Raw genomic sequence first — 64,770 nt, forward strand, 5'->3', positions numbered from 1 at the left:
CTTTGTATTTAAATTACAACAGTTTGAATTAGTCATCCTCATGCTGAAGTGTTGAATTCTATTCAAACCATTTAAAAAAAAATTTAACAGTGCAATGTGTGAAATTAAAAGGTGAAAGTGGTTCTTTAAACTGGCTGTGTAATAATCACATTAAATTTCAAGTCACTGTCTCTCCAATACGTTGCTTATGTTTATTGATCTAGCCCGTCAAAGGAATGCTATCGTTATATAGTTTTTCTTAATGCCTTTGTCATGGATACGCTCACCCTAGAACAACAGTTGGTGTAGTAAAAAACACTACCGCTTTGTCCAAAGGGGGTGCAAGAACGAACACCAACTGAGCACCTTTAACATTGCATTTATATTCTTTCATTGCATGAGTAGCCAATGTTTGATGCTCCTGTTAGGTTCGGTAACGTACTCAATTTGTAATATTTTTTTCAGTTACTGTAATTCATTCAAAGTATTATTCACATTTCCACTTCTGCGGTTCGACTCGAAATTGAAATACAATGTATACCGGCACATATATCTTTCCATAGACGGAGAACAAGTGTGTGTTGCTGTGTGTGTGTGTGTGTGTGTGTGTGTGTGTGTGTGTGTGTGTGTGTGTGTGCATGTGTGTGTGCATGTGTGTGTGTGTGTCTGTGTGAGTGGTCCTTAGCTGTCCACCACCTGGTGTGGCAGAGTGACCGAGGAGCCGTTGTTGATAAATGAGCCTTGTTTGTCTCTTCCCTTGAGAAAGTAAGTGAGCAGCTCCCCTTTCCCCTTCACAAAGATGGGCCCCCTCCTAACAAAGCGGAAGCCGTACTCCTTCAGGATGTTGTAGCAGTCCTCCACCACCTGGAGGCAACAAAACACACACACACACACACACACACACACACACACACACACACACACACATTCAGTGTTACAATTATTTAAAAATATATATGCAATTTTATATTTTCGTTTGCAGAAATAATAAACTAAAGCAGTGCTGAGGAGAGCTCTGGGGCTAGTTTACTACCTCTGGTACAGAAGCATTTCTGACTCTGAGCATTAACACAGGAAAAGAAAATTGTCTTTGATACAGAAATAAATGTGGCAACTGTCCTAAGTTACTGTACCTGCACTCTGTTCATGCAAAACAAAGGAAGGTCAGAAATCTACATGTCAACTTGTTACAAGAAGACTGCAGCAACAAGCTGAGAGAAACACATCTCCCAGAGAGATGTTTCTGGCCACTGGGGGGCAGCAGAAGTTGACACTCACATACCATCACCTTTTAAAGGTCACATATTATGCTAAATGCACTTTTTAAATGTGTTCTAACATATCCATGGGTCCACGGTGTGCATAGAGACTGCCAAAATATAAAAAAAAATAACAATCTCTCCTTTTCTCACTCTCCCCCTTTCTGAAACCCCCACCCCTCCCCCCCAATATACTCCAGTCAGAATTCTCCTCGTTTCTGACCTCAAAAACTGGAAAGCCAGAAGCTTCCACTGTGCAGCCCACACCCCTATTTCTTATTGGTCCACGGCCCTGACAGACAGAGGGCGAGGCGTATCTGGCTTCGCTTCCGGACAGGGGGCGGGGGGAGCTCAAAGATTGTATATTTACGAGGGGAGCTGCAGCTCTTTTAAAAAAATAGGCCATTGTGAGATTAGCTGAACATCAGCATAGTACAATAAATTATCTGAAAGTTTTTTTCAGCAAACAATTAAAGAAAAACGTATTAGGGACCACTAAGACCATATAATATGGTGTATAATAGTACCGAAAAGTGTATAATATGGGAGCTTTAAAGGAATAGATCAACACGTTTTTATTTTTAGCTTGTTGCCTCACTCTTTGGTTCAAGACAAGGTGACAGAAACCATTACTAAAACTGTGCGTGCATTTTTGGAAAAAATAAATAGGCAAAGGTCGCTCATAATCGCTAGTTAGTTAGCTTGTAAAAAATGCTGGTATCAGCCTGCCTCCACCAACAGACAGAAGATAAACTTCACAGCATCACTAAATGGTCCTGTGTGCTTGTTGGGACTTTGATTATTTAACACGTTGTGATGCACGCTATATTTGTTGCACTTTACGTTGGTCTTCAAATCGTAAATGTGCAGTACATGGTTTCCTCCTGAAGGCCTATGTATTTGATTATACAATGACACAATTTATAGAGCGCAACCAAAGCGTAACGTAACGTGGTAAATAAACATGTCCCAACAAGCACACGTGAGCGTTCGGTGATGTTGTAATTTAGGGTAGGACTGTTGACAGAGGCAGGCTAACGCTATCTATTGACTACTAGTATTTGAGCTATGCTAACTAGCAATGAGTGAACTTTACCCATTTATTTTAAAAAAAGCATGCACGGTTACAGTTCTGTCGCCTTTTCTTGACACCCAGAGTGAGGTAAAAAGCTAAAAAAGAAAAAAAAAATATTCCTTTAAACTGCAAACAGTACTGTATCCTATAAAAAAAAGAATTACATTTCCCCTTGATTGTGTTTGACAGAATGTAGTTTTGTATAAAAGATTGAAACTTGCATTTTCAAACAGCTGTAGCGCAGGAACATGTGTAATATGTAGTGAGGTAAACACTTCTTCATCTAATCATTACATATAAATTCTCCCTAGAATGAACCTGAATTAAAACCTGGTAGATTTTTAACATGTTGTTGCACCAAAAGCTTTGCGCCTTCTCTCTAAAGCATTTATGTTTAAGTTTTTTTTGTTGTTAACAGTAGTGAAGCCCCCAGTGCTGTTACCTGGATGTTTCCCATAACCCCCGTGGACTCCATGCGACTGGCCACGTTCACAGTGTTGCCCCAGATGTCGTAGTGGGGTTTCCGGGCACCGATCACTCCTGCTAACACCCCGCCCTTATTCAGACCTAGTGGAGAACGTTGACACACACACACATACGATAAGCTAACTGTTATGTTGTATGAGATATGAGGCTGCTAAGGCTATGCTTGTGAGAACATGGCATTTGTTCATACTAATGGTCTGGGGCAGTTCTAAAAAAAAACTTTTAGCAGTGTACGAAGAAATTCAGATTGGGAAATGTGTGATGAATCCCAGATATGTATGAATAGTTAAAGAACAGATTTGTGTGTACACAGCTTGTGAATGAGGCCAATTGTACTTGGAGTAGATACAGTGGAAATGAGGGAAGGTAAACATAAACGTTCAACCGCTACATACATACAAGTAGGATGTAAACAAGAATACAGTGCAGAGATAAATGTTGAATGACTCATTGAAGAAGGTGTTTTAAACATAAAGTAGGTGGATATGCAACATGCCCTAACACCGATTTGAATACAGTATACTTTTACATAAATGTTGATGGGATTGACACATTCCTAGTAAAGTCATACGGTCAGCTTATTGATTTATATACTAAACAAAAAATGATCAAAAAACAATGGTTGTCTATGAGGGAAGGAACAAAGTACAAGTAAAAATCAAATACCGTATGGCATGCACTTGGAAATGTCAGTCAAAATGTGAAAGTGTGTAGTCTAAACCACTCATTTAGAAGTATAACAGGAAGTGACGACACACACACACACACACACACACACACTTTTGCGTCCATTGCTTTTCTAAATCTGCATGGGTGAGCAAAATTTAATAGAACAGTGGGTCAAAGTTGGATAAGGAGCTCTGCAAAAGTCTATGAACATTTGCAACCACAGCTTAGGTTAACCTCATCATTTTACCTCAAGTGGAATGTAACACCTATTTGGTTGCTCTGCATAATAAGCTCCTTCTTTTAACTGAAAAATGACTCATCATTCCCTAGATTTCAACGGCTAAGTTGGTGAATCAAAAATGTCGTATCGCAATGGTGATCAAAACACTATGGAAATAAAAAAATTCTTTCAGTGTGTAATCAGCACACAGCCACACAGCCTCAAATGGAAGCTGGAGGTTGAGTCAATATTTGAAAGGCTTTCACCAGCACAGAGATGATGTGACCTGTCCACAGAATGCTGTAAAGCTTCGTACAAGAACATACCAAAGGGAATCGCTTTGAGGTTTTTAGACAACTTCTATGAGGATGCTTGCATGCTATGAACACTGGCAAGGGGATTACATGGACACAGACCCTGCGTTCCAAATCACATACTTTTTCTTTTTACTACACTACATACTTAAGAACAGAAGAGTTTTAGAGCCACAGGAGAGACAAAAAAAATCAGATAAGGATTTTGTTTTTCATTATGTCGAGAAATGTCAAGAATAAAGACGAATACTCCAAAATGCTATTGGAGTTTGTGTGGCATTTATGTATTTTCAGCACGCTATAATTTACGGGCATGTATTGGGACGTCCTAAATCTTTTTCTGGCATACTAAATAGTATGGAAGTATGGGAATTGGAACGCAGGGCAAGTTAGTCAAACAAGGAAACTCTGATAAATTGTCAGATATTTACTTCATCTGTGGACAGAACTAGGCCTGTTTTAGAAACAAGCAAAACTCAACTTCCTGTTGACCTGTTGTTTGGATATATTGAGTCAAATGCATCCCCACTGTACTAATTCCATCATGACAACAACAACAGCCAATTTATCATGTGAGCTTTTACTGTTGTTATTGATACTACTAGTGGACTTGTACATCCGAATCTGGCAGAAAGCAGGTTTAACCATTGTGCTTAATGTTAGGAACTTTTAAATGTTCATGAAACAGCCTACATTTTCCTCTGCTGATCATACATGACCTGTAACGAGCCAATCAGTGAAAAGAATGCTATTTTGACAGTTATTATGAATGCCTTTCCTCAGGTCTGAATGCAACTCAGAGAAAACCATTTACAGCAGGCAGACTGGAAAAGCCTGTGTTAATAAACAATACACAATCAAAGTATACTTTTCTTCACCATGGTCATGTTACATTTATTAATCTGGCATAGTCGCATATAAAAACATTACCTCATGTCCATGTATCCTGCCGTCTTTCTTACGCTCCCTTCCTAAACCAATGCACGCGCCGCAGGCACACACTAGCAAAAGTCCTTCAGGACGATAACGCTGGTGTGGTAAAAACACTACTGCTTTTCTCCAAAGCAGGCACTACAATCAACAACAACTCAAAGTTCCTTGTGCTTACTGAAATGCTATTGTATTTAAATATTCTATTTCTATTCATTAGCTTTTCAATGTTTTATTTCTATTCATTCGCTTTTCTAATGTGTATTATGTATTTTAATCTTGCTCCTGTAAAGCACTTTGAATGGCCTTGTGTCTGAATTGTGCTATACAAATAAACTTGCCTTGCCTTACTTTAAAAGTCCAAAAAAGTAAATTCTATTCCGAGTCCTAGCGCTTTCACCCACACACTTTATCCAAATGCTGAAATAGCTTTCCTTAAAGACTTTTGCTTTTGATTCTTACATGGGACAGAAGTACAAACAGCAGACCCAAACACAGACAGATATACAGTAGGTGAAGGGGTGGGTCCATACCGATGCGTAGCATGAAGTTGTTGAAGGACTGGTAGTTGATGTTCATGAGAGTGACCTTCATGGCCAGAGCAAAGTCTGCCAGGTCTGCAAGGTGCTGCCAGCGCTCTCTGTCAGACTGCTCCTCCTTCTGTCAGGCAACAAAAACAAAAGCGCTTTAAGATACCTTTAAGAAAACACCATTCTGGACGGTATCATTGGAAAAGGACAACTGTCTTTTTAAAATCTAGATAATTGGGGGAGAAATAGGCCATGACAAGGAACTGGATGAAAATGGACCCTCCTGGATGAACGATGTAGAAGAAATGTATTCCTTGGAGAAACCCACCTTCTGCCTGAGGACTAAAGCAGAGGTCTGTGAACACCGAAAAAATTGGACTGCATATAAGAAAAAAGGATGGCTTAGGCTCTTTTTAAATGGACTGAGAAGGGAAAAAAGGAGTAAGAAAGTGTATTGAAGGTTTTCATTGTGGAGTAGCGTCACCCCGTGATATTCTTGTTTCGATTTTTCGGCTTGTCTGTCTGTTTATGTTTTTTTGATCTTTGTGTTCTATGTTTTTTGGTAGCTGGATTGAAAAATTAAGAGTTAAAAGAAATATATATGTATACCTCTACCACATTAATATCAACACTCAAAATCAGCATTAGGGGCCATGTCCACCAAACGCGTTATTTTAAGGCGTCACTCCTCTCTGCAAAGCATTCTCTATGGTAGGACTTGCTGGCAACACTCCTATTAAAGAAGCGCCGGCACCGTTTAATGCTCCCTGCGCCTCTCGTTTTTAGGCGGAGCGCCCCGAGCGCTTTTTGTTAAAAACAGTTGAACTTTTGAAGAAAAGCGCTGCTCATCAACGTCTCTTTTTTTCAAACAACCAGCCGATGGTGCACACACAGGACACAGCGAAAAGAGCGCACGGATCGCTCCGCCTTTTAAGAGCGCGTTTGGTGGACACAGGCCCTCACGGTGCAGAAATATTTTTTCTAATAGTAACAGAGTGAATTTTGGTATGAGTTCAGTCCGTGTGAGACACGCGCTGCCTGGAGCCGTCATGTGAGCATGCTGTTTCACCTTGATGCAGCTGTAGCCGTTGCTGACGTCCGGCGTGACCCCCGACGCTGCCATGTAGGTGCTGCCGATGGTCTTGATCTTTGTGATGCAGCGGAACTGAGGCTCATCCAGCAGCTGGCATGGAGACAGGGACAATGTTAACACAGGGGGTTTGAACTCTTCACAAACAACTACTGATACTTTTGGCCCAAGTACAGCATGATGGGACCAGTCACTGTGGAGTATGGTCTGGTAGCCTAACGGAATAGTTGTTTTAGATCACAACTTAACGTGGAAAACAACAAGACCCAACAAGCACACATGACGGTTAAGTGATGTTGTAAAGTTTAACTTCTGACTGTCGGAGGACGCAGGCTAATACTTCCCATTTACTACAAGTCTTTGAGCTGAGCTAACTAGCAATGAGCGACCTCTACCCGTTTCCTCTTCAAGCGAAACTATGCTATGAAGAATTCTCAGTTTGTGTTAATTCGGACAAATTTGGACAAACGCGGTAGTGTTTTTACTATGCCAGCTGTTGTTCCTGGGTGAGCGTACCAGAACAATGGCATTTAAAAAAAAACTCTATAAAAATAGCATTCTTTGCACTGATGGTCTCGTTTGCCATTACATGTCATTTTTGGTGATCAGAGGAAAGATGAGATTGTTATGAGTATTTTAAACTTCCTTGTGGCACCTTTAAGCAAGGCAAGTAACATATGCATCACAGTTTACTGTATTCAAGTATATTGTAAAGTTTTTTATTTTATTCATATCCATTTCATCGTTTATTTTCTATATATTATAAATAATATCTTATTCCTACATTTGAACTTTGCACTATTTCTGTCTTAGATTCTCTTTTCCACTTCTGTGTTGTTTTTTTCTTTATACATTCGTATGTCGCATTATTGGAGAGAGTGTTGCCATAACTGCTTCAGTCATTGTTGTGCATATGATAGATTAAAGAAACTGAACTTGAAAGGTGTCATGTTGCTTCCAATTAAAAGTCTCATAGAGTGAAGTCCCCAGCCAATATAATGCTGCTACACAGATACGCAGTATGAGTAAAGCAGCTTACACTGTCAAAGTCTGAGATGATCTCATTAAGAAAGCGTAAGCATTCGATCCCTCCATTGTTGATGCTCTCCTCTGTGTAGAAGTCAGAGAAGTTTGGGATGGAGGCGAACATGACTCCGATCTCATCGTAGGACTGGCTGTACAACTCCTGGAACAGGTCGATTCAACGGGAGAGACAGACATCAGACGGTTAGTCGACAACCACACGTCAAATTTTACAGCAAAGATTTCAACATGGTTTTAAGGTGAGACACTGAAAAACATTCCCTGCATTCCAATCCCCATACCTCCCTACTCAACATTACCGGCAGTGGCAAAATACATATCTAAAAAAAAAGAAAAAAATCACAGGAGATAGGAATAGCGATTTTTACATGAATGGGTCGTCCCCCCCCCCCCCCCCCACGATGTGGTCTCTCTCTTTGGATGTGGGTGATCTTACCTCGTCCCTTTTCTTGGAGCCCAGGAAGTGTCTTGCCACGTGTTCAGGCAGCATGTTGGTGACCAGCGCTTCGTTCCAGCGTCTCATCTCGTACACCTTCTCCTTCTGCTCGTGGACCTCTATCTTCCACAGGAACAGGGTGCGGGCCAGCTTCTCCACCTGCACCACACAGTCACACGTTAGCATAGCATTTTAGCATAGCCTTTGGCATTTGGTAATCCATAACCACTAACAAGGCAAGGCATATTTCCACTGACCACTGCACCACCAGACATATCCTACCTCTGTCGTTCTATGTTTTTGTTTGTGGTTCTTTAGTGTGTATTTAAACTTTTTTATTGTGACACTGTGATAACTGTGTGCACTTTTAAGGAGCTGCTCTCTGAATCTCACTGTACTGTGTACAATGACAATTAAAGATTTCTATTCTATTCTATTCTATTCTATTCTATTCTATTCTATTCTATAAATGAGGTCCATCCCGATGTTGCAAACAGTACAACATAACAAACCAATGATATGAAGCTGCTACTTCTTCCTTTTTCTTTTTGGCCCGGTTGTGGAGTGACTCCTTCCCAACAGTATTATCAGCAACTCCCCATGTTTCCATTAGCTAATGGTTTCGCCAGGATTTTCAGGAAGTAGACGGACCCCTGTCCATTACAGGCGATGAGCAAGTGGCGAGTGAAACGGTGCGTATCTTCATTTAAATGAATACTTTCTCTGATTTTGAAAGTTGATGGAAACATTTGTGATTTAATGGGTAACTCGACACAAATATATATATATATATATATATATATATATATATATATATATATATATATATATATATATATATATATATATATATATATATATATATATATATATATATATATATATATATATATATATATATATATATATACATATATATATATATATAACATTGGTTATGTAAGTTTGTTAGGTTTGAATGCAAAATCATTCCATATTTCCCAAACTTTTTTTCTTTATTTCTGTCACAGTGCAGCGCTGCTCTAATGACATATCCTTGGCAGCAGCTCTACTCATTGATATTTTATCACTGCATAAGGATAATATAGCAACAATCCTACACTGCTAAACGGGTTATCTTTTTGCATGCTGTTAAAGTACAGTTACTTACATGTCTGGAGAAATAGTAGAAGCTGACCATCATGATGAAGATCATGATTGTCATTGTGAACTTGGAGGGCACCAGGTACGAACTGCAAAGAAGAACGTTGATATTTGATCATTTGTGCTGCAAGGCCAGTGTTTGACAGCCATTATTGTTTATTAAAGGTCACGTATACTGCTTATGTTCAGGTTCTACATTTTTAATTTTGGAATCTACTTGAAATAGTTTTCATTGTGCAGTGTCTAAAATAAACCCTTTCTATTTATCACAGTGCCATTGCTAAATCTCCTCCCTTTTTAGAGCCTGTCTCTTCCAAAAGCCCAGTCTGGTCAGTTTGATTCATGGCCAATCAGGTACATGGGGTTATCCCTGGTGGAAAGTAGTGCTAAGTTAGGGTATTGATGGGGCGTGGCTTCTCCCTTTATGATGCCATAAGCGGAGAGCTATCCGTACTGGGGATTTTGAACACAGCTTTTCAGAAAAGGTGGTGAAAAAGGAAGAGGGTTCATTTTTTGTATGTGTTTTTATTTTGATTAGTTCGTATTTATTTGATTGTACTAGCTCACAAGTATTTTGTTAAAGCTGAAGTAAGCGGTTTATTTATGTTAATATAAGTGTTAAATCGCTCTTTATTCATACAGTGATCACTTCCATAATGTACGCGTTTCATAAAGCCGATCTCTCAGTCAGCTGCTCTGCATGTAATTGTCAAATAAACTTATTGGAGGATCCCGAAATTTTTATCCAATCACAAGAGAGAACGCTACAAATCGACACCCGTCTCACTCATGGTCTCACTGCCGGTGCACGCACAGAGCAACAGATGGGTGAATGTTTATGCGCCTACAATGGCGGAGCAGGTAAAAATCCTTCCCAATGTCTGTTTTGATGGTTTTTATCATGTTTTATCACACTTATGGATCTGAGATGATGCTAGATAACTCGCTGCTTGAAGACCGCAGTGCATTAATGTGGTGATGTAGGGACGAGGGAGGGGACTGCTAACTGCAGTCACTGACATGAAGTTAGCTAAAAGAACCATTCCGCTTACAGCACCTTTAAAGCACTTTGTAAACCATTGTTTTTAAAGGTGCTATATATATAAATAAATATATTATTATTATTATTATTATTATTATTATTATTATTATTATTATTATTATTATTATTATTATTATTATTATTATTATTATTATTACTGCACTATACATATGACGGTGTCTTGTGTTTTGGCCTGACCTGTAGTCCTGGAAGCGGGCCGTGTCGTAGCGGTCGAAGATGTCCCTCCAGCTGTAGATGTTGACGATGCCTGTTGCCACGGTGATCAGCAGCATGAGTGTGAGCTTGACCATGTGACTGACCTGGACCAGCATGGTGGTGGCCATCAGAGCCAGCACCGCCACGTAGCTGTAGTATTTAGGGTTGTCCAGGCAACCCACGGGGCCAGGCCAGGTGGGGGAGGAGGGGGGAGGAGCCACTGTAGGGCTGCTGGAGACTGGCACTGGAGGCAGACAACTCAGCTACACAGTGGAGAAGAGACAGAGTCAGAGTTTTAGTTTTAGTTTATTTACTTCACATACAATCACTATAAAAAACACATAGTAGAAAAAAAAATACATGTGTGGGTGTGGCAGAAACCTGTATAGGCTTATGTAGAAACCACACCCAAAATACATTTACATGTTAGTGTTGTTGCTCATATGCTTTCACACTAGCATAAGAGCAGACAATGAGCACATAAGCACACACACACACACACACACACACACACACACACACACACACACACACACAAAAAATATGTATAAATGAAAAAAAAACAATGCAAAACAATCAAAGACAGTAATAAAACATTTAAAAAAAAGATAGAAAATTAAATCAGTTACAAAATTAATTAAATAAATCAGGTTAACGTGTTGAAAACGCTCAGTGACTGTTATTACAGTAGGGGGGGGGGGAAGCCATCCTGGAGAATGTTTGTTTCAAAATAACCTTTTGTCAAAGTCAGTGAATATCTAATTCTTGGTATTACACAGCCCTAAGCTCTGTTAACTGGTATGTTAAAAAGGGAGCCCACCGTAGAATGTACACTTGCCTGTTCACAGAGCCTAGGCTGTGTAGGTCACATATTATGCTAAATGCACTTTTTAAATGTGTTCTAACATATCCATGGGTCCACGGTGTGCCTAGAGACTGCCAAAATATTTTAAAAAATAAATATCTCTCCTGTTCTCACTCTCCCCCTTTCTGAAACCCCCACCCCTCCCCCCAATATACTCCAGTCAGAATTTTCCCCTTTTCTGACCTCACAAACTGGAAAGCCAGAAGCTTCCACTGTGCAGCCCACACCCCTATTTCTTATTGGTCCACGGCCCTGACAGACAGAGGGCGAGGCGTATCTGGCTTCGCTTCCGGACAGGGGGCGGGGGCAGCTCAAAGATTGTATATTTACGAGGGGAGCTGCTGCTCTTTTTAAAAAATAGGCCATTGTGAGATTAGCTGAACATCAGCATAGTACAATAAATTATCTGAAAGTTTTTTTCAGCAAACAATTAAAGAAAAACGTATTAGTGACCATTAAGACCATATAATATGGTGTATAATAGAACCGAAAAGTGTATAATATGGGAGCTTTAAATACCAGATTTTTTTTAGCACACACACACTCACAGTTCGGACGAGAAGCAGATTGTGAAGAAATATTCACTGATTTTGACAAAAGGTGATTTTGTCAACAAACATTATCCAAAACTGCTAACCAGACCCAGACCAGAAACCATGCACATTGGAGTGCGCATTTTGCTGCTTGCTCTCCCTACTTTTTTAAAGCTAAAAAGGTTGTTGCCTTTGATGCCATACCAAAGGCCAACACTTGGTTGACGATTTATTTGAATGGTTGCCAATGGCCACCTGGCTAATGTTGAACCATGTCCGCTGTACGAAAGAGTATTTGGGCGGAGGGCAATTCATTATTATTTTTTTTATTATGTGTTTGGAAGAAAACAGTCGATATGCAGAGAATAGAATGTAAATATACATTTTGTGAATAAAGACCAAATACAATGTTGAGAATAAATTTGACAGTTCAGGACTTCAGAAAAGTCGGGAAGATGTCGATAGAACGATTCTAAACTTCCGGTATCAAATAACTCCTTTAGTTATTAAGAGATGTATAGATCACCATATCCACGATGTCTGCCATGGTGAGGATGAAGATGGCTGCCATGGCCCAGGTGTTCCGGGCCCAGCGGGTGTGGTCGATCCAGGTGGAGAAAGACACCAGTTTCTGGGGAAAGACCTGACACACAAGCAGCAGCCCGGTTAGGAATTTATTTATTTATCTATTTATTTATTTATTTATTTATTTATTTGTTTCAGGACAATGCACATTAATGAACATGTACAGCAGTACACATAAACATTTGGATTGTAGCCCAGGGGCTAATTTACATCTATAGTCCATTAGGTAGGTTGATTTGACAATAAAAATGACAAAGATATACAATAGAAACATTTGCTATATACAAATACGGAGACACAGAAAGAAAGAAAAGTAAAACAGGATCATTCATTAGTAGTATTATTAGGTTGAACAAATACACAATTAATACACAACTAATAAGGTATGTACATTTAGAGGTGGTTGCACCTTTGACACCTTTACTTGGCTCTTAAAGGTGGCCAGAGTGGGACCCTTATAGTTGGGGGTAGTGTGTTCCATAATGTACTACCTTTAATAGATGAATGTTATTTCTAATAAACAGTTGCAGTTCAGTGCAGACTGTAAACCAAATCATTTCAATTCAATTCTAATTCCCTGCTATATGGGGGACGAGCTTTGATAGAAATGGTCTTGAATTTTAATCTAGTATCAAATCCAAGAATCAAAATCGGAATCCTTTTTAATCTCCTTGAGTTGGCTTAGTTAGCAGGCAGAAACCAGGCAGTTCTTAACGGCAGCCCAAACAACGTTAAAGGCTTTTGCACACAGGGCGCGTTTTTTTTCCCCCTGTGCGATTAATTCGCCCGTTAATAATAATTATCGAGCGTTTATAGAGTCGATACAAGCTTCCATATCAGCGACGTAATTATCAGGCTGTCCAAATGAGTCACTGAATACTTTCCAACTGATTCCACAATGCTGCTGCATGTGTACTGACGTGAAAAGAGATCACGTCACAGTCTATATTACTTTCTCTGTACTGGCTCCCTGAAAAAAAAGTCCTTTTCCTCACCTATAAAGTCCTTAATGGCCAGACACCATCATATCTTAAATAGCTCTTGTACCATATTAAAGGGGTGGTTCGGAATTTTGGACATAGGACTTCATTTCCAAGTTAGCCTGTGTGTTATTTATCATTGGAGACGGTTTTCAACACATTTTCATTCAGTCCTTCTAGTTGCAGAGTTCAGAACTAGTGGGGGAGCTTCCCATGATGCACTGTGAGGATGGACACATACTGTACATGGACACGTGCCTCCTTTAATTGAAACAGTATTGTGCACTTATTGCATTGTTTTATTTAATGCGATATTGGCCAGTGCTGAAGAGCGCCCCGAGCTCGGTGCAGTCTGTGGCGGCCGCGGTCAATAATGGCCTGCCAGTGACTAATCAATACATTTGGATTTCCATGATGAAGTGGAATCAAACGGCAACCGCACGCACACACGCACGCACGCACACACACACACACACACACACACACACACACACACACACACACACACACACACACACACACACACACACACACACACACACACACACACACACACACACACACAGCACTATGTTGTCCATCATCAAAATGTAATGCATGTCATGAAATGTTGGGGCATTCTGTTAGAAATCAATCCCTTTGTAAGAACCAGAATCAGAAAAGGGTTCCTTCACACATACAGAATCGGAATGAAAACAAACAGGGACGCGACGGATATAAAAGCGAGAGGCAAGATCGAGGCGCAATGTTATGATGCAATAAATGAATATGTTCCGATTGCATGCCTACTGCATAGATTATTTTTATGGTCACATGTAGTATGTAGAATAGAAAAAAGAAAGAGTATGTGATTTGAAACGCAGAGAAGGAGTAAATGTTGTTACTCACTCTAGGGAAAATGGCGGCCAGAGAGCAGACTGTCAGGACTAGGAGCAGGACTTCTCCCACAGCGAAGGTGATGTAGTTTGCAATCAGCCTGTTCCACAACAACACATGGACACACACACACACCACACACCTTGAGAGAAATATACAGCAGTGGAAGCAGTCAACAGGTTCAGACTCACTGAACACACACACACACACACACACACACACACACACACACACACACACACACACACACACACACACACACACACACAGAGGTCGGATGATGTCATACATCAGTGTTAAAGGTCGATTCAGCGATTCTGGAGAATTTCTTGTTGGTGAAAATCACTTTTTGTCAAAATCATTTTCACAAAAAGTGTTCTCCAGAATCACTGACTACAACTGCATGCATGGAAGAATACAAAGTACTGCAGAGAGCTATTTTACAATGTGTAAATAATGCTATGAATGCGACCTTATTTTCTTTTGCTCTACATAGATAGATAGATAGATAGATAGATAGATAGATAGATAGATAGATAGATAGATAGATAGATAGATAGATAGATAGATAGATAGATAGATAGATAGATAGATAGATAGATAGATAGATAGATAGATAGATAGATAGATAGATAGATAGATAGATAGATAGATAGATAGATAGATAGATAGATAGATAGATAGATGGATAGATACTTTATTCATCCCAAAGGATATTGAGACATCCAGTAGCAAACATACGTAATAACAAAAAACAGGCAACCCCCCCCCCACCCACAGACACACACACCCTAAACTAAACTAAAAAAATATTATTTTAATTAATTATATATATATATATATATATATATATATATATATATATATATATATATATATATATATATATATATATATATATATATATATATATATATATATAATTCTATATAGTATGTAGATATATCTTTTATATACTATCTATGATATACACCATATATATATACATGTAGGTGCCTCAGCCAGAGTGTGTGACAGAAAATCAGACACAGCCACGTTGTAAATGAATAAAGCACGAGAGGAGACTCATAACTGACCGTGGGTCTATGAGGGCCTCCATAGCTGCAGTGAAGAGCAGCACCACACAGGAGCAGCAGAAAGCGGCTCCGCTCTGCTTCTCCTTCTCCACAGAGTAACGAGTCTCCAGCTCCGGGTCCACAAACCTCAGGGAGAGCCGGTTGGTGTGTTTCCCTTTCACACTATAGAGGACACAAGACAAACACATTGGTGTTACATTATCTACGTTTGGTGGTGGCTGTGGCCAAGTTGGTTGGGAGGTCGACCCTCAACTACAGGGTTGGTGGTTCAATCCCCCCCCCCCCCCCCCGCCACATGTCAAAGTATCCCTGAGCAAGACACTGAACCCTAACTTGCTCCTGATAGTTAATCTGCTATCGTTGTATGAATGTGTGTGGGAATGGGAACAAGTCTCCCTCGAAAAAGAGTCTCAGGGCGGGGATCGAACCTCCAACCCTTTCGATCATTGGCTGACCCGCTCTACCACCTGAGCCACAGTCACCCCATTAGCACAATGTTTCAAATCAAACATACGCCTGTACGGTCTCTCTCTCCAGCAGAGCCTCGTTGAGCAGCTTGTTGAGCTCCTGTTCGTTCTCCTGGGCGTCGATCACTCTCTCAGCCAGGTCCCTCAGACGCAGCCTCCGCCGGGGGTTAGGGAAGGACGGGTTCACCACCTGGAAGACCCACATACAAGGAACATGAGGACAGAATTTGAATTGAATTGAATTAAAGCAGCAGATTTTTATATTAAATACACAAACCAACTAGAATGTAACAGGTGATAAAGTGTAAATTGACAACAATACGGTTATAAAAAGGCCTGATGCTGGAACTAAAGCAATAGACTTCTAGCACTTTGTGCTGTAAATAGAAATGGGTGTACAGAGGCTTTGGATGGTTCATTAAGTTTAGTTAGTATATTGTTCATAACGTTCTATTCATTTCAAATATTGATGAATGATGATAGGTTAACACTAACCCTCATATTTAAGTGCTACTATCGAACCATACATTTTGGAAACCTGAGCCTGTTTGTGTGTTAGAAAATGACCTCTCCATGGACTTTCCTTTTGTGCCACCCTCAGGATGTCAATATTGAACACATGCTTATATCATTCATTAACTCTTACATAATAATTTGCCCCAGCATATTAGACAGTTACTGTAGCTGGCAACATGATTTAGTGCTAGCCCAGACCAAAGGTAAAAGTAGGACAGACAGGTCCAGCCTTATGTACTGGTATTGTGTTCCAGGGAAGAGAGCAAAGCAGCTTTTTGCCCAAACACCTTAAAGTGTTAAGTCACTGTCGGTGTGCAGTTTATATCTCGGCCTTTATTCAGAAAAACGGTGTTGGTGGCTGGATGATGGAAGAAGACACAGCTGAGGCAGATGAGGAGGTCCCAGGAACAATTATTTTATTTAAACAACAAAACTCCTACTGCAGTCAAAACGAAGCCAATAAAAAGGTAAATGCATAAAGGAAAAAGCTATGAAAACTTCCTGTAAGCTAGAAAACCTGTCTCTCATCTGCATTGTGGCTGTCTTTAACCTGAAAATCTAAGTGAGCTGATTGGTCCTTAGGTCAGTAAACTCTGCCCCTCCAAACCCCTGATTGGTGGACCCTAACTAACTCCAACCTACTGTTCAGAGGATATCTGTGGAAACATCCCCTAGAGGCGATATCTCATGAAGTGCCAGGAATTCTGATCAGTACTTTAGAACAATCCTTTTAGCCAGGGGCCAATAAATTAGCTGTTAGATCTTCACCCTTTCCCAAAGGTATGTAAACACAAACCAGACTGTCCTAAATTGCCCCCCACAAAAGAATCATCCCGGAGCCTCCTATTGTGTGCATACTGAATAATCTACAGAAATCTTCCCTACAGGCTTCCTCCACTAAGCAATCCACATTCCTGTCCTGCTCCCTGCAGGAAGAGACACTCTAACTCAGTATAATGTCCTCCTGAAACAGTATAAGCATAGTATAAAATGTGTTGGAACATAATACACTATAGGTGTAGCCATCTAGTGCTGTGGTAGCCTGGCACCGCCCGCCTACGTACTTCCCCTCAATTGTCATTTCCCTTCAGTAACAGTCTGGGTCTGCGGTATATTTGCGGGTTTTCTCTGCCAAATTTTTGGCTGTCCAATCAGCAAACAGAGGGAGTGGCTGAGAACATTTACATTGAGGTCGTGCGCCAGTTTTCACGACCAAACATTATGCTATTGGTTGGCAGATCCAGAGTGGCACTGGGCAGTACGATAGTTTTAAACTTCAACAGACACCCGCCTTCAAGTGAGTGAACGTGTGTCAATTGAGCGGTTCCAGACCTTCTGTACAAATGAAATGAAGTACGATGGTCTGGTAGGACAAGGCTAGTGCTGTGGGGTTTTGGGAGGCATTCATTCAGTAAAATGACAAAAAAAGTTGTAATGTTTCAACTTGGAAGGGGGAGTTCTTTTGTGTTTTGTTTTGTTTTTATAACCAACCAACTTCATCGATGTCATTTGCAACAGACAAAAAAAATGTGCTTGAACTTGAACATGATGCAAACGCAGCGCACAGATTTACTTTACCTTCACAAGCGAATGCACCAATGAGGGATTTCACTGAGATTTTAATTAAAAATTGCTTTAGATTAGCTAAAATGGCCACTGTTTATAGATATTACATATACTTTTGAAATTCGATGTGAAGACAAGTTATCATCATTGCAAAAAGTACTACGACATTGGGGTAGGATGTCTCAAATGAAGTGAATTTTTCTTTTAAACAAAAACAAATTAAGAATTGATTTAAAAAAATCGGAAAAAGGAGTTGAGTTAAAAAAACCAGTAGGCCTATATATAAATATAAATACTGCACAGTCAACCATTTTGTGGGTGACTTGCTGCCTAACATTCTTATCTAAATGAATGATGACTACTCGGTTACCCTTGTGTCCAGCTCTTCCGGCTCCTCGGGCGTGGTGCAGGCCGTGTTCACACTGCCGTTACACTCGGTGGTGTTGATCAACAGCGGAGAGTTCCCATTGGACGAGGTCACAGACAGCTTCTGATGATGTCACACAAAGGAAACAGGAAGTGCTGAGTACTGTTTAAAAAAAGGTGACGGGACTTTTTTATTTTTTTCTTGCGAGACGTTTGACATTTTGAAAATATCCAAATATTTGCAATGTGGGTGTGTGCGATTCAAGATTCAAGATTTAAGATGATTTAATTTGTGATATGCACAACAATGACAGCAGCAGTTATTGGCAATGCAATTCTTAAGTCACAATGCAATAGAGAAGAAAATGTATACTAGAAACACACAAGTGAAGAGAGCAACACCTGAGACACAAATAAACAAGAGTAGTCCAAGGACACAGTGCTTTTAAAAAGTCAGAAAAACTAAAAAACAGACAACCCACCCACAGACACCCACACACACACACACACACACACACACACACACAATAAACTAAGTTTAAAAAATATATAATTGTAATTAATAATTTAAATAAGGTGCATCATATAGGGGAGAACGGGGTAATCTGAGACACTTTTTACATTTGCTCCCCTCTAAGCGAGCTAAAATGATTTATTACTCAAATTTACACATTTCCCATTAATTCAGGATGTTTCCTAGAAATGGGCATTAGCACATTTTTTTCAAAACAAAGGGCAGTGAAAATATGATTATTTAAAAAAAAGTTGTCATGTGTGTCACTTTACCCCAGCTGTGGGGTAAACTGAGACAGACCAGATTGTAACAGTTAGAATCCTGACAGCTAGCTTGAAAACCAAATATTACAAAAATAATGTCGGACTAGTAACAGAATCATGGGGTTTGGTCAATTAAGCAAAACAATTTTCTAAACACTTGAAAGTAACTCTGACAAAATACAACATATAATTCATATTCAATAATTAACATTCAAATGACAGATAGAACCAGTTAGATTAAAACACAGTCTGGGGGTCAGAACACAGGACCCTTAGAGCCAGCTAGTGTCTGGGGGTCAGAGAGAAGGACAATCAGAACCAGAACAGTCTGGGACTCAGAACAGGACTAGACCCAGCTGTCATTTTCCATCTTTTGAGTCCTTTTTTCTGCATTTGTTTTATTGGGATCATTCATTGAATAAAGACATATTTCTTAGAGTCTATTGATGTTAAAGGTCACTCTCCTGTCCCCCACATACATATGTGCCAAACCATGCCCTTGCTGACACCCCTTCAACCATATAACCCCCACCTCCAGCCCACATTGTCTTTTGTCTTTTCAAACTAGTCTCCTTGTGTGGTGAATTAAATTCACTTGCTACCTCAAATATAATGGATTCATTAAAAGATGGCACAGACACTGTCTCATTTTACCCCACAGCATTTGTCTCACTTTACCCCACTGCCACAATTTGAGAAAAAACTACCTCTCTCAGCAATTCAGGCTAATCTTCAGTTATCATCATCACATGGTTTCATATGTTGGTAGTTCATCAACATGTGTGATAGAAGTTGTTCTACCTGAATCAATTTGATTAGGCACAATAGATTAAGTTGACAGCAAGAAAATGTACTTTTACATACAAAAAATTGATTTTTGTGAAAAAAACATGCTTACAACATCACCATGAGGTCCTCTCTTATGCCTCGTTTCCACCGAGTAGAGCGGGTCGGATCGGAGCGGCTCAGAGCGGGACAGCTCACTTTTAAGAATCTCGGTGTTGTTTCCACCGCGGATCCTACCCTTACTGGTGGGGCGGAGTTTAGGCTGGACTGCGATAGCCGCCGCCAGAATGTGGGTTAAACTATCGGGCTGTGGAACAACTGTGGTCAAGCCAGCGGTCTCTCGTTTTTGCTTGGTCAAACCAGCCGTTTCTTTATTTATTCCCCCCGTGTTGTGAGCACAGAGACGGCTCGGTGCAAGTTGCAACTGATAGAGACAGTGAGAGAACAGCGCTGGCTGCGGCAGCTACGTGACATCGTAGCAGTGGGACACAGTGTAGCCAACTGATTCTTTTAATGACGAGGAAAAACACCACACAATAAACAGTGCTGCGCTCACATTTTCGCCAAAACACACTGACTCTCTTCACTCTAGCCGAGGTGACTACACAAGGCGGAAATGATTCTTTCGACCAACTGTGGTCAAGCCAGCGGTCTCTCGTTTTTGCTCGGTCAAACCAGCCGCTTTTTTATTTATTCCCCCCGTGTTGTTGTGAGCGTGTATTTACTACTATCTAGGCTATGGCGTAAACACACAGAGACGGCTGAGCAAACAGTGCTGGCTGCGGCAGCTACGTGACTAGCAGTGGGACACAGTGTAACCAACTGATTAATTTATTGACGAGGAAAAACACCACACAATAAACAGTGCTCTGCTCACATTTTCGCCAAAACACAATACCCTCTTCACTCTTGCTGAGATGATTACACATGGCGGAAATGATTCTTTCGGCCAATCAAATGACGGCAGTGTGTAGCGCCGCCTTCTCATGAATTTTCAGACCGCTTTCAGGCGGCCAGTACCCCTACGGAGGAGTACTGAGATCGGGAGCGGCTCAGAGCGGTTAGGTGCGCTTAAACCGTACCCTACCCAACTTTTGGCAAATGAAAAGCCAAACTACCCGGACCGAACCGCTCCGATCCGACCCGCTCTACTTGGTGGAAACGAGGCATTACATGGCCAAGGGGAAATGAGAGGGGCTTGAAAACATATATCTCACAAAAATGTGTTCCCTTGCCTAGATACAGGGGGTGTCTCACATTACCCGATGGCTCACATTCCCCCGTTCTCCCCTACATATAAAGTAGAAAATAAAAATGTGTATCTTTGTATTAGTGTGTGTGGGCAGGTTTTACTCACTACACCGTTGATGGCGTTTTTCCCGACAGGCCCTTTAGGCACCAGCACCAGGTGTGTCTCGATGCCCCGCTCCCTCAGGTAGTCACAGCGCTCGCCTCCGTTCCCTGGCTCCACCTCAAACTCTCCATGGAGACACTCCATGGTGCTCTGGGAGATGTGGACGCGACTGTGTCCACGCACGCAGGCACACACACACACACACACACACGCATCCCAGTGAAAATGGGATATACATCGTTTCAGTTCAGTCAGATGACCTTTAATGAATGAACCCTAACTGCAGGATTCACAATTCAGGGAGATCTGGAGGTGTGGCTTATCACAGGTGGAGGTAGTGCTAAGTTGGCTTGGTAATAAGGGGGCTTGGCTTCTCCTCTTATGACATCAAATAAGAGAAAGCAGGAGGAGACTGAGTTGCTGTGTTGGTTCCAATCATCATCCCAGCTCTCTGCTGTTTTCAAAACTCTGACGACCATAACATCACAACTTATGAACAACACTGTCTCTGATTTCATCTACAGCAGGATTACTTCATGCAGCATGAAGAGTACCAAAAGCAAATCCATTCATGGTCATAAAACGCTACATCAGAATCTCTTTCTCAATTCATTATACTTCACAGCTTTAGTCCACAGGAAGTCAATAACAGTCGATCAGAGTGTTCTATTCAATACTGTGGAACACGTGACATCAACTGATCTCTAGAACAGTGTAAATATCAGCTGGAAAAGATAGCAATGCATGGAGAAAGTTTGTCCTAAAGTGAGGGGAGGGTAAACAATACTTTTTGGTGGGTAGTTAGTATGCTTCTATAATACACTTTTCTCTCAAATTATGATAGGGTCATTGATTTAGGAAGTTCTAGGGACTGTTCTGTAATGGCTATCAGAGAATAGCTCTAATAACATAATAATGTGACGTCCCAACCATTTTAAAAGGTGATATAAATCATTGCAGTTCAGTCAGATGGTCCTTAATGAATTTGAAAAAATATGCCCTTAAACAGAGTGATAAATAACAACAGCAGAGTAAATTGTACTTAATAAAAGGTGCAGTCAATGATTCTGGAGAATGCTTGTTGTCAAAATCACTTTTTCATCAGAATCAGGGAGTATCTCCTCACTATCCACGACATGTCTGTGCATTGAAAAAAATGGCATGTTGCTAGCTAAGGTGGGCCCTTTTTGGTTAGCATACACTTTGTTTACATACCCTTCGTATTCATGCCTGTTTACAGAAATGTAGAAAATCGTCACAAAATGCTATGGATGTTATAATGACAAAAACATTGTAGCCAAAAGATTTAAGTTACTTTATTATAAAATCGAAAAACCAAAAGAGAGTTAAAGCGTTGAGTTAAGGTTGCCTCTTACCCTGGAATACCTCCGGCCTCCATTTTGTTGGCCACGGTGACGTCAGTGGACCACACATCGTACTGCCAGCGCTTCTGACCCAGCACTCCCCCCAGCACCGTACCGCTGTGCACTCCGACGCGCATGTCAACATCCGTCTGGGTTTTCTCTCGGACGTATCTGTGTTTGGTTTATAAAAAACAACCACATTACAGGTCACATAATGCTACTTTTCAGGTTTAAAATTGTAATTTTAATTTTTTTCTAGAAAATGTTTTCATGGTGAAGTTTCCAAAAATATATATATATATTTCTAACAGTGCCATTGCTAAATTTCCTCTTTTTGCGCTTCTGTTTGAAACACACGTCTCTTTAAGCCCCGCCTTCCAAAAAGCCCACACTGCTCTGATTGGCTCTGAATCCAAATGCCGGTTTGAATCTAACTGCTAGGTTCAAAATTCAGGGGGATCTAGAGGGGGTATTTCTAACAGGTGGAAGTAGAGCTATGTATGGTTGGTAATGAGGGGGCTTGGCTTCTCATCTTATGACATCATAAGGGGAGATACATCTGACTGGGGTTTTTGAACACAGGTCGTTTTTCCTCATATTTTGGGAGTCTCTAGTCCCACATAATAATAATGGAAAAACATGAAAAAGTGCATTCTGCATAATAGGGGACCTTTAAACATGAGAAAGCAGAAGGAAACCGAGTTGCTGTGTTGGTTCCAATCATCATCCCAGCTCTCTACTGTTTTCAAAACTCTGACGACCATAACATCACAACTTATGGACAACACTGTCTCTGATTTCATCTACAGCAGGATTACTTCATGCAGCATGAAGAGTACCAAAAGCAAATCCATTCATGGTCATAAAACGCTACATCAGAATCTCTTGATTTTCACGTCCACTCAATGTCAACCAGGGCTCAATTTACTATACTTCACAGCTTTAGTCCACAGGAAGTCAATAACATTCGATCAGCGTGTTCCATTCAATACTGTGGACCAAGTGACATCGACTGATCTCTATAGTGTAAATGTCCGATAGAAAAGTTAGAAATGCATGGACAAAGTTTGTCCTAAAGTGAGGGGGAGGTTAAAACATTATTTTTGGTGGGTAGTTAGTATGCTTCTACAATACACTTTTCTCTCAATTTATGATAGGATCAATCATTTAGGAAGTTCTTGAATCTGTAATGGCTATTTTCCTAAATCAGGTCCTAACCCAAAATATCATGGTAATACAAACAGATAAGATAGGATTTTGTTGAGTTATGAAGTTTGTGTAATACGGCCCCAGGCCAGCATCATCCAGATTGAGTGTGCTCTCTCTGCGGCTGTGTACTCACGATATGGCCTCCACCATGGCCAGGCCCATCATGATGGAGCAGGCAGCGTGATCCTCTCTGTAGTCAGGCAGACCACAGATACAGTAGTAACAGTCTCCAAGGATCTTGATCCTCAGCTGGTGGTATTTCTGATGAAAGCAAGGAAGGGAGAGGTAAGATATTAAAAATGAAAAGAAACCAATTATGTGACCGTTTTAAGATTTAGGAACTATATTTAGAGATGCACATATGGGTTGGCTTGTAATTGGCACATACTTTAGCAGGAAGCCTACGCAAGAGTTTTTTTTTATGAATTTGCTGTGGTAGACAGTAAAAGTGGACTGTGTATTTCATGCTTTGGGTCTGTAGAAGCTCATGTATTCACGTTGGCTTTCATGATTAACTAACAATTATTTTACATTACGTCACATAGAACATTCCTAGATGTGGAAATCAATCAATTCTTATCAGTAGGTGATTTTAAAACACAACATGGGCAGAATACATGTGAATTGTAGCCACTAAGAAAAACATGGTCTGGAGCAACAACACTGGAGTCTACCTCTGAAATAACAGCATTGTCATCACTGTGAGGTAAGTCAGACCTAAATATGTAAATATGTAAAAATTACCGATATTAATTATACTAATGAATAGTTATTCATAATGTATTATCTCCTATGACTTAAATCTCATGACACATGGTTTTATGATGAGTACAGAAGAAAGGAAATAGATTATACTCCAACAAAATAGGCTATATAGAAATGCTATCCTGGCTAACATCACTACTGTCTGAACCACTGGATCCACTCAATGTAACTGTGACTACACATTAATGGCTACAAATGATTCCAATGAAAGATGGATAGAAATTCTAAATGTCTCTTAAGACATAACATTATATCAGTTCTCTTGTAAATCTTAATGCAACATTACGTGACATCCATACACTTGAATGAGTGGAACAGAGTAGCAGTCATGAGCTGAGTTGATATGATGTTAACGGTAACGGTGTGTGAGACTCACTGCGGCCAGTTTGTCAAAGCGAGCGAAGAGTTCGTTGAGCAGTTTGACCAGCTCATGAGCACTGCAGGACGACGACAGCTGGGTGAAGCCCACAATGTCTGCAAACAGAATACTGGACCACAACAAGACACACATACAAGACAAGCACGTAAGTACAGTAGATGTGGTAGAGGAAAAGGGGGAAATGGGGCCGACTAGTAGCCACAAGGTCGCTGGTTGGATCCCCGGCACTGCACTCTGACCCCCTCTGAAGTGTGGTAACTTGAGAGGGGATATGCAAAGAATTAATTTCGATATACCTCGTGTAAATTGACAAATAAAGAAACTTAAACTTAAGATTCCTTTCTGTAAAACTATTGCTACCTCGACCATTAAGGCTAAAAAACTGCAAGTAAATAGGGTAACATTTTTTTCTTACAGATATCATCCTGACACTTTGCCAGTTGATTACTGACATTTTCAACAACAACAAAAAATTAAGAACAAAATGTATTATAAGTCAGACAGTTCACAACTTATGAACAAATCATTCTGTAATAACCTTCAGAATAGTCCAGTGTTTGTATTTGAACAAAAACAATCTACCAGACGTGAATCCTGTTACTTGGAACCTAGGTCCAATAACTAACCTGTTATCACTGTGAAACAGGTCAGACCGACAGCGCTCTATATCGTTAGCCTCATAGCATAATTGCCTAAATCATATTTACTCTACTCTACTCTACATCTACTTTTCGTTAGCCTAATAACATAAGTCATATTTTAAGGGTTATAGAGTAGGTTAAAGCAGATAGAGTAGATGTAAAATAGAGTAGATGTAGAGTAAAAGTAGAGTAGAGTAAATATGATTTAGGCAATTATGCTATGAGGCTAACGATATGTCAAAAAAGCTCACGCAGGGTTCCACGTTACCTGACGTTCTCGTGTCTGTACATGTACATGGTGTTGAACTGCTGCATCTCCTTCTGGCTGGGCTCCTTCTTCATGTCCTGCAGCATCTCGTCTGCTATGTGCTTGGGCAGGATGGAGAGCAGCAAACGCTCCTGTGAGGGGGGGGGGAGGGGGGAGGTGGAGGGAGGGGAACACATGAGAGGATTTAACAGTTTGCCTGATGCTCATGTGAAGATAACCTTGTTTTGTCTTGCTGTTGGAATACAGAGAGAGAGAGAGAGAGAGCAGAGCAGAGACGGTTATCACAGTGGGAGCAGCAAGCAACAAGTCAAAACTAACTAAACACATCAAAGAAAAACTATGGGAGAGCGACCAGTTCCCCTTAGAAATACAAGAAACAGGATATGGCACAGCAGGGCAGCTTGTAACAGCACAACCAGGTCTGTTCCTTCCAGCCTGGCTCACACATAGGATGATGATTGCAGCAACACACCAATAGACGCCATCCTCAATATGGAAATTAGCATAGCACAAGGTTAAACAGAGGACTGATAAAATGGTGTAAACATACATGTAGGGATTTGGTTTGCAATTCATTAGCTTTGTTGTTGTGTTGTTTCATACAGGGTATAGGTTATTCACCGCTAAGCAGTGCTGCACAGGCTCACAGTCAGTAGAGTCAGTAACCCAAAGGGAACCACGATACTGCACGTAACCAACCATCATATTTTAAACAAATTATAATTGTACCATAGCTGCCAAGTCTCACTCTTTGGCCGTGAGACACACGCGAATCAACCAGTTCACACTCTCACACGCCACACCTCAAATTTCTTACGCGGATAAATTAATCCCCAAAATAACATTTGTTTTGCGGGACTTTTATTTTCAAATTCTTATTTTGAAAAGCTAACAGACATGAGTGCCGTGACTTCCTCTTTCTGAACGCGCATTTACGTTATGCTTTGATGTGCACTGTGCATTCGAAGCGGGAGGCGAGCCCCGTACCTGCACCTTCTCTTCCGAAGTGTGTTGATAGCGTGCCAAGTTACCGCTGATAAGAATTGTGTCCCCGCCGGCCGGTGAGCGCGCGTGCATCAAACATATTAACCCTTCAATTTCACTCAAGTAAATTCAGAAGATCTTTGGATCGATTTGTATATTGTTTTTTGGTAATTTATTTTGAAAATTATGTTTGCAAAGTAACAAATGGCTCATCCGCCAATAAAAATGCTTTTATTCTTCTGTGTAATGAACTGTAGCCTATGTATTGCACATGTATAGCACTTTTCATAACACAAATCAAGGTAGCCTAAAGGTGAGAACACACCGGGCGCGTTGGGTGTGGTGGGCGCGTTGAAAAATCCTATTTTTGCATAGGGAACCATTGGTTGGGGCGCGAGGATCCGTTGGCCGCGGCAAAGCGTTGCTTTGGGCACTTTGGGCGCGTTGCCAAAGCATCACCGCGCCGGCAAAGCGTCAAAAAGCGTCACCGCGCCGGCAAAGCTTCAAAAAAAAGATGAAAATATTGAACTTTCAACGCTCCGGCGCGTGACGTTTAGCCGCGTTGGCCAATCAGCGGTGAGCTTGACCCTACGTCACTGGCAGAGAGCCGGAGGACAGAAAAATCTGAGACAAAATGGAGGCGCAAATAATCACCGCTGTGTGTGCGAGACCGTGACAACACAGAGGCAAACACCGAGTAGGAAATGTATTTACGGCTGGCTGCCTGGTGCTGTATGAAGCAGCTCGGGGTTACAAGACGTGGGGAAAGTGAACCAGGAGCAAATAATCACCGCTGTGTGTGCGATAGCCTACTGTATAAACACCGTGGAGTTAATGCGGCTGGCTGGTGATATGAAGCCGCTCGGATGGGGAAAGTGAGCCAGGAGAATGGGCTTCCTGGTTAATTCAGTGAATATGTGTGGCTGTGCTTAAGCCGATAAACCAAGTTAGCACCGGTCGGATAGCGTTAGCTAACTCACCCGGCTGTGTGCGGCCACCACCTCCATATAATGAACCCAAACATAACGGCTAAATCCGGGGAACTTTCACAACGAGTACAGCGAAGCACCGGTGTTTATGCCTGCCCTATAGGCTATCTACGCCAGCCACGGTCCCGTCACAGCCAGGTAATGTAGGCTACTTGCCTTTATTTTCTACTGCCCTGTGCACAATGCTGCTGTAAATGTGTTTGGTATGGTGCTGCCTTGCTGTTTGTGTTCATTTCCGAGTGGCGTGAATCTGCAATGCTGTTTTAAGGCTATTTGTTCCGTTCACTTGCTGTTTATTTGTTTTTTGGCACAATTGTTGGCCGTGTAGGTGTTGTTTTTGTGTGGACATGAACGCTGTTGTGTCGGGTCGGATCTGATCGCAGCCATGGTTGATTAGGGGAATAAATATATCGGGGGAGACTAGCTGCGTAGCTCCGTTCCTCGGACTCCCACAAAAGATAGAGCGCAGCGATGGGGATTATCTCAGCCATGGTTGATCAGCAATAGAAAAAGCGGGGGGAAATAAGTTTCGTGCGGGCTCATCTACGTAGGCCATGACGTAGGCGCGTTGCTTTTGGGCGCGTTGGACCATTTTTTGACACAAAATGACCACGCGCCAGATCGGGCGCGTTGGTCGCTTTGGCCCAAAGCGCCAACGCGCCCGGTGTGTTCTCAGCTTAAGAGGAGGGACCAAGTAACCCAGATGTTTTATTTTAGCCCAGTAGGCTAGTTTGCATTGGTGTTGAACTGTTCCCTAATTTTTTTTTCTTTGAATAAAGCCTAATGCTGCTAGTAAAATACCATTCTCAATAGTAGACATGATATAGAACAGGGGTGTCCAAACTTTTTTCACTGAGGGCCACATACAGAAAAATCTACGAAGGGCCGGGCCACTCTGCAAAAATAACACATTTATCAGGACATGTAGCTGCTCTGATGTTTAGTTTCATAGTGTCTTCGTAAATTGTAATCCTTCTTCACGGCAACACTTTCCTTGCACATTAAACAGACACATGCCCCCTCTTGTTAAATGCCATTGATACACCCAGTGTTTTCTGCTTTTGCATCCAATGTCCTGCTGGGTGAAAATAGTAGCCAGCCGAGATCCCGACCCTCCTAGGGGAGTCCGGGGGTATGCCCCCCCGGGAGATTTTTTAAAGTTTTTAAAGTGAAATGCATAAATCTGGTGCACTTTGAGAGGCAAATTAAGAGGCTAAAGCTGAATAATTTTTTATGAAAAAAAAATTGAGACACTGTCAGATGAATTAGAAGCTATTGGAGAAGGACACATGGATTTTCCATAATAATATTAATTTAAAATAAAATAATATGCAGGGTCCTCTGGGATGGGCTTGGTGCTCTTTTTCTTTTATGGGACATATTTCTCTGTAATATAATGAGTGCATTTAAATTATTTAAAAATTAAAAGGACCATATTACATTATATTTTTTAAAATGTGCCACGGGCCAATCAATCAGTTTTGACACCCCTGCACTAGTGGGTTACTAAGAAATGCAAAAAAAAAAAAAAAAAAAAAAAAATTTTTTCTTTTTTCCAAAGGGCCATATTACATTATATTTTCAAAATCGGCCGCGGGCCAATAAAAAGCGGGCCGCGGGCCGCAGTTGGCCCGCGGGCCGTAGTTTGGACACCCCTGATATAGAATAATTACCTCTATTACAGTTTAACCAAATGTTTTAACAATATGGCTACAGGAGATATTTGAAAGCACTACACAGAATGCTATTCAATAACATTTGTGTCAGCTAAACCGTGAATGTTCTCTTTTACTTTACATAAAAATGAATGCAGAAAAGGCACACATTGCTTCATAAAAATTCACCAGAATGCAGGAAATTAAGTGTTTAATGCTCAAAATGTTCATGGGGGGGACCCCCAGACCCCCACTTATAATGTGACCACACCCAATGTTTAATTAAAACCTGTCCTATGACTTTGCAATTCATGAATTAGTTTATTTTAATAAGATTTGTTATGTTTTATCACGTTTTCCAATTGTCTTTATTTCTGATTTATTATGAACAATATATAAACTTGCAGGACACTAGCAAAAATTATTGTCTGGGAGAGAGGACACGGTTTTGGGTCCCTCGGCCAAAAAATCTCACTCCAAACTTTTGGTGAAACTTGGCAGCCCTGTTGTACTCTGATTACACATGCATTCCAATGTTTCAAATCGGCTTTAAAAGAGACAGGCGGAACAAAAATTCGAAAACGTTTTTTTCAGACTCCTGTCAAAGACCACGGTCGCGAAGGCAAGAAGCCTTTTATGGTCGCAAAGGCAAGAGCCACAGTGGGCTAACAAAGAGCGCCAAACATTCTAGCACGCACACGCACACACACACACACACACACACACACACACACACACACACACACACACACACCATGCACAAAACACACACACACACATACACACACACACACACACACACACACACACACAAACACATTTTTAATCGTTAGTGCCTTTGAGTTAATTTGTATAGTGTATGTTTTATTCTTGCTTTCTTAAAGTAAATGTGTACAATGTGGGCTATCAATTTTCCCTGTTTGCAGGGTGGTGCCCTGTTAAGAATTGAATGGTCAATTATGTAACATATGTTATCTTACACAGGTGGAAGTGAGTGTAAACCCTCTGCTTCCTGTTATTGCATTTAATACAATATTATAATGAACTTTTAACCAGCGGTTCCCTAAATGCCTAATGTCTAGATGCTGCAACTGAACCTGTTCTATGTAATGCTGATAAGGTGGACATGTGCACTTTGTAACTTCCTGTGCCCCATGCTGTGCAGTCTCTTATACTGCAGGACAAAATGTTGCATTGGCAAAATGTTGTTTTGTTGCGCGGTCCTGTCTTTAAATGAAGATATTAACCACGCCATGATTTATTTGGCACTCCTTGGACTAGTTTAGTTTGAGTTTCAGCACACATTTTGCTTTAAAAAATATGTGTCGGCATTATCCCATGGGGGATGGGCCGTAAGTAAGCAGCCGGACACGCAAATAAAACTATTCATTCTTTCATTGACCCACTCCGACATAAGACTTCTTTGTTTGATGGCCTCACCCTTTGTAAATGTGCCACACCAAAGGGCTGTGCTGTTTGCACTATCGCTCATGATCGCACTTTTCTTTCAATGTGGGTCAGAACTTTTAAAGACCTACTTCACCGGTGGAAATATGAAGGTGCATTGAACTTTGAGATCCTATGTAGTATAAATGTGCAAACATTTTAGAAATCGGTTCATCATAGCCTGAGAAAAGGCAGAAAGAGTGTTTTATGGTATCACTGTCCATACCTACATTTGACTAATGTGACATCACTTCAGTAAAAGTGTATGGTTAGGATCAACAGGACAGATGGGCCAAGGGAAGAAATACCTCATTCATTATATTATAATAGTGATTTTATAATGATAGAACGCCGGTTCCGTATGGGGGAAGTATTCCTTTAAGTTCTCTGGCAAAATCCAGGTTATCCCTCAATTAGTCCCTCATTGTTACCCTTCTCCTGACTCACTCTGTGGGACACTAGAGAAGGAAGCTTGCTAGTATGTTTCCCTTTTTGTCATGAGCGGCGAAATCAGCAAAAGGGTTCCTCATCTGGCAATGAAAGATGTTAAATTGGTCTCCATCTTCCTGAACATCAGGCTACAACTTGCATTTCAGCAAAAACCTGATTTTGCACAAACATACAATTGGAAGAACTTTGAAGATCATTCAGCATAACTCATTGTCTTTTGTTCCACTTCCAAAGCTCATATTCAGTCATTGGCTTTGTCTAATTACTGGGAACATTTTTAAATCATAAACACAAGTAACTAAAATACAATGAAACAAACTAGAGTTAAGAGAGGACACGCAGTAGAATATAGAGGGGGAGATAAAGCTTTCCTACACCATGAAGAAGAAGGTATACAAGGTGTGTATACTCCACTGTGGAGCGTTGTTTAGAGGGAATAGCTGAATGGCCTCAAACTGTCAGTCAGTGTATGGCAGCAGAGATCTTGCACATAGTGAGTGACCCAGACCCACACAGACAGACGTCACTGATCTGTCAAAAAAAAAAGAAGCCTCTATTACACACACACACACACACACACAAACATACACACACACGCACACACACACACACACTCGACGCACTGTGAATACAAATTTAAAAACCGGGCCTTCACACATACACACCCAAACACACACAGTGTACATGGAGAGAGGAGGGAGCATGGCAGCTTTCAATATTCTTATCAAAAGCCGACAGAGAGTCAGAGATGCAACAAACGGCTGAGCGGGTTGGCGGGTGATTACAGCTGACACCATCTCAGGAGGCCCGTTGCCATGGTACCCAGCGGTGACCGGATGCTCCTTGATTGGCTGGCGGCCCTTGTCTCTCAGCAGCCCATGCTTCTCCATTAGTATTCCGGGAGTATCATCCACTCTTGTTATATATATATATAACACCTATTGATCTTGTTTGGTTTATTGTGTGTATATATGAGTATGTGTATCTATCTAATTGTATATGTGTTTTTTGATTGGTATGTATTTATTTGATTTGCACTTGCTCCTATGTATGTAAAGCACTTTGTAAACCACTGTTTTTAAAGGTGCTATATAAATAAAGATATTATTATTATTATTATTATTATTATTATTATTATTATTATTATTATTATTATTATTATTATTATTATTACTGTTATTGTTATTGTTATTATTATTATTATTATTATTATTATTATTATTATTATTATTATTATTATTATTATTATTATTATTATTATTATTATTATCTGTTTCATACATAGTAGTGAGTGATTGAGAATGCCCAGTGGCCACAGAAGTTTTCGGGGGTGAGATGACTGCTGACACTGCGATATCCAACACACACACACACACACACACACACACACACACACACACACACACACACACACACACACACACACACACACACACACACACACACACACACACACACACACACACAAACACACACACACAAACACAAGTACTTGAAAGAGCAGACATCATGGTGTGCTGTGTGCCTTAAACAATCCCAGGATATTGACTACATATGCAACAGCTGACCTCTTTGGAGGTTGTTTCATAAAGCCAGAGGAGCAGGTATACCAGTCTGACGTTATTAAATCAGGCCACCATTGAAACCTTATCTATCTGGACTAGGCTGGTCATGATCGGATTATTCAGGGTTATGTTGCATTCACATGGAAACCGAGAAACGGTACTGGTAAACTACATGTCATTGAGGTGGACAAGAGCAGGGCGGTTTGATATGGTTTGGCCGACAGGACATACTGGCAACGCTAGGAAGCACTGCCGACGAAAGCTAGAATTTTGTAATTATTTGAAGGTCTCCGCAACGGAATTTTGTGACAATTCATCAATAAGATGTTAAATGTCATTAATTAAATCAATACATTCTTCATTTTCAAAAATCACGCGCTGTTGAGCTACAGCCAATTAATATTGAACTGTATGTGAAATAGATGTATGGCTGGACACAGTCTTGAAATGAAAATACAAACTGGACTTTTGCATTTGAATTATCTCCTGATGTCATTTCATTAAAAAAAGAGAATACTAACCAAAGTTTGTCAGGTTGCATGATGGGTAAAGAGTATATTAACCAAAAAGTGAAAGCGTTCCCTTAAACTCGCACATATAAAGAATGTTACAGTGTGCTGTTCCTCTGACCTGTTGCTGGCTCTGCTCCTCCAGGTTTAGTTTGACCTCCAGAGACTGTCTTGCCTCCAGAAAGGCTTTGCGATGCTTCCGATCGGCCATGTAGTACGACATGATGCCCACCGTGATGGCACACACGTAGATCACAATGTTGGCCAGCAACTTGAGAGAACAAACAAGGAATGAAAAGAGGTTAGGGATGAGTTATTGAACACATGCACAATAAGGGCAATATATAAAAGGCCACAGACAGTCTAGTTATGAGAGTAAACCATCGGAACAAGGACTGGATTCCAATATATTAGATGTTTTGAGATCTCCTATGGCACACACACACGCACACACACACACACATACGCACGCACGCACGCACGCACACACACACACACACACACACACACACACACAGACAGAAGGAAAACCTTTGCTAGTGCGTGTGGTTCAAGTATTGGCTATTGGCGTGTTTATCTATCTAGATGGAACAGGTTAAGAGTTTGGAAAGAGCAAAAGGGAAGTGCCAAGTGAGTTTATAACTGATCATAAACAGGAAATAGAAATTTGAGGTGGACAAACTGGTTCCCTTAAGAGATAAAAAGTGCAAAAAGAAAATACAGCTGTAATCCTGTGGACATATGATGCGCACAACAGCACCGCTGCTGAATACAATGCTATGGGCCAGGGGATTCAACTTCTGTTAAGTCCCTGTCAGAAAACTGTGGAGCATGTGCAGAGCGTCTAGGCCAGTTGCGGTCTGATTGACCGTATACATGCAGGTATAATTCCACTCCTGATTGCTTTATCTGGGTGTGTGTGTGTGTGTGTTGGCTTCAACTTTGAGAAATTCTATTGAGTAGGATTTCAGTCGGACTAACTTGTTAACGGGTATTTTAAAAGTCCGGTTTTAGCTGGGCTTACACAACAAATAGATTTTCTCTTATGTCATACTGAGCCTGCAGTATGATAGAAAATGACCAGTGTCAAGAATGAGGATTTTAGCAGCCACCAGTAGAACAGTGGAGGAGGGTGTGAAGGAGCGGTGCAGTATAAGCTTGGGTTAACTGAAAACCGCTGGAGCTTCCGACCACAGTCTGGATGAGCTGTGGAGATGGGATAGCACATCTAGGCAGACCAACCCACCAGGAGGGAGTTAAAGCAGGGTAGGTCAGAGATGATGAGAGCCTGGAGCAGAAGGGTTGTGGATGTCAAAAGCCCCCCCCCCCCCCCCCCCGTTCCCCCCTGGAAGGAAGGGCCGCTCAGTCTCATCCAGACTGGTATAATGCAGCAGAGATGTCAGCCAGACACACTCAGAGATTCAGGGCTGCCATCTGCGTTCAATTAATGTTAAACCCATGAATCTTCCATCCATCCATCCATCCATCCATCCATCCATTGTCTGCTGCTTATCCTGTGGTGGCATCCTGATCACATGCCCACAAACCTTCTCTCAACTGGCCTCTTTTGCTGTGCATTTATTTGAATATAAAAGCCTCCATAAAAGGTGATGGATGGCAGATACAGATATTGTCCTGGGTCTGAATTCTTAGTACCATTCTGCTGATGAACTTTTGGTGACAGTCTGCTGGACCTTGAACATTGCATTAATTATGAATGAAACCTCGCCCAATAGAGCCATGTTTTGTCAGGTGTTTTTTTAATAAGCAGAAGGGAGTTACCACGTGCAGACCTTGACGATGAGTTTGTGCCCCTCGCCGGAAGGTTATGATTCTTCTGACTGTAGCCCTGTTCACTTCACTATCACTTCACAGACTGTAATTCTTTGTCTGTTGAAAGCCACTGCTGAAGAGGCTTTGATTATTAACCCCATTGTACAAAAGCTATATCTGCATTCAACTTTCCCAGACAACTTTTTCTCACTTTCCCTCATCTTAATAAAGTATTTGCCACTTCAGCCAGTAAAGAGAGTGTGTAAGGCCTATTGACAACCAAACACAGAGTGAGAGAGAGAGAGCTTTAAATAATCCTAAAAAGTTCAATGAGTACAGACACAGCCAGTGACTACACTCCAGATATGTTGTACAGTACCGCGGCATGTGAGAGCTTGATGTTTTTTTCTGTTTACAAAAGAGAGCATTTCGACATTTCTACAGCCATTGTCTTCGGCTCAGCATAACAACACTTGACACGCGCTCAGTGACGTCTATTCATATGTACACAGGTTCAAAGAACCACTGCCTCCATTGTTCTCTCTGATAGGGCCCTTGATACGCATCTACATTTTTGTTGTTGTTGTTGTTGTTAACAAATCACATGAGAAGACCGAAGCCAACCATGTGTCAGTCCATCTCTCCATAGAGAGCTCAAGTTTAATGGGAACGTCTGGGTTTCAATCCAGAATAATAAGAAACCTCACTGACACTTGTAATAAAGTAAAATAACTGAAAGTCCTTCCTCCCCAATACCATACGCCATGTGATGAACAGTGGCCTCTTTTTGTGCTCTATGTCTAAGCCACACACATTTTACACATGCAAATTACTGTCTCTATGCATTGTAAATGTACAATCTAAAAATTGTTTATGACAAGACCAAAAATATAAAAGACCTTTACCTAAACACCTTTAGAAATGGCAGCAGAACACAGAGAATACAATAGAGCTGCAACGATCAATCGATGAATCGATTATTAAAATAATCGCCAACTATTTTGATAATCGATTAATCGTTTTGAATAATTTTTGAATAAAAAATTTCCAAATTCTCTGATTTCAGCTTCTCAAATGTGAATATTTTCTGGTTTCTTTAATCCTATTATGACAGTAAACTGAAATATCTTTGTGTTTTGGAGATAAAAATACATTTGAGGAAGTCAACATGGGCTTTGGAAAATTGATCAACATTTTTCACCATTTTCTGACATGTTACGTACCAAAACACTAATCGATTAATAATCGATTAATCGAGAAAATAATCGACAGATTAAACGATTATCAAAATAATCGTTAGTTGCAGCCCTAGAATACAATGTTTACCATTATCGATTAACACATGTCCCAAGTTGAAAGGTTATTGTTAAGCTATTCATTTAACATTGTGCCTCATAAAACTCAAAGAAGAGAAAAACATTAGGCCTATAAAAAGGTTATAGCAAGAATTTCTGCCAAAAGCAACAATGTTGATGAAACTTGACGAAATATCACAATAGGCTTTCCTGCTTTGGCGTTTTTCACCAATGTGACACCGGTGTGAGCTGTATTATAGCCACAGAAGGTCTTATTATTCAGCATTTTGCCATCCCTCACTTGCCTGACTCTTGAAACACACTCTACCAAACTGATTAGTTAAGCTACACTGACCCAGACATTTTTCTAAGCTTCAAGTTTGGCCTTATTTTGTTGCCATTCAAATCACAAAAAATCTTGTGATGTTTATATGCTGAGAAGTAGTGCAAATTATTATCCGTATTTCACTTTAGGCAGACTTTCCATACTCACTACAGTGGTGAGGAGAGAAAATCAATGAATCAGTAGATACGCAACGCTGTTTTGTTTCTACACTGCACTAATTGAAAACAGTCTGTGTCCAGTAACAGATTGCATTAGGTTTGATCTAGGTACCTAATACACTGAGTGTATATTAAAATATATATATATATATATATATATATATATATATATATATGTGTTTTCCTCTAAATCTTCACAAATAAATGAAGTGAAGACTAAATTCATTATCCTTACACATTTAACCTTATATTTTTTTGAGAAATCTGATTGAACATTTATATATATTTTTGGAACCGATCTTGAAAAAGTGGATGGTCTAGACTAGATGAGATGACACACCTGTAGCATTCAGGAACACAATCACCCACACACCACCACCACCACCACCACCACCTCCCTTCCCTCCTCCTGTCACCTGTCTGCCGAGCGCTGCCCCCTGGATGTCCTCCTGCTGCTGCTGGGCGATGGTGACCCCCAGCACCAGGGTGTGGACCCCGCAGGACACCGTGGTGATCAGCACGATAGGCGTGAGCCTCAAGGGCAGCGTCAGGAAGAAGCTGAAGCTGAAGAAAGCCTGCCAGCCCACCGTGTCGCTGGCCTGGTGGAAGCGGGCGTAGTTCAGACCCAGGTAGCAGAAGATCTGGGCGGCTATGAGCACCCACAGGGCGTAGGGCACCACCCTTCTGGAGATGCGGTCCGGCAGCAGCCCGAATCGGCAGAGCAGGTAGAGGGTGATGTCCGCCGCCAGTCCCACGGAGGCCACCAGGACGGAGGCCAGCTTGTCTGTGGTGTAGACCACCGCGCACATGACGATGATGTAGCTGTCGAAGAGCGCCGCGAACACCACCAGCACCAGCAGGGTCTCGTGCCTCTGCCGTCTGAAGTAGGTCTGGTAGAGGTTCTCCAGGGACTCCGGCGCAAAGGTGAGGCGCATGAACCGCGGCAGGCACAGGCAGCATCCCTGGCTACGCACCGTCACCTCGTGGGTCCGCCCCACCGCCTGGCCTGGGTCAGAGGGCAAAGTCACCGAACAGTCGGCCGAATACTCCGCAGAGTACTCGGGCTCCGAGAAGGCCCTGTTCCTAGGCATGGCGAAAACTTTCTTCTTCTTCTTGGCTTGTGCGTCCTGCCTTGGCCTGGTCTATCTCGAAGAAAGTAAAAGCTTGGTGGTGGTTCTACAAGGAGTAGACCAAAGGTTGAGCTACATCTATCAGGTACACCTCATCATCTGCTCCAGAGCCCACATAAGGGGCCGTATATCCGTGTTGATTGTCAGGACTTGTGCTAACCCAGGGGGGAGATGTCTTCTCCTTACATAGCTGAGTCCGATTGCTGTGGTTTAGACTCAAGTCAGTCCCATGTTATACCCAAGCCCCAGACCGGGTTCCGCCTACAAGTCTTCAGCAACGTGATCCCAAAAAATGTGTATCTGTATCCTCATTCTCTCTCAGCGCCGGCTCCTCCTCCCCACCTTTTTTGTACTCCACATTCGTGTGCCATGTTGGAACGGCTGAATGTATGGACACTGGATCCAATGATTTTATGTTTGTATGACTTCCTCCAATGTCCCCATGGTCCCTCTGGGTTGGACAGCTTTTTGAGTTTGGGCCTTGCATAGTCCCATCTCACATGGCCTGGATAAAAGGAAAAAAATGGGGGGGGGGGAAGATATATAAGAAATAAATGCACTGAGAAGTCATTCCTCAAGACAGTGATTCTTGTACAGGTACAGGCTCTCAATCCTGGCAGCTAGCGGACATCCATGTTAACATGTAGCTGCTTCTTCCTGACATAGCAGATCCTAGGTCTGCTACTTTTCTCTCTCCAAGTATTGATCTAGCTGTGCAGAACTGTTCATGTGGTCAGAAGCAGAAGTGTACAATTATTCAAGTTATGAGGCACTTGTACTTTACTTGGCAAATGTTTTGTTTTCAGCCTCTCATATTTGAGGACCTGCTACTTTTTGTTTTCATAATTTTAACGTTTTACCAAGCAAACAATCAGTAAATGAATGCAATAAATAAGAAAATACTTAAATCCACAATGAAAGTACAATGTATTTGCACTCCCATACAAAATGAGCTCCACCTCATCCAGCTACAAACCTGCTTTTACATTAATGCATGAGTAATAATCATCTAATATATAATAGAAAATGCACTTCTGCATCAAGTAGGGGAGAACGGGGTAATTTGTCACATGGGTTGGATGTCACATTCGTTATATCTCGCCACCAGAGCGCGCTAGCTCTGAAATGTTGATATAAAAAAGGTCCAGAATTGGGATCAGAGGTCACATACATAGACTTCCTTGGAGGAAGACAGCTGCATTTCAGGTGAGAGGATGTTTTGTGTTTTTCATGTCAAATTCAAAATATTTTGCTTCTCAGTATTTTTCTTCTAGGCTTTTACACAATGGGTTTATAACAAAACACTTGTTACCCTCAGAAAGTGTGAAGGGTAAACTATAGTTTAGATTGTGGTTAGCAAGCTAATTAGTTGTCAGATAGTTGTTGGCCTTGATGCTAGCAAGAAATTCAAGTTGGGGTTGGTCGTCAAATTTTTTGGGGGGTTGGTTGTCACATGTTATCTCAAGGCTGCAGCCAGAAAAGGAACCCAATAACGAAATAAATTGTCAAGCTGTATCCTCACTGACACCCCAGAGGAGGAAAGAATAGAGCAGGAAAAGGCAGCTAGCAAGCAAAAGAAAAAAGGGCAACAAAATCAAAACAACCCAGTGCATCCCAAACTAGACCAGCTGCCAAGGCTACAGAACGTTATGTAGGCCTATTTGTCAACTTGACAATGCAATTAAACATTCAAATTTGGTTCTGCCTCCTTGCCTTCTTTTTAAGATTTTTCCCATTAAGATAACATTGTGACAAACAACCCCATAGTGTGTGACAACCGACCCCTTGATGGGGTTGGTTGTCACAATGTGTCAGAGTGTCTTTGATGGTAAATTACTTCTTCATTACAATAAGTTGGAAAAAAAGAGAGACACACATTTCTAGCCAACACCTTAAGCTTCAATTTAATGTAGGAATGGCTATTGACAGATGTTTTGGTGATGAGCAATTCTCACTAGAGTAAAAAGTGTGCCTACTTACCCCGTTCTCCCCTACTTTTAATACATAAGTACCTTTTCTTGACTGTTCTTACATACTTACTTAGTTTACGTAAATGCAGGACCTCTGCTCGTACCAGGGTATTTTTACAGCTTAGTTGGTACCGTATTTGAAGATACTTTATATTAAGCTAAGGTTCCAAATACTTCTTCAGTCACTGCTTAAGTACTACTTAGTTCATGTGTGAGCATTATACATGACATACAAGCTAAACATACTCTTGATACTTTAATACTACAATAAATCAGATAGGCTACGTTTAAACAAATGGTATTATAATAGATGACTTGCGACAGTATTTTTTCTATTAAGGTATCTCTATGCCCTAACTCAAGTATGGTTCAACCGTACTTGAGTAAGGGAGATGGAAGAAGGAAGGGAGATGCTTTACATTTCACATGAAACTTGTGCACTTCAAAAAAGATAAAAGCCTTTTATAAAAACATTTGTTTTTAAAGACCAAATAAAAACAATGAATCAAATTTCGGAGGGGCTTAAATAACGTCATCCTCTTCAACATAGGCTATAGTCAGTGACAGTCAGCTGGCTGTATGAAACCAATCGAAGATGAGCCATTTTAAGTCGAATTGAAAAATGCAGCCCAATAGCCTACTTTTGCCTATAAAGCAAAGCAACCTTACATTGCTGTCTCCTACTCACAATTGGGGCCATGGTGGCTCCACACTAGTGCGGGCCTACATGTTGCACACACAGCTGCTGAACACACATTCAAAACATTAGATCATGCCGTCCGTAAACATTAAATACAATATTCCGAACGTGTGCGCGCGCTCTCAGGTGATAACAGAGGAGCGGGCTCTTAGTCATCCATCAGGACAGCTGTTTAAATGGCTACTGCTTTGCTCTAGCATCTCCAATATCAACTTGACCGACACTTGTTCTGGATGTGATTTTTCTCTAGACTCTCTGTCCACTTACCATGTCCGCTGTCTCATTTCCATTCACCTTTTCTCTTTCTGTCTCTGTGTCTGTCTTTGCCTCCGGATGCAGTGGGAAAACGTCTACACAACGTTATAGCGAGGCATCCGTTTAACGTGAGGAAAGTCAGATGTCGTCTCCTTTGGGTGCAAACGTTCTCCTCCTTGCCTTCACACAGATGTGGGTGCCCAAACACAGTTGCTGTTGACATGGATTCAACATCAGTGTGTGGGTGGAATGAAAAGTGGCCTCGAAGGCTACACACAACCCCCCGCTTCTGTGTCCGTGTGCGTGTGTGTCTGTGTGTGTGTGTGTGTGTGTGTGTATTTCTTGTGATCTCGGGTGTCACCCGCAGACGCGGAACAGCTTCACCGTCAAGCTACCCGCATTACACACCACAAACAGGTCCGCTTACTTTCATAATAAAGCGCCTCTTCAACCTTTTCCTGAGAAAGGGAGAATTAAATGGCAGATGGAGATTTTGCCTAATTCAAACGCATTGTATAGGCCTAGTGAATCTGTAAGAAGAATAAATTACTGTTTGGTCTAAAAATGCTCTTTTTATGCCTATAGGCTAATTGGCCCATAGCCTAACAAGAGGGATGGTAAAGGCCTAGGGACCCACTGTTTAACCATCACAAAAAAGCACCAAATGCTTTCTGAAAAGCTAATATCTTGTGTTGCCTAACCTGTTAATGACATTACATTTTCCACATTGCATGATGTTAATTTATGAAGATATTCCAGAAAATGTAATTAAGATTGTGTAGTTCTAGTAAACCTTACAAATAGTAGGCTTCACAAGCCTTCACTATTAAGTCTGCCTTGCATCTTTTCAATGACAAACTGTATTATCACGGTAAATGTCACAAATGCACAAAACAGTTTTTGCCTCAAACGAACGAGTTAACATGTATCTGCTTCTTCCTGACATTGCAGGTCTGCTACTTTTCTCTCTCCAAGTGTTGAACTGTGCAGAACTGTTCATGTGGTCAGAAGCAGAAATGTACAATTATTCAAGTTGTGTACGTGGCAAATAAGCTTTCATGGTTTAAGCCTCTCATATTTGAGGATCTGCTTCTTTTCGTTTTTTTTTATCATTTTAACTTTTTACCAACCAAAGAATCAATAAATGAATACAATAAATAACAAAACACTTAAATCCACAATGAAAATACAATGTATTTGCACTCCCATACAAAATGAGCTCCACCTCATCCCGCTACAAACCTGCTTTACATTAATGCACGAGTAATAATCATCTAATATAATAATAATAATAATAATAATAATAATAATAATAATAATAATAATAATAATAATAATAATAATAATAATAATAATAATAATAATAAACACACTTCTGCATCGAGTACTTTTAATACTTAAATCAAGCTTCAGCAGCAAGCTTGGAAGAATTGAATAGGATCTTATCAGCATCGTTCTTGAAAAAAAATAGTTGTCGATATCCATTGAGCCATTAACTATAATACTTTTACTTTGAAGGTGTAAATACAAAAGCTTCTATCTATCTACTCTTGCATTCTCTGTCCAGCTTGTCGTGTCCAGCTCTCGATGTCCACAGTTTCCCCCTGCTTTCCCCGCCCCCTTCTCGCCATTCTCCCGGAGGTTGGGATGGAGCCGAGGTCCGCTTCACTCAACAGCTCTGAGAAAAGTCAGTTCATTGCTTCCAAAACAAACATGCATCTATTAATATCTATGGATGAAGAATGTCAGCCCTTCTGTAGACTGGTTGCCAGTGATGGGTAGTTGTGAACTTCATGTATTCATTAAACAATATCATTTAACAAAATTTTGCAGTAGTTTAGTGCTAGTTCAACTACATTCTTATTTACATAGTGATTGAAGTAGGTCAATTACGTTTTTTCCATATTTTGTCTAGTTAACTAACTACACTGTTCAACAAAGGGAATAGTTTTTATTTAGTTTGCTTCTCTGATTTAACCCCCATCGACGAGCCCCTTCCCCTTTCATCCTGACCGCTGACCTCCCAGAAGGTTGGATCTTCAGCTTCAGGGATCAGTATATGGTTAGATTGTTATTTTTTTTGTTTTCTTATTTATTAAAACATTTTATTTAAATGTTTTTTTTGTTTATGTAGGACCTTTGAAGAACAAATTGGCCCTTTTTAGTTTCTGTAATACATTCTATAACTATTTTTGCTGTGCATGTGACTTTTTTTGTATTATATTTCATTATAATTTCATATCGGGAACAGTGCCGAAGGAGTGGAAGACCGGGGTGGTAGGTCCTCTCTTCAAAAAGCTGGTGTCTCCCTTCGAGATAGGATGAGACATTCAGTCATGCGTGACGTGAGGAACACAGGGCAGAGCTGCTACTCCTTTGCATCAAAAGAAGCCAGTTGAGGTGGTTCGGGCATCCAGGGCCGCCCATAAGGGGTAGAAATTGGGAAAGCTTTCTAGCCCAGAGGGAAAAAATATCCCTTTTTTTAACTTTTTTTTTCAGGTGACCTAACTTAGTCAACCTTTATCATGAACGCTATATTCGCAAGCAAACTTTCTATAATAAAATAAAACGGTTTTATCCTTGTTACTTGGGTAAAATATTCGTCAGATTGGATCACATTTATACTGAAAAACTAAAAATATCATGGGTCGTTTCCCCCTCAAAACCGTTGCATGCAGAAGGTCAACCAAACAAGCGTTAGCTATGTATTGATGATGAGCAAGCTAACCTAGCAAGCTCAGTGATGCCAGGACCTGGACATAAATCAGGGTACCAGAAAAGAAAGGAAAAAAATAGGGAACTTTAAAGGGCTTTAGACCCCAGAAAATTCCTTAATATCAGTATTTCTGCCAGCAGAAGTGGATTTTTAATTCAGAGATAGTGATATTTCATCAAGTTTTGAGGTGTCTTTGTGAGGGTGTTCTGCAAATTATTCTGTATATTTGATCTATTATTCTCTAAGAAAATTAGAAAATTACATATTTAGCCTTTAAACGAAGGTGGCAGATGGTTGTTATACTGATGAGGAAAGCTTCTGGTAGCAGTGCTATCATGGTTACCCCCCCCCCCCCCCCCCCCTACAGCATTGGTGTGTCAAAAGTGAGAGCTGGTCAATGTTGCAGGGCAAAGAAAAGTTTGGGGTCCGCTGCTCGAGCTGCTGCCTTCACGACCTGACTCCGGATTAGTGGTTGAAGATGATGATAATTTCATATCATACACATTGTCAATATACAGTAAACTACTTGTCCCACCATACAGACAGGTTACAGATCGTAAGGAGATATTCACTGTATATGAAAAAAAGTGATTCTCCAGAATTGTGGCCTCCACCTTTAATATATAATAAACTTCAAGGGGGAAAAAACTAAATGTGACTTTTATATTTATATTTGCTTGTATATCCATCCATCTATACATGTATATATATATATATATATATATATATATATATATATATATATATATATATATATATATATATATATACTAGTATAGTATACTGTTTGTGTGTCTACATGGAACCTGTGTGCTCCAGCTCCTTTCAATGGCACCACACTGCTGCTGCTGTCTGTATTGATTGTTCCATTTAAAAACCCTCTGCTTGTTATGCAGATTGCCAACCATCGACCACAAACTTTTTCACCGTCGGCATGTCCCAGTGTCCCCTTCAGTGTCCCAAACCAACTGCCAAGGTCACAACACACACACACACACACACACACACACACACAGAGTTGTGTTTTCATCACTTCCGAGGACATAACAGTTAAATTCATATATCCTTACCTCAAAGCAATCTTCACCCTAAAATGTAATTATTCATGTTATGGGGACTTCCATTTTGTCCCCAAAAGGAAGGTACGTCCCCACAATAACACTGTAAACAGAAAAAAATACCCCACAACATAAGTAACATACTTATGTTATCACGCACGCACGCAGGCACGCGCACACACACACACACACGCGCGCGCGCACACACACACACACACACACACACACACACATACACACACGCACACACTTGCCTTACGATGTGCTTATGGCAACAACAGGCCACCTTCAGTCTGGGGGAATCGTGTTGAATTAACCTTTTTCTCAGACGTGCTGTGGTCCATAGAGAATTGCCGGGCTTTTGGACGCATTCTCACTAATTCATTTACCTATGGATTAAATCCCTAATGAGGTTACAGAGAGAGAACAGCCCACACAGTAATTAATAAACTGTATGCTTCAATAAAAGAAGCCAGGGCAGCTGATGATGGAGACGCTCCTTGAGTAGACATTTGTCAGATTGGACAGCTCTGTTTTTGAGGAGATGTACATCAGAATCAGAATACTGCTACTATTGCTTCAAATGTTTACAGGTTTATCTGAAAATGTATTTATTAATACATCGCATTTCGACATGTGAATGCTGTCATAATAAAATGTAAAAGTGGGTTGAACTGGGTTCTAGTTTTCCAAAAGCATCTTTCAATTTTGGAAAGCCAAAATAGATGCATTAGTTTTTACACTCAAAGTGGGGATACATTGAATAATGATCTTATTCAAATGATCTACACCCTTAGGTTTAATAACACTTATGAATGGATACATTTAAAACAACTTCTGTATTTCTTTTAATTGTGAACAGGGGTGTGGACTTGAGTCACATGACTTGAGTCCAGAAAAGACCCACATCTAGACTTTAAAAGAGTGCAAGAGTGCAACACTAAACAAATTTAGCCACACAAGACACACCTGATCCGTTAGAATGTTAATATAATTAAGTTAATATAAATCGAATTAAACAATGTTTATAATGTATACATTAAAAGAAACACAACTTTCAGATAAGATACCATAACATTCTCAGTTTTTAACTTTGTATTGCATTGTTATTGAAATGTCAGCTCAATATATTATATTCAAATCCTTTTTCAGTCGACTCTTTTACGTCAATAACATTACAAAGCCTATGTGATATTGAACCTGCAATGTATATAAAAAGATCTGTATCCATCGATATTTCATGGTGTAATGTATGGTCACAGCTTCACCCCGTCCTTGTGGTAATTAGTTCATGGTCTGTACAAAGGTACTACGAGCTGTAGTTTGGTCTGGCTGGGAGAGATTAAATAGGTGACCTCATCATGCTGCATGGTGTGGATAGGCTCTGTAATGTGTTTACTATCATGTGACAAACAGGGACTTGAGGATTGGGTTAATGTATTTAAATTGGTCTTTTTCTTGTAGGATTTGACTTTGGATGACAATACAAAGAGGTGGCTAGATACGTAGATGCAGTAGGCCTATAGGCTATAAGTAGGCCTACGGCTACTATGTTCATTCAGGACAGCCTGTCTCTGAAAATGTATACAAATAAGAAAAAAACAAAACAATTTAAAAGATCCAACTTCATTGAACTGTTCTTATGATCAAAAAGCAAATATTTGATGATGAAATATTACAATGAAAACATTGAAACACAAAGCTCCAGGTATGGACCATGGTTTGGACAAGTTTCCTGTTGAATGTTCTTCAACCTTTTGGACCCTATTGGTTCCTAGTCTTTAACACGACAAGATACTTGACAAAGAAGTCAATCATTTCTTCATATATGTACAGCAGACCTACCTTAGATGTTTGTTTTTTTTGGGCAAAATTGTTATTATTATTGTGAAATATAGGCAACTTTGTTGCCAAACGCATGAGCCTAGCTGTCCTTATGGTGACGTCATGACGCAGCGTGCGATGCTGACGTGTAAGGAAGTGTCGGTGGGGCTCTTTAGCTGCTAGTTATTAGCACTTCTTGCTCATCATATGCCTTTGTCATTGACAGCTATGAAATCATCAGATTTATTACATAGCTATCTTATAAATTAACAGCGAGAGAAAACCGAGCCAATTGCAAAGGTAGGGAAATTTCTAATTGAATCAGCTGAAAGAGCTAGCAGGCTAGTAGGCTTTAAGTTAGTGCTGACTGTACAGCTAATGTTAACAAAAACGATGATGACATGTTGACACATTGGTAACACATAGCGGTTGCAACAAAACATTTACGTTTTCTTACGTTAGTGCTGAAAAACAGCGTTTTGCAGTCACCGGGCGTTCATAGCCCGTGGTAACCGGGCTCATTCGATGAGCCTCGCTAACGCTAACGTTCCATTCACACAGCAGTGGACTAGTATCTGCTGCATTCACTTGACACCCTGCACAGACTCACACAGTCATCACTTTGATACAGCTGGTGTGGTTTCATTGGTGTTTTCGTTCGTAACCTAGTTGAAACCACATTTTTTATATTCCACTATTTATGATTTTAATTAGTTTAAGGGATCCTTGACAAAATACATTTAGCCTATTTGTCATGATGTTAAAGGTTCACTAAGTAGGCTAACTTTGGTTGTGTCAGAGAAGTGAATATTTTCTAATAATAAGGTGAATTCGCATAACTGAATAAACGACCTTACCTCAAAGGACAATTGGATCCCTGGAACACTGTTTGAAGTTGGAAAGCTGCTGTACAAGTTACTGTTCCGCTGTTGTTTACAGCGAGGGGCCCACAGTTTTGTTTACAACCCTAATCTAGTCTTACGTTTGGTTCCAGGTCGGTGCCTCAAAATAATGTAGTTTTTGATATGATGATAGAATTATTCAATACTAAGAATAACATGTAGTTTTGTTAATTAACTGCAAATGTAAACAAATCCCCCTCGCTAAAACAGTTGGGAAGTCATTATCTGAGTCTAAATATTTATTTAAAATGAATATATTGGTATTGGTATAAGGTTCTATGTAGAACGTCACCATCAGCCATAACACTGAATGTGATGTTCATCTTTTATAAACCAGATAGGCTTAATGGGATTTCAAAATAATATGTATCAATATTGAAGAACATTGTGCTCTTTAGAGGGGTAAAAGTGATCAGCTACATTGATTCTTAAAGGCCTACTTCACCGGTTGGAATATGAAGGTGTATTGAACTCGGAGATCCTATGAAGTATAAATGTGCTGTCACAGAAAGAGAAATGTAGGTTTAGACAGTGAGACCATAAAACACTCTTTCTGCCTTTTCTCAGGCTAGGATGATCCGATTAAAAAAAAAAAAAATTGCACATTTATACTTCATAGGATCTCCGAGTTCAATACACCTTCATATTCCAACCGGTGAAGTAGGCCTTTAAGTACAGATGATGTTTCCCCTGGCTGATATTGGCTGCATTAACAGTGACTGGTCAGTAGTGTCACTGATACTTATGAACACAATTGGAGGACTGGCAAAACATTTCAGTGTCTGACTCAGATGTTTCGATTTTCGTCGACAATATTTAGGTCATTGTATGTGGAGTACTTTGAAGTGTCTGCTATAAGCACCTAGACAGAATCTACGTGTATGCGTTGTGCCAATTCAACTGAATGGCTGCCGGTTTGAACTTGCTCATGTACCTATTAAACATAGCAGTTCCAAGTAGGGGTGTAAGTTAACGGTATACAAAAGTCACAGTTCGGTACGTACCTCGGTTTTGGAGTCACGGTTCGGTTCTGTACGGTACGGTTCTCAGTTAAGAGGAAAAATGCTAAATAAACTGTGCAGCATTAAATACAATTGTAGCCTATAGGTATGTTTCAGTATAGAAAAGAAAATACTGCTGCAACAACAACCAAGGCCAATAAATAAAATACTTCTCAAATAAAAGTGCAAGTTCTTCACCGCAATCAAAACAAGCCTGTACATTTGGCATATTTACGTCATCTTGACACTATTCACGCCATAATTACTTATTGCGGTACGGTGCAGTTCGGTACGGTACGAATACGAATATGTGTATGTGTTAACTCCCATAGTTCCAAGTGTGTAGTGATCTCCCAGCGCCCCCCAGCAGATAATGCCACTAATAACCTGACTGTATACACAGGTTTGCTGAATGCAGTGGTTCTCAGAAGAAGTGTGAGTGACTTGCCCAACAACATGGGGAGGAGGAGGATGCCAGATCTGTACAGAGCCCCCTTTCCCTTATACTCCATCAAAGTGGACCCCAAGACAGGTCTGGTGATCACTGCAGGAGGAGGCGGGGCTTCCAAGACAGGCATAAAGAATGCTGTGGTAAGTACTCCGGATCAAGTTGTTTCACTGATTAGTACACTTGTTCTAATAGGATGCAAAAAAGAACCAGACACTTCAAAGACAGCAGAGACGTGCAGAGCCTGTGGCGTGGTATCCAGACCATCACAGACTACACACCCTCACCGCTGTGACAGCAAAACCTGCGTGTGGGGGTGTGTGTGTGCGTGGTCGTGTGTATGTAATGGGCTGTATTATGTGTCTGTTAACCGGCTTATATACAGTCTATGGTAACAGGCAGTATTTTGTGAGGGTTTGTGTGTGTATCGGTGTATCCGTGTTGTGTGTGTGTGTGTGTGTGTGTGTGTGTTTGTTTTCTTTTCATGACTCTCCAGCCTGTGTGTGTCTGTGTCTCAGCACTTCCTCGAGCTGCAGCTGGTTGGAGAGCAGCAGCACAGTGCCAGTCTGCTGCACGCTCATGACACAGAGACCCGCGCCACCATGAACATGGCTGTGGGGGACGGGGTGATCGCCGCCGGGCAGGATGGGAGCTGTAGTCTCATGAGGTTCAAACACTGCACACAGACAGAAGGAGCTGCTGCTGCCAATGCTAAAGATGGTGAGGCTAAGGGCTAACCGCTAGCAACTTAGCACACACTGTACCTGCTGAGCTGTGGCACTATAGAGTTTCAGTGGATAATATATAATAATAGTATCTAACGGTAGACATGGTTGAAGGGAGGAGCTCTCTCTTTTGTAGGGCTGGGTTTTGTTGATAAATCTTTGATATACAGTAGGTACAGATACCGAGAAACATTGACTTCAATACCGTTTTCTGAACGATACTTTGATTTATAGCAATTTTATGAAATCCATCCTAATAAAATGACATAACACATTTTGGTAAAAAAAAAAATTGCTTAGCATTTTTACATAATATCAATAAATAAAACTTTAAATAAACTGAAAATGGAACTAACTGCCTTTTCAATTAGCACAAATGCCTGATTGCCTTAGCAATTGCAGGTCTCTACATTGTCTTCCCCTCTTTGCCACATTTCAACTATGGCTCTCCAAATCCGTCTAATAAAGTGCAAAATGCCCAAAAGATTATCTTAAAAAAACAACAAAAAAACAACAACTGTGTTTTCCATACGGGCCTCTTAGTAACTCCTGTCCCGTGTCCTTTAGGGAACAGCGGGCAGAAGGGTAACGCCAGGAGACGAGCCGGGAAAGGAGAGAAAGGAGGTAAAGATGGCGGTGCAGCGTCTGACATGAAGGATGACACGGCTCAGATCACTGTGTCTAGTCTGGCCGAGGTGCAGTCAGACCTGAACCCTAAGGACCCGCTGCAGAAGGTGGTCCGCTTCAGTCCAGACCTCAGCCTGCTGCTGACCGGAGGAACAGACGGACACATCCGGGTCTGGGAGGTAAACAATGTGTAGTCGTTGATGTCACTTAAATGGTATCTTTAGACCAGCCCACTTGTGTATTATGTCCCGATTTAGTTTGATTCATTTTGGAGTCGTCTTGGACTCTTGGCGCTTCAGCGATTCTGGCGAAGGCTTGTTGTTAAAATCACCTTTTTGTCAAAATCTGTGAATATCCCCTCATGAGCTGCTTACTTTTCAGTACTGTGTGTGTGTGCGCTGCCTATTCATCCAGAGTTAATACACAGCCTATAGGCTCTGTAAACGTGCATGTTGATAGCTACGGTTGGTCCCTTTTGATTACATACCAGTTTACAAAGCCTAGGCTGCTTATTAACATTAGATATCTGTTCTCAGCGCAGTGAGCACACACACACACACACAGTACAGACAGGCAGCAGATCGTAAAGAGATATCCACATTGATTTTCACAAGAAGGGATTTGGACAACAATTGCGGATGTGGATATATGATAGATAATTTACTGCACCAAAGCCCTATATTAGTGATGGACCATAAGGTGAGAATAGAGACAACCTCTTTTGGATTGTTGTATCCACCAAGATATATGCTTTTATTAGCTGGTTATAGTTTAAAAAAAAAAAGCGAGACATGTGTGACATCTACCAACTCCTCAAGTCTCCAGTTTTGGTGAAAACATAATCTTGGCTGTTGTTGCTCATCCACTTCAAGGTTAGAGTTGAATTGGTTGAGCTAGTTGGCTGCCCCTTTAGCACACAACCCTCAGCTATTGATTATATGTATGTTGTCTTTCACCCTCAATAAGCACATGTATATAATCAACTGCTCATTGGATTATGCATGTTTGTATCTTCTTCCAACAGTACCCGTCACTGAAGAAAAAGTATGACTTCAAAGCACACGAAGGGGAGATTGAAGACTTGGATATAAGTCCAGGGAACAAGGTAAGAACATATCAGTATTCAGTGTAGGCTCCTAACAATGACAGATTACATCCATTGGTTAGTAATGATCAACATGTGTCGTTGTGTGTTTTCTCGCGCAGCATCTGGTGACTGTCGGCCGGGACTTTGCCTGCAGCGTATGGAGTGGCAACCAGTTGGCGATGGCTCTGAAATGGCTTGAAACCATGCCTCACATAGCGGAGAAGACTTATAGATATATGGCTTGCAGGTGGGGGGAAAAAAACAGCAGGTCTTCTTTTATGTAAACCATAGCATCCAAGCTATCCACCTCAGCATACCCATACCCATACCCATACCCATACCCGTACCCATGACCTGAGAGTAAACCGACATGTTTGTATCCTCTTTTTGCGTTTCAGGTTTGGAAAGGTAGAAGACCAAAAAGACGCCCTGAGACTTTACACAGTCCAGATCCCCCACAAGCGAGACAGAAAGCCTCCCCCATGCTACCTCACCAAGTGGGACGGCAAGAGCTTCCTGCCCATGCTAACGGCCCCCTGTGGTTCTGAGGTCATCTCCACTGTGGCTATAAGGTAACTGATCTGGTCTCATCTTCTAACATGTTAAACCATGCATTATGCTAGCATAGAGACTGGCCTTAGACACAAGGAAGGTAGGGTTCTTATGTAGCCTGATAGCATTTGCCCTCTTTGCTCATCAGTTGTTACCATTGTACTCTTAGTTAGTGAAAATGGCTGCAGGTCCCTGGCAGAAATGCTGTTGGTGTCTTTGTCAAAAACTACATTTTTCTCATTGAGTAGCTGGTATCTCGTATCAGATATGTTGGGGAAAGTTCCCATTTGATACTCATCATAAGGTCAAGAGGAACCTAAATAGATATGAAATCCTTCCTGTCGGGTTGACTCAAACAATAAACTTCTCTTTCATGATCACAGTAAAGAGCAAACCGTGCATTGACAACAAGGCTACTGGAAAAAAAAGGAGCACAGTGTATCAATTCACATGTTTCTGATATCGGCCGGTGATGTTGTAAAGTTTTCTATTTTGACCTGCTCCCCCACGACTACCAGTGTTTGAGCTAAGCTAACCTGGATGAGTGACCTTTACCCATTTCTATACGAAAAAAATGCACGCACAGTTACAGGAGCGGTTTCTGTCGCCTTTTCTTGAGCTACAGTGAAGCAAAAAGCTACAGAGGGAAAATGTTGAACTATTCCTTTTTAAAAGTACTGTGATATTCTGTATTTTCAGCCACTTTCCTACCCTATGTTATGGGATTTTAATTTCTTGCTACACTTAAGATGTTAACTTAAACCTTGTCTTTCATATAGTGACTCTGGAACATTTCTCGGCCTTGGAACTGTGACTGGATCAGTGGCTATCTACATTGCATTCTCCCTACAGGTAAAGACATTTTGGACACACATCTTAAACTTAACAGGTGCATAAATCAACCAAGCAGCCCTACAGATGATAACTTGCTCTTAACTCTTTGTGTGTGTGTGTGTGCGCCTGTCTGTCTGTCTGTCTGTCTGTCTGTCTGTCTGTCTGTCTGTCTGTCTGTGTGTAGAGGCTGTATTATGTAGAGGAGTCCCACGGCATCGTTGTGACGGACCTGGCCTTCCTGCCTGACTCAATGAAAGGCAAAAATCTCAAAGGGAACAATGAAACGGCCATGCTGAGTGTAGCTGTGGACAGCCGCTGTCAAATACACGCTGTCACCAACCGAAGTAAGTCCCGCATCTTCATCCAATGAAGACCCTAAAGCCTTGTTTCCACTGACTGGTACGGTACAGTTCGGATTGGTTCGGTGCGGTTTGAGTGTACATGTGCACACCCCCTAGTATATACAGTTATGGTCACTATCAACGTCCGACATGAACTTCTTATTAAGGTTACCGTCATCAGTGGAAACGCCAGCCAGGTCTAGAATTACTGTGGCCCTGCAGTAGGGGTGGGAATCTCTTGGCACCTCACGATTCGATCCGATTCCGAGGTCAACAATTCAATTCAAAATCGATTCTCAATGCATCTCGATGCAATTTTTTTTTTTACGTACATACCCATGTGTGATTTTCAAAAATATATTTATATACACATCTGAGTTTGCTACTCAGAGTTTGCTAATCACTTCCTACTTGTGTGATGATCATTAAATACAATCAACAGATGAATTACCTTCTCTAATATTGTATTAGAGAAAAAGCTTTTCTTGTCACAAATATGACATTCTATGACCAGTGCAATAATCAATGCAGCTTTCAACACAATATGGAAGTGTGTAAAAACTAAACCGATTCAGTTTATTTTTTTTTCTACTCTTGTGAATCATGTTTCTATAGGATTTCTTATTTATTAAAAAAAATTATTTATTATTTTCTATGTCATTTCAACACATTGTGAAAAAAGTATGGCTTGGAATTCAGCTCTCATACAAAAACGTAAACAGACACAAAGCCAGTGTGGGTCATATGGGTTTGCTGCTCTCTGCCCTTTTGTCGCCACTTTTAACAACTCACACTTGTGTGGCGTGCATGCGCAGTGGCGCAGGAAATACTAATATTAAATACTATAAAACGATTATTAACTTTTATGAATCGATTCGGAATCGTTCGAGAGAGAATCGCGATTAATCGGAAAATCGATTATTTTTCCCACCCCTACCCTGCAGAACCATGCCGTGCCAAACTGTACCGTGCTGCTCAGTGGAAACCAGGCTTAAGACCTTCTCACTCCATCTTTTGTCACACTCAGTGCATTTACATGCAAACTCATAATCGGGTAAATAAATGACTAAGACCTCAACAGGACTTGTAAAATGCATGTAAACACCTTTATCCGATCTACTTCGCACACAAATCGGCTCATTAACGGACAAGCGAAGTCGGATAAGAACACCTAGACAACTCGTTCATAGTCGGCATTCTACCTGCATGTATACAGGATCGCATATCTCATATCGGAGTTCTCGTTCTGCGCTCGCTCGAGAATCCCTGCGGAGGATTTCGGCAGGGAGGTGGAAGGAGACAACGTAATATAGTAGTGTTGTTGCCGGAAAGGGACTGGACGTGGCTCTATAACCACTTGTTGAAAGGGCTACAGCGCCACCTAGCATAGCGGAGTCAGCTTTGCTCCGGCCATTTATCGAATATTTGAAAGGCCATGTATACTCAGACAAGTGACGCGATCCGTTCGAGAGGCACGTTCTTAATCCAATCTAGTTGTCCCAATCTAGTTGTCCCATGGAAACACACTGATTGTTTTTCCTTTGTTTTCTCCAGGATCCTTCCCTATCTGGCTGGTGTTGTTCTTCTGTGGCCTGATGGTGGTGGGGACGGTCCTCCTGCTACAATACCTTTTCCCTGGATTCATTTAAATCATGCTAAGGGTTTGGCTTGATGGAGCTGGGACACATCTTCACGTGGCTTTACCTCCCTCACTATTCTAACAGCTCTGTGAGGACTCCCAGCAGCTTGTATGGCGCCCTGAAAACGTCCTTCCTTCAGATACATACTCAGGGTTGTTAACTCTGAATCGGTTCAATCCAGTGAAATCAAAAGACTGGGATTTTTACTTTCTTTGATCTCTATCAATTCTTCTTAATAATTATTATAATTTTTTGATTCATGTCGGTGAGTTGGAAGGGGTTCAGGTTCACGAATGTTTAAAGGATGTGATCTTTTTATTGACATATTTAAGTAACCATGTAAAAAAAACATATAAATAATTGGCACATAATTATGTGTCTGATTTTTGTTTTTTGTTTATTTACACGTAGACACTTTGAATTGAGCAGTTTCTCTTTGAGCTGCTTCTCGGGCTTTTAATGTGTTGTTTCCACTTCATCCACTGGGGCGCAGCAGAGAGCAGACAGTCCTCTGGAAGGGGCTGCACACATTGGCTCTACATCCCAAAACCAATGCTTCCATACTATTTAGTATGCCAAAAAAAAAAAGATTTAGGATGTCCCGATACATGCATGTCAAATACAGCATGCCAAAAATTATACCCGGAAGCCCTCGTACATACAATTGCATTTTGCAGTATGCAAACCAGCATGCTTTAGTATGTAGTATAGTAAAAAAAAAAGATTGTAATTTGGAACACAGGGTGGATTTTTAAATTCCAAATTGATTGTAAAAGGTAAATAATTAAATGTTTCAACATCTATGAATTGGATCATTCATTATAATCATGAAATGAATACAGGGCAACAGATATGGGAAAAAATATCAACAAAGTTGAAATGAGTACATAAGAAGTGTGAGCTGGTGTAAATGTCTAAACAATTATATCTTTACTTTAACCCTAACCCTTCCTTTTATGAAGACATTGAATTTCATCTCAACATTCTGATTGCAAATATACTGTATATTGCCAATCAGATGTAGAAAAATGTGAATGGATTTTTTTCTTAAATGACGCCCGTATCATTGTAACTAACTCGGTGAAATAATGGAGGAAATAAAACATGAATATGAAAGGTAGCTTAAACAAATCACTGTTGGTCTTTTTAATGCTTCCTGATCCTGGTAAGAGTCTCTGTATACCTCCAACTGATTTATACATATATAAATAATAAATTACTTTATTTTTGAAGAGCATCTACAAATAAAAACAACAAAAACCCTTCCTTTCTATTTCTCTCATTTTATTCCTGCCATTTTACATAACACCAAAATATCATTTGTACATAACCAAATGATTGTCAACAACATATACAAAATATAACAATATCAAATTGAGCATTTAACCCCTAAAAAGGTATACCATTTTATTTCCATTTAAGCCTGACCCAATGCTTAATTCCTTTGTAGATTCAATGTACGGTAATATTTAATATAAATTAATCTGTTCCTAATACATCATCCATTCATGTACATTTTGCCATATTTTCATCTCAGATATCATTATCAGATATTGCTCTTTATCCAGTTAAGATAACCTAGATTTTCTTGCAACACATTTATCTGTAAATGTTTTAATTCTCATTTGCTCTCACCTGAAATAAAAATTGTTTAAGCTCTAAAGGAATATTTACACACTGATTTTTTGAAAGAGTATTATAAAACTATTTCAAAAAGTGGTATTGTAACACGCTCCGACAGAATAAAGAGTAGCCTACACACTTTAAATGTATTTCAATCAAATCCTTTTAACGTATGCTTCCCATCTTAAATTGACATATTTTTTCCTTTTATATTTCATCCTCTTAGCTTCCAGTTTGGGTAGAATCTAACTATAAATTGAATCACTAATAGCTTGAGAACATAGCTGAGCTTCCTGAACTCTGAACAGTTACCCTGCGTTCCGAATCACATACTTTCTACTATTTAGTATGGTAGAAAAAATATTTAGTATGTCCCGATTCTTGTGGCCAGATGTAGGATGGTTAGAAAGACCCGGATGTCTACTACATCCCAACACGATTTTTAGTGTTGAAAACAGCATCCTATTTGGGCAATTCTGACCCATAATCCAGTGCAAACCTGAAGTAATGTCACATAAACGGAGCCTCCATATGAAAAAAAAACAGGGATGCGGTGGATATACTGTAAAAGCAAGAGGCAAGCTCAAGGTGCAATGTTAGGATTAAATAAATAAGTAAAAGTATGTCCCAATAGTATGCCTATACTGCATCCCAATTAGATAGCCTACTTTTTATATATGTAGTATGTAGAATAGAAAAAAGAAAGAGTATGCGATTCGGAACACAGGGATGGTCTCTTCACCCAGAGAACCAATGTAGCCAGGTGTTTCTTGTATCAAAACGATCTCTCGACTGTTACTTGTTACAAATGTTGCGGCCAACTCTTCAAGACACACTTGTAGGTGACATAAGGGTATATATAAAAAATAGGGGTGAGTGAGGGCTAAGTATGAACAATATGATATAATGAACAGTGAAAGGAATACACACTAGGGCATACTATATACAATATATGAGCACATGCAGCCATAAGTTACAGTGCAGTAGGCCCTATGACATATCTAGTGCAGGTGTAAGTACAAGTCATTCTGCCCATTGCCACTAGAGAGCAGCGATGGCTTTATAATGCCAGTGTGTGGCCAAATAACCCCAGTCTAAATGTAGAGCAGTCAGAATAGTGAGTTGCTACAAGGACTGTATTCATCTGAAGATGTTCTCTTGCTCTAAATTCCTTTATTAAAATATTACGCTCCTGAATTTACACAATCTTCATTCAACATGTATAACACTGCAACAAGCTTCAGTACACAGAAACACATTTCTTCTGTTGCACTGAAAGGATGTCTGGCAGTGTCTGTCCATCAAAAAAAGAAATAAAAAAATACTATATAGGCAGTATATAGGGAGATGAATGAGACTAAGTTACCAATGAAGATGTTCCTTCGTCAAAAAAAAATTAATCAAAATCAAATGTTTTATTTGTCATATGCACATGTCACAAGTACAGAGCAATGACATTACCAGTTACATCCCGTCCAAGAAACATAAAAAGACAGTGACCAATAACATGGGAGACAGGAGGGAGAACTGTGCTGTCTCCCATGTGACTGTCTGGAACTGTCATCAAGTAGCACTGAATGTATGATTGGCTAATAGGGGTAAGTGGTAAAGCTTTTTTATAGTTTGGGTGAATTGTCCTTTTAAATGAGTATAATCTAACAATGGTGACATCACAAATGATAACATGCTGTCATGGGCAGGGCTGTACGCTTATTTTTTAAAGTGGTAGCACTTGTGCTAGCAAGCAAAAAAATTCAGTAGCACAAAAATAGATTTGGTAGCACACAAAGTATGATCGAAAACTTGCATAACCCTAACCCTTGCATTTAGCTCTAATTACCTTTGAGCATGTCATCTTGGTTTTATTTGAGATTCTCAATGAATATGATATCCTAGTGTGCAGTAGTAATTGTAGAAAAATGAATAGGGGTGCACTGATTGCAATTTAGACAAAAGAGTCTAACCTGCCAATGGCAATTTTTTTGCTGATTCAGAATTATTTCCCCCCCAAAGAACTATAAAAATAATGTCTATACCTATATATTTTGATATAACATATCATTATTATATTAGGCTAATAATAACAAACATGTTTAGAACATTTCATTCTTTTAATGAAAACCATACTTTAAAACATATAGCCTATTAAATAAATTAGTCAACATATTTATACAATTTAGGCCAAGTTAAATAGGTTGTGTCAATCTTTGTCAGTTACTATCATAGATAGTTACTGCTGTTGACTGCAGGGCTGTGAAGCGGCCTAACTTCCTGTTCTTACCTGCTTCAAAATAAAAGTCAACTCGCATTTGGCTAGTAACCGACTTTTATTGTGAAGGCGCACAGGAAATGTTCTGTTTGCACACGCGCTAACTTGACTGCCTTAATGTAAAGGGAGCCGTCTCCTTCCTGTTTTTAACCGTTGGTGAAGTTAGACGCTATAATCTCGCCGCACAAGCACAGATCCCGAGCACACATCTTTCACCAGCCAAAGTGGAGGGTAGACTTAATAACTTACTTGCCTAAGACTACATTCACCCGCATTTGGAGAGTTTTAATGTAGAGCCCTCTAAGCAGTGTTGTGCAGCGCTCCTCTGTGTCTCAAACAGACAGCATCTGCTCATTAGCACTGGTGCGACTGGACTTGTATTCATCATCGCACGTGATCAATTTCAGTAGCAAATGCGATCAAAACTGTCGCACTGTACAGCCCTGTGTCATGGGCCTTTTTTTTTTTACAAGGAACCTTATCTGATAAGAGCTAAATCTGGCCAAGAAACAACGGTGCCTCATGCTATACGCTATTATTAAGTGAGGACCTGTACATTATGGCATCACTCCTCAAATGAATGTCTATAGGAGCGCACACTATAAATGCAGCCCGCTGTCATGTTGAAAATAAAGCGGGGGGGGGGGGGGGGGGGGGGGAAGAAACACCCACAGCTTTCTCTCAGAAGAAAAATTGTGTCCTGTGGGTTCAAAGTATATCAAACATCAAAATGCCTATTAGGCAGTTTGGTACAGTCAGCGGCTAACGCTAATATGAAACAGACAAGCTATAGGCTTGATATGACCTGCCAGCATCACACAGCATTACAGCCAAACCAAACAGTGAAATACTGGGTTGAATTTATTATACTTTGAACAACTGTTTCTTCTTCTATAACAGGACAATTTCTTCTTGTAAAATGTATTATTGAAATGTGTTGTCCTCATTTTTTAAATTATGGCCCTTAAAGGTGCTCTGATGAACTTTCAGTTTGTGTTCATTCTTGCACCCCCTTTTGGACAACAGCAGTAGTGTTTTTACTACGGCAGTTGTTCCTAGGTGAGCGTATACCCATGACAAAGGCAAAACTATATAAAAATAGCATTATTTGCACTGATGGTCTAGTTCGCTGTTACGTGTAAATTATAATCATCAGAGGAAAAATTTGTGTTGAACTGATTTGATTCTTATTGAAAGGAAATGATTGTTTTACATGTGGGGTTTTAATGTTGTGTTGCTGGTTATTGGTTCTCTCAGTAATGTAAACAGTTAACTAACGAAAGTCACATAGCTGAGATGTGGTAACACGGTGACATCACTACAGATGATCAGAGAGAGGCTGGAAACTAAACTCCAAGGTACGTCAACTCTTTCCATTTGAACCATCCATCACAGATTACAGAGCTACTTCCTGATTCAAATTTGACCATATAACACTTGTCCTGCCCAACAAAAAAAGAATGATTGCCTATGCCTTATGCAAGGTCACTGTCAGTGTGATCTCCATATAAATAGTTTTAAATCATCTGACCGAAATGTTGTTTTGTATAATTTTGTAAATATGTTTTGCTTTCATTTATTAAGGCCCCCTGAAAGAATCGCATAATGAAAACTAAATATACACTGTATGAGTGAGTGAGTGAGTGAGTGAGTGGTGTGTGAGTGAGTGAGTGAGTGAGTGAGTGAGTGAGTGAGTGAGTGGTGTGTGTGAGTGAGTGAGTGAGTGGTGTGTGTGAGTGAGTGAGTGAGTGAGTGGTGTGTGTGAGTGAGTGAGTGAGTGAGTGGTGTGTGTGTGTGAGTGAGTGAGTGAGTGAGTGAGTGAGTGAGTGACAACAGTGAGTTAAACATTCTCCAAACATGCGTTGTGATAGCTTACACTGCTCTTAAGTAGAGTCAATGTGAACTATGTTTTTAAATACACTGCTAACAGGGAAATTAATTAAGTTTATCAGCATTGCAATTGGATGAAAATGCTGCTTTGTGCATGCTGAATATTTCTTAAATGTTTATGCATTTCACCTTCCTGTCATATCCCTGTGAAAGTATAGTAGCAGTGAGCTGATGGCGGGGGGGGGGGGGGGGGAATCACTCATAATCAGACAGCAGCTGAAGGCAGCCAGTCAACAGTCATATAACTCAGACTGCTGGACCACCCTGGTGTTCAAAGAAGGCCCTTCTTAATTTTCAAGTTTTACTCTCCATACAGTAATGCTTTCCAAAAAAGCATCAAATACAAGGAGGCCTTTTAAAAATCAAGAGATGAAAACATCTTAGCGTCTTAACCCCCAGGGGCTTAAGCACACACACAAACACCATCAGGAGGCTCCATGCTGGCACTGCTCCAGCACTATTACGCCTCTTTCCAAAAAAATACACTCTCCTCGCCCCCCTTGCCATTTCCGGGACACTGTGCCAACCAGAAATCATTAAAGCTCTTGTTTTTTAGCTTAGCTCATCAGAACTGATGTAATTCAATTAGCCTTTTTTTTTCTTCCTGTTGCCAGAAGACAAGGTTTTTATGGACATTAACACACTGTTAACAGGGCCTTAAAATCCCGCCCTGTGTATTATGTTAAAAACTCCAGCAAATAAATGTGCTAATGTTTCCAGCTTTGGCAACAATAACTGTCATAACAACATAAACAATATAGTGTACAACAGTGTGTGCAGTGGTTTCTATTTTAGGCATCTACATAAATATATGATCACACTTGGTTCTTGGCATTTGTGAGTGTTTGTTGACAAATCACTTTTTTTTGTTGTCAAAATCAGTGAATATCTTCTCGCCATCCGCTACCTGTCCGGTGACTAATATGTTGTAAAAATGAAATACAGATTTAAATCTAGATTTATGGTTTTTAAGGAGATGCAAATGTACGCATAATTATTGCCAAATTAAGAAATGTATTCAAACATTTCTGAGGAAATTGTCATACAAAGGGTAATTGTTTTATGGTAAGAAATCAACTGGAAATGTTTCACGATGATATCTATAAGTTAAACATTTGACCCTAATTCACCTGCAGTGTTTGGCCCGATTTAACTGATAACACCTCTGTACTTTTACGTTTAGTAGGATTTAGAATTTGGGACGTTTTACATTGTGGTGGAGGTACCTCCACTCAGCTTCAGAATACTTCTCCCAGTCCTGCAGAGTGATATCATCCCTATATGTGTGTGTGTGTTCAGAGAAGCGAGCGTGGAAGCCAGCAATGTGCTGCGCTGTGTCCACAACAAGCCGCTGATAGCTTTTCCTGTGATTGGAAAAGCAGCTGCTGCTCTCCAAGCAAGGGAGGAAGGAGGCCTTGTTGACTCAGGGCCCTGTGGGGGCGGCCATGTTTTCCTAGGCTGTTTTTGGGGGCTTGGCTGCTCAAGTACTCAGGGTGACAGAAACTCACTCGCTTTTTACTTGAACCGTGCGGCCCTTTTATTTGAGCATGGGTTTGGATGATGGTTGCCAGAGAAAACCTTTTTCTGAAGCGGAGAGCGGGAGCCCTAAACGAACGATAAACACCAAACCTCTCCAATCACAATATGCACCTCCCCGGCCCCTTGCTTATTTTTGAAGAGGGATCACATTCAAATTTTGTCCTATTAACATTTCAAAGCGTGATCATGGAGTATTACCGCAAGCACTTTTCCCCCCCTTCTCCTCTCTTCCAAGTCACAGACGGGGGCCGCTATTTGAATGAGGGAATCCGATCAATGAAGGAAATCTAATTTCATGTAGCTGATTGTTCCCCCCCTCCTGTCTACTAAAGTGATTTAATTAAGACATTTTATAGGGGGCTTTGACATCACAGACAGACAACGGCAAGTCCCTCTGAAGTTTATACTACTGCCCAGAGTAGACTCCATCTTAAAGAGTTGGCCCTTGTCCAACGTATATATTATTCTAACTTTCTTACTGCCATGAGACAGTGGGCTCCTCTGTGCTTTGAGAGTCCATAGATGGCCCTCCCCGTTTGCACTCAGCATTGCTTTACTGTTGAGTCAAATGATCTGCAATGTAGGCTACTGACTCTGGCTACCTGAATAATGCAAACAATGTGATATGCAGTAGTTATGCTGGTCTGAAGGCATGGTGGAAGTATGCTGTCAATAACTTATCCATTAGCGTAGGGGTATTGAGATAGATGGTTATTTTTTTTATTTCTATACCGATCATTCAGCAGTCAAACTGATCAGGGATCAGATAAAAGCCACAGTGGCTCATTGCTTTACCGTATTTGACAGTATGTGTAAGAAGTAGCTGGAACCGTTTCTTCTTGTTGCTTCAATGAGACAGAGAAAAATGAGACTGACGGCAGTGTAACTTCAGCTGTCGTTATCTCCAAAAAACAGGAGATGGACCATGGATGTATTTTTTTAAAGAAAATCTGTGGCTGTTTCCACATACTAATTATTGATAGTTAACACAGGGGGAGGACACATACTGTACATACATAATAGTCTTTAAGAGATGAATGTACACCTTCATACCTTGGAGAGAGAGATTTAGACCTTTTCAACATCTGGCTATAACATGAGTCTCAAATCTGTCATGAATGCTTCTTGGATACATTCACATTGAGTTTTTTTTAGGGAGATCACCCAGGACGTAAGAAGTGACTGATCAAATGGAAGTGACTGATACAATTTGGCTCATAGTGAGACATGTCCACTGGCTGATTCAGAGCTCTGAAGACCAAAGATAGCTGGAACAATTCAGACTGCTGCTTTATCTCTATACACGAAAACTGTGAGTGGTCATTTAAAAACTAATACAATTGTCAGATTTTGTATTTTTCCACATGGGTTTCCATCGTCTGAGTTTGGACTGGAACTCTTTCCATGACGTCATCTCAATATTTATTTTTTTATTTTGCATGGTCTAATGGCACCGATTGGAGAATTGATGTAAATTTCAATTTCCTTTAGTAGATTATCCTTGAAATGTGGTTCAAATCCGCACTACGTGGAAACTGGACTAAAAGATTGCAAAAAAGATTTTATCTTTTTTTTTAATCCACTTTCCTCCGGATGCCCATAGTGGGTTAGTTGTTTCTCTATGGGGTCTTGAAGCATGGCAAGCACACCCAGCTCCCATGGTGCACTAGGAGGTGGGATCAAGAAGAGTACGTTAATCCATCCATTATTAGGTGTGTTTTACACATGGCTCTCTTGGCATAATACTCTATTACATGCAGAGCTACGTTATGAATACAGAAGCTCAAATGTATGTCCTGCTACATAATCATTTGTTATAGTTACATTCAGTTTTCTGACATGTTCAAAAAAGTCCAATGGTCACCATGTTTTCTGTGGATATTTGTACCACTATTTCAATAGAACTATATTCTTGTGCTGGTTTTTGGAAGATTTTAAGAGTAAACATTTTATTTAATGATTTGTACCCTATGCACAATTATTTTGCTTTGTCCCCTTCCAAACTCTTAGCTGAGGTTAAAGCATGCAGTCATTTCAGGTTACTTACATACCATTTACTGTATGTTATAATTCATCATACTTGTTCATTATTATTTAAAAAGGTAAAATTATATTCCCCCCATGACAGGCATTACAGCCTGGGCACTGGCAGGTGGCGTCTCAGTGATGGTATGGGCCGGTATTCATTATGGAGGGAAAAATGGTGGTGCTGAATGGAAACGTCAACACCGTCGTGTAAAGGGACAATCCTGGAGAACTATTGTCTTCTACAAGCAAGAAGGGACTGGGAACAACTTTAACAATTTGGTTTAAGCCTGAATGGCAAAGATTAATTTTGGTTTAATTTTCATTGTGATATGTTTGGATGATATTGATCTTGAAGGTTTTGAGAAGATATTCACTTTGTCATGAGGAATAATTCACACTGTCATAATCATTGCATGAGAAGAGGTCAAAAACATTCCAACGTTATTGGCGACCGTGTATTACACTTATTGTTATGAAGATCAACAAAAGGGTGACCCAAGTTATTCAAAGATGTCAGGGGTTGAGGCCGACATCTTCACTGACTCTGGAACATGCCTGGTTTCCCTCACATAAAAAGCCACACAGCGTCAGTGTTTAAACGCGCAGCAGCCAAAGCCTTCTGCATACACACAGTG

The 64,770-nt window shown here is 40.5% G+C and overlaps 2 protein-coding genes across 3 annotated transcripts; one reads left to right on the forward strand and one right to left on the reverse strand.

Annotated features, from left to right (window-relative positions):
- Window positions 1-406: 406 nt before the first annotated feature.
- adcy3a (adenylate cyclase 3a) lies at window positions 407-41,317 on the reverse strand. Of its 2 annotated transcripts, none has more exons than XM_080040204.1 (21): window positions 41,044-41,317; window positions 37,393-38,611; window positions 33,526-33,675; window positions 25,807-25,937; window positions 24,895-25,006; window positions 23,887-24,014; window positions 22,557-22,715; window positions 21,184-21,349; window positions 18,268-18,387; window positions 15,863-16,005; window positions 15,349-15,510; window positions 14,285-14,372; window positions 12,358-12,474; window positions 10,416-10,696; window positions 9,183-9,264; window positions 8,033-8,191; window positions 7,592-7,738; window positions 6,532-6,645; window positions 5,466-5,589; window positions 2,756-2,880; window positions 407-843 (listed from the first exon to the last, which is right to left on the reverse strand). In XM_080040204.1, the coding sequence occupies exons 2-21, from the start codon at window positions 38,065-38,067 to the stop codon at window positions 661-663; spliced, it is 3,366 nt and encodes a 1,121-aa protein (XP_079896330.1). In that variant the 5' UTR covers window positions 38,068-38,611; window positions 41,044-41,317; the 3' UTR covers window positions 407-660. The 2 variants fall into 2 exon arrangements, with proteins under 2 accessions (XP_079896330.1, XP_079896329.1); XM_080040203.1 differs by having other exon boundaries at window positions 5,466-5,592.
- A 5,469-nt stretch (window positions 41,318-46,786) lies between these two features.
- On the forward strand, window positions 46,787-55,917 carry preb (prolactin regulatory element binding). The gene is made up of 10 exons (XM_080039164.1): window positions 46,787-46,929; window positions 48,936-49,123; window positions 49,499-49,700; window positions 50,273-50,511; window positions 51,357-51,437; window positions 51,539-51,666; window positions 51,818-51,991; window positions 52,751-52,823; window positions 52,990-53,149; window positions 54,701-55,917. Exons 2-10 carry the CDS (start codon window positions 48,989-48,991, stop codon window positions 54,793-54,795), a joined length of 1,287 nt encoding a protein of 428 aa, XP_079895290.1. The 5' UTR covers window positions 46,787-46,929; window positions 48,936-48,988; the 3' UTR covers window positions 54,796-55,917.
- The last annotated feature ends 8,853 nt before the right edge of the window (window positions 55,918-64,770 follow it).

This window comes from Ammodytes marinus (genome assembly GCF_949987685.1).
Source record: "Ammodytes marinus genome assembly, chromosome: 13".
Lineage (NCBI taxonomy): Eukaryota > Metazoa > Chordata > Actinopteri > Uranoscopiformes > Ammodytidae > Ammodytes > Ammodytes marinus.

Bases quoted from the DNA above. Each gene is read 5' to 3' on its own strand.
- adcy3a (XM_080040203.1), bottom strand. From the start codon at position 38,067: ATGCCTAGGAACAGGGCCTTCTCGGAGCCCGAGTACTCTGCGGAGTAT. The intron at 10,697-12,357 runs GTGATCTATACA...TCCACTGTGTAG, and splicing joins TGGCAGACATCGTGGATATG to CTGAGTTGTCTGCCTCCAGT. The intron at 5,593-6,531 runs GTGAAACAGCAT...GTTGCCTGACAG, and splicing joins ACGGCTACAGCTGCATCAAG to AAGGAGGAGCAGTCTGACAG.
- preb (XM_080039164.1), top strand. From the start codon at position 48,989: ATGGGGAGGAGGAGGATGCCAGATCTGTACAGAGCCCCCTTTCCCTTA. The intron at 49,124-49,498 runs GTAAGTACTCCG...TCTGTGTCTCAG, and splicing joins CAGGCATAAAGAATGCTGTG to CACTTCCTCGAGCTGCAGCT. The intron at 52,824-52,989 runs GTAAAGACATTT...GTCTGTGTGTAG, and splicing joins ACATTGCATTCTCCCTACAG to AGGCTGTATTATGTAGAGGA.